General features: G+C 38.6%; 3 protein-coding genes across 3 annotated transcripts; all 3 read right to left on the bottom strand.

Moving 5' to 3' along the window:
* Positions 1-18,703: 18,703 nt before the first annotated feature.
* Positions 18,704-24,427, bottom strand: LOC113640477 (fucolectin-like). Its single transcript, XM_047816353.1, has 8 exons — positions 22,800-24,427; positions 22,552-22,591; positions 22,067-22,108; positions 21,464-21,743; positions 20,652-20,782; positions 20,455-20,546; positions 20,198-20,285; positions 18,704-19,530 (listed from the first exon to the last, which is right to left on the bottom strand). The coding sequence occupies exons 1-7, from the start codon at positions 22,809-22,811 to the stop codon at positions 20,205-20,207; spliced, it is 678 nt and encodes a 225-aa protein (XP_047672309.1). The 5' UTR covers positions 22,812-24,427; the 3' UTR covers positions 18,704-19,530; positions 20,198-20,204.
* A 406-nt stretch (positions 24,428-24,833) lies between these two features.
* On the bottom strand, positions 24,834-34,728 carry LOC125145253 (fucolectin-6-like). Its single transcript, XM_047816671.1, has 6 exons — positions 34,701-34,728; positions 30,643-30,781; positions 28,669-28,808; positions 28,478-28,569; positions 28,220-28,302; positions 24,834-26,425 (listed from the first exon to the last, which is right to left on the bottom strand). The coding sequence occupies exons 1-5, from the start codon at positions 34,726-34,728 to the stop codon at positions 28,225-28,227; spliced, it is 477 nt and encodes a 158-aa protein (XP_047672627.1). The 3' UTR covers positions 24,834-26,425; positions 28,220-28,224.
* A 23,890-nt stretch (positions 34,729-58,618) lies between these two features.
* Positions 58,619-60,512, bottom strand: LOC113638249 (fucolectin-like). The gene is made up of 5 exons (XM_027139263.2): positions 60,420-60,512; positions 60,110-60,154; positions 59,535-59,817; positions 58,852-58,988; positions 58,619-58,752 (listed from the first exon to the last, which is right to left on the bottom strand). The coding sequence occupies exons 1-5, from the start codon at positions 60,454-60,456 to the stop codon at positions 58,619-58,621; spliced, it is 636 nt and encodes a 211-aa protein (XP_026995064.2). The 5' UTR covers positions 60,457-60,512.
* Positions 60,513-72,089: the final 11,577 nt, after the last annotated feature.

Below are 72,089 nucleotides of genomic sequence, written 5' to 3'. Positions count from 1 at the left end.
GTGCTGGTTTGATGTGAGTGCACAGAGATCTGTGAGTTGTGCTTGTGGCTAACTTACATGAGCAATGTGGCATAGTCAGACTTCTAATGGAAGATATTTGGATTGAGGTATAGATTTGGGTTAAATGTCATTTTGTCCCTTTGTGCAATTGTAACTGCAGCCCGTGTAGCATGCCCCAACTAAACAGTGCCACATTCTGGTGCAGTTAGCAGGATTATCTCATAGTACAGTAAACGAAACTGTGCACTTTCACCACCACATGTTGGCACAATTGATGTGGTCCTCTACTCTGCTACATTCATAGATAAGTTGCAGGAAGTGTATTTGCTGGATTAGTGACGTGACATTAGCCGGCCGGTTTGACTTAAGTTCTATCAGTGAACATCCAAGTAGCTCCTTGTGACCTCTGCAATCCATCATTCCATGTGGTTGATTTTTAGGGGGGCATCTATGTCACATTACTCCAGCTTCTTTGTTTCTCCTGACACTTAAGAGAGCATGCTGCTTTCCGCGTTGGGCACTGAGGAGCTTGATGCCGGTCAGGAGGGGCTTTCCCCCTCTGAACCATGGATGCAATCAGTGGCGTTTAAGGAGCTCCTCGAGGTGATGACACGTGCTGTGTCTAGGTTAAATTAAGATTGGCCTGAAGAGGAAGTTAGTGTCATTCGTTCTAAGCTAGATGACCGCTTTCTGACTTCAGCACCTATTTTTTCCCCTGCCATGTCTGACTATTCGGCCATTATAGGGCTTGAAAGCCATGGGTATGGGGTGATGCCTGGGATTACAGATAGGCTTGTGGGCTATCACTCACCTACATCGCCCACATGGACAAAACTGCCCTTCCATCCAAGCCTTGTAGGACATCCATCCAACCCTTGTGGGTAAGGCCTACATGGCAGCAGGCCAAGCATGGCAGTTTTGCAGGCCTACCAGGCTGACCTGCTGACAGAGCTCAACGGTGGTGAGGGGTTGGGTCCTCAGGTGGTATCTGAGCTCCACCAACCTCCACTGACCTTGCACTCCGTGCCACAAAGCAGACGGCCTGCTCAATGGCTGCGCTGGTTGCCTCATAGAGACACCTGTGGCTCAATTAGCCTGATACTGTAAGTCCTTTCTCCTGGATTTCACGTCAGGGCTTGTTTGGCGAAGCAGTGATTACTGTTGTCGACAAGCACCAGGAGATAAAATGACAGTCGGCAGCATTCAGGGAGTTTCTCCCACACTATGGCGAGCAGCCCTGGCCATCTTCCAGCCGCACCCAACCCCCTCATAGTTCAATAAGGGCAGTTAAAAAGGTTTAGTTTTCCTAGGAATGTCCTATTTCCTAGGAACGCTCCCCCTAATGCCCGCCCCACCACCTCTGGTGTTCCAGGAGGCAGTTGGGTCTGTGCCTGCTCCTCTTCATTGCATGGATCTCCCTGGGTTAGCACCTGCCAGTGCGATGTTTCAGGGCACCCGGGAGGTCTGTGTGAGGTTGACACCACTCCCAGACAACCAGGCAGCATGGAAACTTCTGCCAGGCATGTCTCACTGGGTCCTGCATACTGTAGAAAAAGGCGGTGTTCCTCCAAGAGGAACTTCTCTCACTTCTGAGGAAAGGGGCCATAGAGCATGTTCCCCTCCCAGAATGGGACTCCAGCTTTTACAGCTAAAATTTTGCTGTTCCCAAGAAGGACAGGGGGCTGCGTCCTGTGGCTCTGAACTGTACACTGAAGATTTCCAAGTTCAAGATGCTCACACTCAAGGTTATTGTGTCCCAGATCAAGTCCAAAGACTGTGACGATCGACTACAAAGACACTAATTTTATTTTATTTTAGGAAAGTGTGTGTTTTCTCTTTCTCAGAGAACCACCTCTCTTCGGGTAGTTTGGGACTCCACCACGATGCAGGCACATCTGTCTCCCGTTCGGGTCACAGAGGGTGCTCGGCTTCATTTCGGCAGCAGCCAATGTTATCCCTTTGGGTCTGTTTCACATGAGGCCATTTAAGCTCTGGCTCAGGGGTGCGGGCTTTCATCCTCACAGACATCCCCTCAGGGTTATAAGGGTTATGCGCCATGGGCTTCATACCCTTCTTATGTGGAAAAGACCCGGGGTCTTATGTGGAAAAGACCCGGGGTCTTCCTGGCATTGGGTTCCTTTTTAAGTGCCGTCACAGGACTCTTTCGACAGACACCTCGCTTTCAGGCTGGGGAGTGGCCTTGGATGGCCATCCTGCCCAGGGTCTATGGGAGGGCCCCTATCTCTAATGTCACATAAATTGAATGGAGAGGAGGTCTGTGTTTTTAGCATTGAAACACTTTCTCCCACACCTCAGGGGCTGCCATGTCTTAGTATAGACAGACAGCACTGCGGTGGTGTCCTATATAAGCCATCAGGGTGATCTGTGTTCATGCCCCCTGTTCAGGTTGGTGCAGCAGATTCTGCTCTGGGCATAGACCAGGTTCCTTTCGCTGAGAGCATTTTTCATTCTGGGGCATATAAATCGGGAGGCAGACTTCCTGTCGAGACAGGTACTGAGGCCCGGGGAGTTGCATCTCCACCCCCACGTGGTGGATCGAATTTGGCAGATTTTCGGCCGGGCAGAAGTGGATCTGTTCACCTCCAAGGAGTCGACTCACTGTCCACTGTGGTTTTCCCTCTCTCATCCGGCCCCTTTGGGCCTGGATGCCTTGGTTTGGATGTGGCCGAAGCTCCGTCTGTAGCAGAAGTTGGCTCTGCTCCCAGCCTTGGCCTCTCTAAAAAAAAAAAAATGGGTGATTTGCAGGCCTTGTCGATCACCCCCGCCTGCCAAGAATTTTCCCCTGGCATGTCCAAGGCTATTCTGCACCCCAGTGCAGGATATGTCCCTAAGGTGCCCAGGATGGGGGGTTGTCTGCAGGCCTACTGTCCCCTGCCCCATGAGTCGGCAGAACAGGAGAGGCTGCATTTGCTTTGCGTAGTAAAAGCCTTGAGGACTTATGTCACAACTCTAGCTCGTGGCATTCTCTCTCACGGCCTCTGGCACAGTCATCGACCAGTGTGTGGCGGCGTGGGTATTGCCATTCCCATAGTGTCAGATATGATCAATCAAATCAAATCAAATCAATATTTATTTGTGTAGCACATTCAACACCATAACAATGGACCAAAGTGCATTACATGGTAAAAATCATTATACATTATATTAAGTATATTAAAAATATAATCATAAAAGCATAAGTACATAAAATACCATACACAATAACTCGGGAAAATATACCAATCATACAGCAAAAGCCTTAGAAAAAAGAAACATCTTCAATTGTCATTTAAAACTACCCAAAGAGGGAGCCGATTTCAAAGACAACGGTATCCTTTTCCATAACACAGGAGCTGCCACAGAGATTGCATGATCTCCACTCCTCCTCAGCCGTGTTCGTGGAACAGACAACATAATCTCATTTGCTCTGAAAGAGCGAGAAGATTTGTATGGGCTCAACATAGCTTTTATGTAGTCAGGAGCCTGTTGATGTAAGGCCTTATACATAATGATCAGGGGTCTCATTTATAAAGTGTGCGTACGCACAAAACGGGGCTGGAAATGTGCGTATGCCCGTTTTTGCGCAAAGGCTGTGATCTATAAAAAACAAACTTGACGGGAAAATGTGCACACCTTTAAGCAAACTTTGAGACGTGCGTACGCACTTTCTGGAGACAAAGGAAATTGGCGACACAGATGGTGAGGTCGTGAACTGAAGTTAGATTGTAGAAAATTCATATGAGAAGAACGATTATAAGAATTAATAATGACATTTAATTTTCACTCCATTTCATACGTTATATCCACATTATCATGAAGATTAAATCCAACAGTGTTATTTGTGCCCATTGTTTTACGCTATGTATACGTTTAGTAAAATCCAAATGTCATTCAAAATGTATTAAAAATAAAATAATAATAATAATAATCAGCGCTACTCCATCCAGGGTGTATCCTGCCTTGATGCCTGATGACGCCTGAGGATAGGCACAGGCTCCCCGTGACCCGAGTAGTTCGGATAAGCGGTAGAAGATGAATGAATGAATAAATACTCAGCTCTGCCTTACAGACATATTGGTCACAACGGGAGCGCAGGAGGAGATGGTGCGACTACATATGATACAGAATAGCATGAAATATCGTTTTATTAGAGATCTGCAGAGCACAGTGTAAAAACGAAATATTTTCCTTAATGTATATACATCATAAAATGTCAAAGTCTGCAAATACAGTCATGAAGCACAATCTCTACTTATCATCGGTCCTAACTATTATGGTGTTCATTACAAAACCATCATGAAGAAGTATGTGTTCACTATAACATTTCCGTCTTACATTTTCGCCCACAAATTAATTCTGTGATTTTGTCAAGGTGTTAACGATCAGTGTAATTGCTAGAAACATATAAATCCTCCGGTGACCCGGGTATGTAATGCTTCATGATGGCACTGCTGGCACTGTTGGAGGATTACGCCAATGGCAGAATAAGGAGAGAACCAGTTTTCAGGGACCATGATGATTTCCCGGCCCATGATGATGACTGGCTAATAAACCGATTTAGATTCCATAGAGCTGTGCTCTTAGATCTATGTGTTGAATTGGGTTCAGTATTAGAGAGGGCAACACACCGGAACCATGCCATCCCAGTCCAAATACTAGTCCTCACCACTCTGGGGTTCTTGGCAACCGTCTGTTTCCTGTGGGAATTGGCAGACAGGTAAATTATTTATATTAAAAAAACTATAAGTAATCCTCAACTTTGTGTCTAAGACCTTTTTGTATAAGAAGTAATTCTATTGGAATCTATCATCTCACCCTATAGGTCTGGTATATCACAGCCGTCCCTGAGTGCCATAATATCTGTCGTTTTGAATGGTATACTTATTATTGGTAGTCGATACATCAGGTTCCCATACACTGTGCGAGAACAGGCCGAAATTAAAATGCAATTTGCAGCAATGTCTGGTTTCCCAAATGTAATCGGCGCAATTGACTGTGCTCATGTTGCTATCAGGGCACCATCTGAAAATGAATTTGGCCCATTTTTAAACACGCAGAGCGCAGAGGAAACTCATTATAACGAGGTCCACTCTCGTGCCCGCGCAGTGATTTGCATTGACTATTTATGGTTAAAAATGGGCATGTACAGGGCGGATTTGGGGCTGGTTCACGCTTTTTTTTTGGCTTTTGGGCGTACGTAAACTTTTAGTAGGGATTCTACGCACAGTTTTATAAATGAGACCCCAGAACCTTATATTCTATCTTACATAACCCTGGAAGCCAGTGTAAAGAAATTAACACAGATTCGCACCCTTAGGTAAGAACCAAACCACTTCAAGCCCACATCATTAATACCAACATCATCTCTAAGTCGTGCTAATAAAATGCCGTGATCAACAGTGCCAAAAGCTCTGAAATTCCAAAATCATCAAAGCAACACATTTCCCGGAATCTCTTCCCATTAAAATGTCATTTACGACTCTTATTAATGCTGTTTCAGTACTATGGTTTCTCCTGAAACCTGATTGTACAATGTCCATTATATTGTTATCAGTTAAAAAATCTATAAGTTGAGTGGGGACAAGGAAATCGGCCTACAATTTCTGAGATCCTGACATTCCAAGTTAGTCTTTTTAGCACCGGCTCAATAATGGCCAGCTTGAACTCAAGTGGTACTATTCCAAATTCTAGGCTGTTGATGGACTGTTGATAATTAAAAGAATGCAAGAATGCATGCATTGCCTCTTTTAACAATTTGGTGGGGAGGACATCATAAATGGATAAACACCTGAGCTGTGGTTCTTCATGCCAGCACGAATGGCACCAGCCTGAGGCAGTCGGAGATCCTGAAGAAGGACTTCAACACCCTGGTGGAGATGATTCACAGCACAGCGCCCACGGCGAGGGTCATTGGTTCTGGACCGCTTCCCACATACCAATGAGGAATCGAAAGGTTCAGTGGACTTTTTGCTTTAAATGAATGGTTACAGTCATAGTGTCAGTCATAGTGTCATTCATGACTTCTAGACTGGACTATTGTAAGGCATTACTAGGTGGTTGTCCTGCATCTTTAATAAATAGGGTACAGTTAATCCAAAATGCAGCTGCCAGAGTTCTCACCGGGACAAGAAAGTATGATCATATAACCCCAATTTTATCATCTTTACACTGGCTACCTGTTAAGTTTAGATTACAAACTGCTGCTACTTACGTACAAGGGTCTTAAAGGCAGGGTCTCCGATTTTTGAAAGCCAGTGTCAACATTTGAAATCACCAAAACAAACACGTCCCTAACCCAAATGGGTCCCACCCTCTGTATTGATAGCTCCGCCCACACATACATAACCCAGCATGGATACCCAAGCAAATAATGGAAAGAAATGTGTATTTATCATAGCTGAAGGGAAGAACAATACGATTGCAGATAAACAAATAAGCAAAAATGACACACAAGCATAATCATGAAAAAGATGGCATATATTAGTTCTGTGAAACAAAGCAATACCAACGTTACTCACCTATCGAGAAGGAAAAAAGCGTCTCGGCGTCTTAAGTAAAGTTGGCCACATATTCACAGATTGGAGTTTCCCGAGTCAATAACTCCTGAGCTAAACGCTGTTACTAGCAACACGCAGTTGTAGCTGCCTTTCTACATTATTACTGTACGATAGAAAAGAGGTGTTATTTGTGTAGTAACACTCCAATCTGTGAATATGCGGCCAACTTCTTGCTCCTTCAGTTCTCTCCAGAGCTGGAAAGCTGATCCAACATTAACACGGGTCCTACTTCTTGCCTTTCTTCGCTTTCTTTCTTTGTTTTTATCCTCATGCACACTGAACACTCTCTCCGCTGCATATTGACAAGCCCAGCGCTTTTCTGCTCATTGGCAACACGTTTGTTTTGATTTTTTTTTTTTTTTTTTTTTACTAATCGGCCCGATTCAGTTTTCTGAAGCATTTCTCAAAAATTGGAGACCCTGCCTTTAATGGTTTAGCTCCCATGTATCTAACTAGTCTTCTAACACATTACAATCCTTCATGTTCTCTGATCACAAATCTCTGGACTTCTGGTAGTTCCCAGAATATCTAAGTCTACTAAACTTTGGAAAAGTCTTCCTGATAGTGTTCGGTGCTCAGACACACACTCCCAGTTTAAATGTAGATTAAAAACTCATCTCTTTAGTCAGGTGTACACATAATACATCCCATAATATTGTGCACTATTACATCAGACTTTCACATTTTATGAACAGCAGATATGTTAATCCCTCTCCACTGGTTCTCTCTCTCTACCCATCCTGAGGCATCCATAAATTGTACCAGCTCCGATTGTCTTCCATGCGATGAAGATTTTGGACCTCTACTGAGATGAGGGTGACTCTGAGAATCCTGAGGCATCTAGAGATCTACCACCTCCAGTTGGACTCCATGTCTATACTCGACTTGATCAGATCTACTTTGTACGGTGGCCGAGAAGTGCAAAACACATTAACAAATCCGGAAACAAATTAACAAATCCGAAAACAAATGAACAAATCCGAAAACACAACGACAATTCAGACAACCTGGAAGAGGTTGGTCTAGTTTGTGATTGGAACACTTAGCGATCATTGGACAAGACACCTGTCACTCAAGGTATACATGAAGTTCAACAGTCTGCCGCAGGGAAAAGTTGGAATGGATGGATGGAATGGATTACTGTGGATTCATGTTGTTATTTTCTTATATTTAAACTGAGAACTTTACACATTACACATCATGTGGTTTCCGGGTTGTCTGAATTGTCGTTGTGTTTTTGGATTTTTTGATGTGTTTTTTGATTTGTTCATTTGTTTTCGGATTTGTTGATGTGTTTTTTGTTTTGTTAATTTGTTTTCAGATTTGTTAATGTGTTTTGCACTTCTCGGCCACTGTAACTTTGTCCACAAAAAAAACCTCAAAAAAGCTTGGCGTTACACTTTTAGGTGGGTTTAACACCTTATCTATGGTAGCAAACAGCACTTTTGGGTTGCTCACCCATTGTGATACAATTCTTGAGAAATAAGATGATCTTTCTGATTTGACTGCATTTTCATAATTTCTCAAGGATTCCCTAAAAATATCATATGAAATTTCTAATTTATTTTTAACCCACGTATGCTCAGCCTGCCTGCAGACCCGCCTAAAACCCTGTGTTACCTCATTTAGCCATGGTCGCTTATTCACTTTTTGCCTCTTCACCTTAAAAGGTGCAACAGTATCAAGAATCTTACTACATACATGATTAAAAGAGTGTACCATTTATCTGGTGCTGTTACAGGCACTTCAGAGAAACCATTTACAAAAGGTAGCTCTGCAGTCATGTGTGTGATCTGTAATGACTCTGGACATTTTTGGAGGAAAAGAAACATCCTGTACAACCGAGGCCGGCTCTACGCAGGGGCAAGAGGGGGCAGTGCCCACTCAAATGAATGTCTTGGCCCCTCAAATAAAAAAATTTAAATGTTGAGAAAGCACATGTTAATATACTAACAAAATGAATATATTACAAGTTGATAAAATGATCTGCGGTAGCGGAAAAATCCGCCGAAAAAGGGACACTACACACAATACGGTATTAGATTTCGCTCATGTCTCTGTCCCTCCGCTGTGTGTATTCATTCACAGGTTGCAGCGCACGCACACATGCACGCGCGCACACACACACACACACACACACACACACACACACACACACACACACACACACACACACACACGGGCGTAAATTTCCTTTAACAGTAGGGGGGACAATAAATATAAAATTTCTCATGAGCAATTTTTGAAGGGGGGACACAAATAATACAGTCAAATTGTACTTATAAAGACACTGTATGTCCCCACAGTGAAAAACTTTGCTTTTATCGTTATTATTGTAGCATGGAGACGTGTCATTACGGTTATTTTCAAAGTTTGTCGCAGGTTCAAGTGTTACTTTTCTCCGTCATTTTATCTAGTCCCTGCAAGGCAAGTTTATTTATACTGTAGCACATTTCATACACAATGGTAATTCAAAGTGCTTTACATAAAGAAAGTAAAACTATGATAAAAAAAAAAATCACAACAATAAAAACAAGTAATTAAAAAAGGTTTAAAATTTGATTTAAAATTAATTAAGACACTTAAGAACAGAATAGAAATTGATTATACAAAAAATACAGTGAGGTCAGTTCGGACGTAGCACAGTGCTCATTTAGTAAATATGCTAAACAATATGCTAATTGTGGCCGTTAATGTTAAGTTAACATTATGCCAAGTCGTCCTAAATTAAACACTGCGTGGGAAAAGGCTTTGGCGTGTTAGTTACAGTGCACTATGTAACAAGCTATTGTAAACAAGCTAATGTTAACTAGCTATTGTAAACAAGCTAACGTTAACTAGCTATTGTAAACAAGCTAACGTTAACAAGCTATTGTAAACAAGCTAACGTAAACAAGCTATTGTAAACAAGCTAATGTTAACAAGCTAACGTTAACAAGCTAACGTTAACAAGCTATTGTAAACAAGCTAACGTTAACAAGCTATTGTAAAAAAGCTAACGTTAACAAGCTATTGTAAACAAGCTAACGTTAACTAGCTATTGTAAACAAGCTAACGTTAGCTAGTTAAGTCATATTTTAATCACTAATATAGCAGATTCATGGAAAATTACATCGGTAATCAGCATTTTTGCCGCAACTGATTTATGAATGAGTCTGCATCAACTACATTAAAGAGAATCGCTTTATTTAAAGTGAATAAAATCCCCTAATTAATGGAGTTTAACATTAATTACCCCCCCCCCCACACACACACACATAGTGTGCTTATTTGATCGAAGACACTCATCTTGTGTTAATTGATCAAAACGTTTTTTGGCCAAATCAACCCAATGTTGTTTATACCCAAACTCATGGGTCAAATACTCAAACTCAAATACTCATGGAAGCCCATTAATTCATCTAATGTGCAATCAATAATCAGAAAAATATCATCAATAAATCGCTTGTAGAATAAGATCTTAGAATAGAATGGGTTTCTCTGATGCAGCACAAATTGATTTTCAAAAAGACCCATATATAAGCAGGCATAGTTAGGGGCCATTTTACTTCCCATAGAAGTGCCTTTCTTTTGTATATAAAACTCATCCTGAAAACGAAAAAACTTATTGGTAAGGACTATATTTGCCAAGTCTAAAATGGTCTTAATGAAGAGTTTGATATAAAGCCATTCTTATAAGGAGTGGGGATATGGATGTATATACTGTATTTGTGTGTATATATGTATGTTTGTGTATGTATGTATTTATGTATGTATGTATGTATGTATGTATGTATGTATGTGTATGTGTATATATATATATATATATATATATATATATATATATATATATATATAGTGTGTATATGTGTATGTGTATGTGTATATATATATATATATATATATATATATATATATATATATATATATATATATATATATATAGTGTGTGTGTATGTATGTATGTATGTATGTATGTATGTATGCATAGATGTGTAGGTGGGTGTATGTGTATGTGCATACTATTGTACACATGTATATGTATGTGTAAACATTTTTTGTGAAATTTTTTTATTGACTGTTTTTCTGTGGACTTTTGTGTAAATGTGGGGTGGTTTTCATGTTGTTTTTGAGCATGTATGCTGGTGTGGAGCTGCTTCTTCCATTGCAGTGGTTTTTCATTGTATTGTTCTTCTATGAACGTGTTCTATGAACTTTTAATTGAGTAAAGGGTGGGGTTATTAGGCTTGTTTAGACCCAATTAAGTTAATTGATATCACAGGGTGGGTCAGTTAATTGCAAGGCCTATATACCCCCCCCCTTTTTTTTTTGACAAATGTGCTTCATTTGCCAGAAGAAGACCCAATAGGGTCGAAACGTTGCTTTTTTAAAAAAAAATTACTTAATAAAGATGGGAGTTTAAAAGTGTTGCGGTCATTACAAATTTTTTACTTTAACAGATTAACAACTGTACAACTATTGGGTTGATTTCTCTTGGGTTTGATATTCCTGCATCACTTGGTAAACTACCTATAGTGATTATTCCAGGTTTGCTTCAAAGGGAAGTCCTTGAGGGTAAGTCCCCCAGTAGGTGGGGGAACAAGGCCCTCCTCACTGTTCCTGTCTTTCTAACATGCTACAATCTGCAGGATCCATCGAAACACCCTCAACAATATTTTACTGGCACAAGTGGGTACCTATGATCTGTAGTGAAACCCTGTTTTAGAGACCCAATTTCTGACTCATCAGAAGTGCAGATTTATTATGAAGCAGTTAAAAGTACACTTAAAAAAAGTAATAAAAAATAAATCATCAAATAAAAAAGTATCAATTCATTAAGAATTTAATTATTTGGTTGTTTCTCAACATTTCGGATTGGCTGGATTTTTTGTGTGTTATAATAATAATGGAAGCTGGGGATAAAAAAATCATCATACCAAAAATTAGTATTTAAATTTTATTGGTTTTATTTTGTTGTGTAAAGTAATTTAGCTTTTTTTTTCACCTATGAGCCTATTCAGGGTCACATCCAATGACTTTTCCGTGGGGATTGGTGCCCTCTTTTGGCTGTCTGTCACAACTTCAATTGTTTTTTTTTCACAAATGGCACACTTGGACAAATGACAAGGGCAAATGCCTGGGAGCATCTCAATGTGTTTATTCAAATGTTACCAGCCTTTCTTTGCAAACAAATTGTTTTATGGTGCTTTAGGTGCATTTTAGTGTGCAATTTTTTAAAAATAAAAATGGAAGTTTTGACAGGCAGCCAAAAGAGGGCACTATAGCCTGCGGAAAAGGCTCATAGGTTAAAAAAAAGCAAAATCGCTCAGATAACACAACAAAAATGATTAAAAATTAAATATTGAGTTATTTGAAGCAAAATAAAAAAATATAGGTTTGGAAAGCTCTTTGGAGAATTTAAAGATGTTAGTGTTAAATATTGCCTCTTCTGGAACAAGCTTTGGTGTTTGGTTGACTGCACATCACATGGGTCCATCACTACCTTTGCCCTTTTGCTTGAGGCAGCGCACAAAGCATTGTTCATATTAATTTGAAAGAAAAAGGCAAACTAGCTTAGCTTACACATAAAAGGAAGTGGGTTGAATCGATAAATTAAGATGAAATATTTAGTTAGTTAAAAAGAGATAATTACATAGCTTTGGAAATTTTTTTGCCAGATTGTTCCAATAGTGAGCAGTCTCTTCTGGACGTGTTGAGGTGTTAGGACTAGGGATTGTAAAGTTGTGAGCTCCAATCCCAGGTCCACCAAGCCACCTGCCACTTCTAGGCCCTTGAGAAAGTCCCTTTACACTAAATTGGTCAGTTGTATAAAATGAGCTAAAATATAAGTTGCTCTGGATAAAGGTGTCTGTCAAATGGCTTAAATGTAACATTCTGAGAATTAATAAGCTACTGAAACTGCATGCATGTACTGGGGGTTTCATTCAGGAGGACAAAATAAATGTTTTTGAAGTAATTTGCTAAACAGCAGAAAGTGTTATTTAAAAAAGTACTGGAAATATGCAATATAGATCTAGTTAAATGAAATAACAATTAAATTGATATCTTCCCATATGTAAAAATCCTTCAGTCAATACTTTGAACTGTACTGAATTGTATTATGTATGTGTGTGCAAATAATATTTTTTCAATTATACATTTTTAAGTTGTTTTAAGTTTTTTGAGCTTAGTTGTTAATATTCATTCATTCATTCATTTTTTACCGCTTTTATCCGAACTACTCGGGTCACGGGGAGCCTGTGCCTATCTCAGGCGTCATCGGGCATCGAGGCAGGATACACCCGGGACAGAGTGCCAACCCATCGCAGGGCACACACACTCTCATTCACTCACACACTCACACACTACGGACAATTTTCCAGAGATGCCAATTAACCTACCATGCATGTCTTTGGACCGGGGGAGGAAACCGGAGTACCCGGAGGTACAAGCCTCAGCACTGCCAAGTTTCAGATGTTGGGCCCTTGAGCAAAACTCTGTAACACTCACTGCTCTAGGGACACAGTTTCATGGCTGACCCTGTGCTCTGATCCAAACTTTGGAAGTTGTGATATGCATAGAAAGAATTTCTATGCTGTAATGTATATGTGGCAAAAAAAGCACAGCTTTTGCACTGATTTCTCTCATGCTAAACGAGCCCTGAGTTCTACATCAACAAATCATATAACCTTGAATCGCTATTACTCCTTTGGCTTCCTTGTATTTGTCTTCCTACAATTTATACAAACTAATACACTAGTAATATTGTTGTTCTTCTTCTTCTACCGCTTATCCGGGGCCGGGTCGCGGGGGCAGCAGTCTAAGCAGGGATGCCCAGACTTCCCTCTCCCCAGACACTTCCTCCAGCTCTTCCGGGGGAATACCGAGGCGTTCCCAGGCCAGCCGAGAGACATAGTCCCTCCAGCGTGTTCTAGGTCTTCCCCGGGGCCTCCTCCCGGTTGGACATGCCCGGAACACCTCCCCAGGGAGGCGTCCAGGAGGCATCTGAAACAGATGCCCGAGCCACTCTGAGCTCCTCCCGAGTGACCGAGCTCCTCACCCTATCTCTAAGCCACCATGCGGAGGAAACTCATTTCGGCCATCTGTATCCGGGATCTCGTCCTTTCGGTCATGACCTAAAGCTCATGACCATAGGTCAGGGTAGGAACGTAGATTGACCGGTAAATAGAGAGCTTTGCCCTGTGGCTCAGCTCTTTCTTCACCACAACAGATCGGTATATCGACCGCATCACTGCAGAAGATACACCAATCCGCCTGTCGATCTCCCGCTCCATCCTTCCCTCACTCGTAAACGAGACCCCAAGATACTTAAACTCCTCCACTTGAGGCAGGAGCCACCCTTTTCCGACTGAGAACCATGGCCTCGGACTTGGAGGTGCTGATTCTCATCCCCGCCGCTTCACACTCGGCTGCAAACCGTCCCAGTGCACGCTGAAGGTCCGGTTTGAGGAAGCCAACAGGACAACATCATCTGCAAAAAGCAGAGACGAAATCCTGTGGTCCCCAAACCGGACCTCCTCCGGCCCCATACTGCGCCTAGAAATCCTGTCCATATAAGTAATGAACAGGACCGGTGACAAAGGGCAGCCCTGCCGGAGTCCAACATGCACCGGGAATAAGTCTGACTTACTGCCGGCAATGCGAACCAAACTCCTGCTCCGGTCATATAGGGACCGGACAGCCCTTAACAGAGGGCCCCGGACCCCATACTCCCAGAGCACCCCCCACAGGTCACCACAAGGGACACAGTCGAAAGCCTTCTCCAAATCCACAAAACACATGTGAACTGGTTGGGCAAACTCCCATGAACCCTCCAGCAACCTGGCGAGGGTATAGAGATGGTCCAGTGTTCCCCGACCGGGACGAAACCCGCATTGTTCCTCCTGAATCCGAGGTTCGACTATCGGCCGAATTCTCCTCTCCAGTACCCTGGCATAGACTTTTCCGGGGAGGCTGAGGAGTGTGATCCCCCTATAGTTGGAACACACCCTCCGGTCCCCCTTCTTAAATAGAGGGACCACCACCCCAGTCTGCCAGTCCAGAGGCACTGTCCCCATCCTCCATGCGATGTTGCAGAGGCGTGTCAACCAAGACAGCCCCACAACATCCAGAGACTTGAGGTACTCAGGGTGGATCTCATCTACCCCCGGTGCCTTGCCACTGAGGAGCTTCTCAACTACCTCAGTGACCTCAGCTTGGGGAATCGACGAGTCCACAACTGAGCCCCCGCCCTCTGCTTCCTCAGTGGAAGACATGTCGGTGGGGTTGAGGAGATCCTCGAAGTATTCCTTCCACCATCCGAGGATGTCCCCAGTCGAAGTCAGCAGATTCCCACTCCCACTGTAAACAGTATGAGCAGGGCACTGCTTCCCCCTCCTGAGGCACCGGACGGTTTGCCAGAATTTCTTCGAGGCCAACCGATAGTCCTTCTCCATGGCCTCACCGAACTTTTCCCAGACCCGAGTTTTTGCCTCCGTAACCACCTGGGCTGAAGCTCGCTTGGCCTTTCGGTACCTATCAGCTGCCTCCGGAGTCCCCCGAGCCAACCAGGCTCGATAGGACTCCTTCTTCAGCTTGACGGCATCCCTTACTTCCGGGGTCCACCACCAGGTTCGGGGATTGCCACCACGACAGGCACCAGAGACCTTACGGCCACAGCTCCGAGCGGCCACGTCGACAATGGAGGTGGAGAACATGGTCCACTCGGACTCAATGTCGAACTCATGGTCCACTCGGACTCAATTTGGCCCATGAGCACAAATGACCATGAAAGACCTATCGGGGTGAACTCCAACACATGGTTACTGAGCTGGGGGGCTATGAGCAAGCCCACACCAGCCCGCCGCCTCTCACCATGGGCAACTCCAGAGTAGTAGAGAGTCCAGCCTCTCTCAAGGAGTTGGATTCCAGAGCCCAAGCTGTGTGTGGAGGTGAGCCCAACTATATCTAGTCGGTATCTGTCAACCTCCCGCACCAGCTCAGGCTCCTTCCCCCCCAGCGAGGTGACATTCCATGTCCCTAGTGCCAGATTCCGTGTCTGGGGATTGGTTCGCCGAGGCCCCCGCCTTCGACTGCCTGGGACCTGTTTGCCTTGGGAGACCCTACCAGGGGCAAAAAGCCCCAGACAACATAGCTCCTAGGATCATTCAGGCACGCAAACCCCTCCACCACAAAAAGGTGGCGGTTCAAGGAGGGGTAGTAATATTGTTCCCTGTATAAATCTAATTCCTTTACTATATATAATCTGTTGTGAAAAACCTTAGTAAAAATTATTCCTTACAATACTATAACCAAAGTAAAGTATTAAGCCTTGCAAAATATTACAATTGGTGTCATAGGACATATGTAGGCGATGTTGTAGGCCAGATGTAAACAACAAAAGATGTTTATTGCCATCATAAACTTAGTAAAAGTAGCCAGACTCAGTGCTGTCAGGCCTAGTCAGTCTGAGCTCTCTGATCAACAATGAGTGAGGATGTGAAAATCAAGAGTTCAGCTGAAACAGGCCTCATGAAGGGAGTAGGGCGAGACAGCTGAATCAGGCGACCAGCTGGACAGACCTGCTGAATCTGAGATTGAGGGTCAAAGGGGAACCTGACCTTTAGTGGAAATAGAGAAACTAAGGCTTAAAATATGCATGTGCGTTTAAGCCCAGTCTGGAAAGTGACAGACTGGGATCATAACAATGTTCAGCTCATAGGTTGAGTAAGCTTAAGGAGTCAACATAGAACTCCACTTATATAGAAAGCAACATTATAACAGCAAAGGCTTAGCAAAAACAGCAATACAACATAACCAATATCATAATTCACACTCATAAAGCTAACATATAATCAATCAATTATATAATCAGTAGAAATCATATAAAATAGCAAGAAATGAAATAAGGAAACTTACTTATTGTAGCTGTAAAAGAGGAATGATACACAAGACGACTGTGTTATGGAAAACTGAGTGGCAAATAACTCAAGAATATGAAGATACAAGAAGATCTCTGGAGCACATTTTTAACAAAATTTTTTAACAGCGAAGCATATTTTTCTAATAACAATGCAGAAGTAAGGCGGGAAAAACAACAGGGCAGACTTGTTTTTCTGATAAATTAAAAGGACAGACTTGTTTTTCTGGGAAATAAGGGGACGTCTTGTTGTGTATTCTGCAAAGTAAGGGGAATTTAGAAAGGAGGTATTACCTGAATGTATAGAAGGCACCTAGAGGTGCCAGGGTATATATTGAGGAGATTTCCTTTGGAGGGAGGGGGCTCTTGCTTGCTTGCTTTTTTTTTTTTGTTTGAACTTTTTGGGTTGCAGGGGATACTCGCTTGGGTTTTTCATTTGAATGCTTTTGACTTAGAAATTTTTCCTTGAGCTCAATGGAATTGTTGGCTGAAGTTTGCTCATTCTCATCCAGGTTTGGAAAGTCTTCTCATTGTTTAATTCGTATCAATTATAGTGTAACAGTAAAGTTTAGTTTAGATGAACTCAGAGGCGAGCTCTCTGAGTTCCGACAAATCCCTATCCTATCCCTTCAGACCCAAAAGATTAACAAACTTCACTCCAGTAACAATTCAATTAAAATTGTACAGCGTTTATAACAATCTCAAAGCAGAGTAGAAAACTGACACAGAGATAAATATTTTAATTTTAATCTTTACAATTTTTATTCTACATTTATCCCTAACTACCAAGCCTGCAGTGATTTTGGGAAGAAGAAAAACACCCTGACATGATATGAGGAAGAAACCTTGAGAGGAACAAGGTTCAGACGTTGAACCATCCTCATTTGGGTGACACTGGACAGCAAATGATGTAAATGTAAATAATGTCCTACAACAGTTTATACTCACTTGGAATTGTGCAACTAAGAGCTTCTGTTGAACTAATAGGTCAGGTTAATTTGTTCATTACAGACTTAACACTAATTCCTTCCTGCTGAAGTCTTCAAGTATTTACTTATAATCATAGTTTATAACATTTTTATTATAAAAGATTCAAATAAAATATTTAACCAGTTACTGTAAATCATCAGTAAATATGTTTTTGTGCTTGTATAAGCAATTAATGTTCAGAAAATTGCACTGTGTACCTAGAAAAGAGGATGAACAAGAGCACATTTAAGCTGCTGGTAATGTAATACGATGGAAATATTTGCTTACTTTCCATGATTTGTTATTTAAATCTTTGAAATTTACACCTCCTCATGCTTACTTGGACTAAAAACAGTACAAATCCTCTTATGTGAGAGGAGCTTATGTGAGAGGAGCTTGTCCCAAGACTGTGGAGACATCAGTTCAGGTTGCCAGATTAGGTTGAAATCTCTCACTAGCAAAATTACTTGACAAACGATAATGTTAGAAATAATTGCTGTGTGAGTATAACCATGTTGGAGTGAAAACTAAATATGACCTATGCATATTAGGTGAAATGTATAGTATGAAATTTACCAGTCAAATGATTTCACCCTTTTAGATCTAGGCAGCAAGCAATTAATACACACACACACACACACACACACACACACACACACACACACACACACACACACACACAATACAGGGGTTGACTAAAAAAGTTAAATGGCAAACCCTACATTCTCTTTTGTCCCTAAAACTTTTGTATAACCGTATGAAAATATTCATGTGTTTAACCATGAAATTAAAATGAAATAGAGCACATACGTTATTTGTTATTTATATCTTAGACTGCAGCAGACCAGTCACTTTATCAAGTCTCTTTTTGTACCACATTCCTAGTTAAGTGACTGAGTAATAGTGATAATTTTAATTTTTTTATTTTTTTTATATCATTACGTCAGACACATCATGGTTAGTGTGCATGGGCTGTACAGTGACTATAAAAGTCATTACAAATAGTATTAATGTAATCTAATTTAAAAAGCTAACCAAATTTCTGTAATGATCATCCTCCATATAATGAAGGGCATGTCATGTTTCTCAGGTTGGGATAATGGGATCATCTGCTTTTGAGAAGACTCGTCAATTTTAAAGGAAAACAGTAGAAACTTTCATTCCTCCATATTAAGATTTAATTTTCAGTGCAGATACTTGACAAAAAAAAAAAAAAAAACACAATCAACCACTGATGAATTGAGAGTGAATTGTCCTATTCTGTGTATAGAATGTTTTGCTCATATTTTCATTTATATGTTAAGGGTGAAAAATACATTATTCTGAGTATACAGTTACACACTATCCAAAACTTGATATAGATTTGACTACAGCAAATATGTGATCCAATAAAAATTGTCAGTGTTTAGTTTTATACACAATTACTGTATAAAACATAGTGTAATCATATTTATTTTGATAGCTGAGACGCAGGATTGATTTGAACACTAACAATAAGAGGGGGAAAAAAACAAATATTCACAAGATTATTAAATGGTTAAGATTTTGGCAATGAAGTAATAAGAAGAAATCCACAGAGACTAATGGAATGTCTGACAGTTTCAGAGACATTCTGGACATTGGACTTTATCTTATGTCTGCATATTTAGAACTTCTTTATTTTAGTTACATATAATTCTATATCTTGCATGCTAAATAAGTACAACAGTATCAAATGAATTATAAAATGAATTCTTGGTACTATTGCAATAAGTAAAGTGGACCAGATGAATGGGCATTTATTACAATCAGGCTAATTTAAATTATTTATCTTTGTTTAGACAGAAATACTACTGAATGCATATACTAGTTATTTTCTTAAATTTAAACCTAGTCTTAACCATGCCAAATCCAACACTCAAGACAGCATTAAAATACATCCATCAATCACACAGTAAATATAAAAAAAAACAATATAGCTTTAAATAAACATTAAGTGTATGTCATTAGCTAGCTAGTAGTTATATATGTATACCCATATCTCACACAGATTGTTGATATTCTTTATTTTTGTTGTTGTTCTTTGACCTCTTGTTTTTTTTAAATATTTAAAATGATTTCTGCCACCTGCAATGAAGAATGGTGAAAGTCAATGGAAAGTCAAAGGTGAAAGTCATATGACTCATAAAATAAATAAGTAAATAAATAGGCAAACAACTGTCAAACTGATGAAGCTGTTAATTTAGAAGGTCAGAATTCTGTAGTTCATATTACAGCAGATGTTTTTAAAACATTGAAACACTGTTTTGGAACATTAATTCGGACCATTCTTAGCTAAGATTAATTTAGCTAAACTGAAATTAGAAAGCAATAAAGCTGGGTATGTGGTCAATGATAAACAATTCTATGGAATGGAAATTACAATTATTTAAGAGGACAATCAGTGAGGGTAGGATTTTATTTGCTGTTACAATCCTCATTTTCTTTAAATAATAATAAAAAAACTCTAACTATTTAGCTCTAATAAGGTGGGGCTAAGTTTACTTATAAAGCTATAACTCAGTAGTGCATACATGGATTCACACCTGACTAGCGGGACTAAAGTAAAGTAAAGCTTTTCTTTCAGGGACTGGTATTCAGATCAAGCTGAAATTTGGTATGGTATATGTGTACCAATCCTTAATAGATTCTCATGATGACTAAATTAATGAAAATATATGTCTGTCACTAGCTAATCAGGTATCAGTAGATATTTTAAAAAAAGGAACAATTAAGCTTGCTGAATCAGTCTCACCTTAGTTTCACTTCATATCAGTTTCCAGTTCTGGTTTCTTTCTCCAAGAGACCTGAAATTCTGATGATGGGTCAATGGCAGCCTTGATCTATAAATAAAAATAACTGTCATGTTTTATGCAATATTTATTTATAGTATATTAAATAATTCACTTATAATGCATCACAACAATCAGTAATGGCCAATGAGGTACAGGTAATGCCATTACAAGGTATGTTTACCTAATAAACTGAGTGTACATTCTCACAAACACACACCTTTTGGAGAACTTTGTCCCTCATGATAGGGTTGCCAAGATCCTCACTGCTGTTAATCTTTAATTGGAAAAATTTCTTCTTAGTAACAGGGGCTACAAAAAAGTCATCAATATTGATATTTAGCAAATGTTGTAAAACAAATATGGACTTTATTTAATCCCCACTTTGAAATAAATTTAAAGTGTAAGATTGGACACCATAGACTTCAACTTCACAGAGTGTGAGGTACTGGGTAACGCCGGGAAGGATGATGTTCACATAACGACCCTGCATATTGCAAGTGTAGTTTGCAGAAGCACCAGCAGGGATGCTAGAGATAATGGCACATCTACCGAGGTAGAGAGAGAGAGAGAGAGAGAGAGAGAGAGAGAGAGAGAGAGAGAGAGAGAGAGAGAGAGAGAGAGAGAGAGAGAGAGGTAATCTATAATGTTAATAGTTTAGTTAATAGTAAACAATAAGTTAATCTAAAGATAGTAATGCTTTATAAAACATTCACCAGCCAAACAGTGCAGAAGAACTGATTTTAATTGATTTTATTGAAAATTTTAATTCTAACTATTCAGATTTGAGAATACAGTTCATTCCATGATGATATGTCATATTTAGAGAATTTCTATAATTTAATATGTCCTTGTCAGTCAGATAAGAACCTGCAGTCATAAACTTTAATGCGCATGTTCTGTAATAAGTCTGTGTTTAAATGTTCTTAAGTCATATTTCAGTAATGAAGTTTAAAACCAGTTATGATTGAAACACTAATTGATAGAATTTCTTAACAAATGTCTTAAAGTTGTCTTAAAGTCTTAAATCATGTTAAATTGTCAGTCACAATTTTACATAACATTATAAGCAATTTCAGTGGAACATTATAATGTCTTTACCTGGTAATACACCACAAGATCCTATATAGGCAGCAAGCTTTAAATGCAAGTATTAATAAACCTCTATAAGAAAAGAATCTCTTTAATGCTGATATTTTTATATAAATATTTGTTTGTTTGTTTTTCACCTGGAGTTATTATTGCCATTGTTGATTAAGGAGTTGCCAATGTGGATTTCAGCACCATTTATTCGTCCCGCACAGCAGTCACCTCGGTTAGTGACGATTACTTTGTTAATGTCATACACCGCCAACAAATCCACCCTCCACCATGGATTATAATCAAGATTCGTGTGAGTACATGAGTGTGATGTCAAGTTAGATGTTTTGTTTCCATCAATGGCATGGGAAGCATTGTTTATGTAATATGTAGAAGATTGTGTTGCTATTCCTTTTAGGGCCAGGTTGACTGAAGGGAGGAAGAAAACATATTTATACACACACATATATACACACACACACACACACACACACACACACACACACACACACACACACACACACACACACACACACACACACACACACACACACACACACACACACACGAAATTTAATTAAAATTAAAATTTTAACTTAATAAAACACTCCATTAGGAATTAAAATTTGTATGTCAACATATGTAATTGTTTTTTATACAATAATTATTTTTTTTAATATACTAGATATCGTGAATAGAATTGAGATTATTAAATTACCTTTATATATACATTTATCTCATATATTTTCTACCTTGCTGTTGGGTCAGTATCCACTGCATTGAGATGTATAGCCCTGTGCAAATGTATACATTTTAATTTCACACATTTAACTTCTGTCACCTGCCAACTTAAATATAAAAATATATTAAAGCATAAAACATATTAAAATGTATACATTTGCACAGGGCTTTACATCTCAATGCAGTGGATACTGACCCTTGCTGTTGGGTCAGTATCCACTGCATTGAGATGTATAGCCCTGTGCAAATGTATACATTTTAATTTCACACATTTAACTTCTGTCACCTGCCAACTTAGGAGGAGACATACAGCAATAGGACTAACATCAGGTATTTTAAAAATATATTAAAGCATAAAACATATTATCATATAAAATAGCTCTGAATATTTATAGGACTTGGTCTTAACTTGATCTTTGTTTTTTGAAACAAACACTAAAACAAAATTTGTTTTAAATCTATACTTAAAATCTTTTTAATAATTAAAAATGTTTACCTAAAAAAAGAAGCATGAGCCTTTGTGAAATCTCCATTTTCTGTTCCAATAGAATGATAAAACTTCAGATTTACAACATCACTTAAGGGAAAACATGAATAGCCATTTGAGGAAGCAACATACTGTAGCATTCACTAATTTACCAGAATCAGACTTTTAAAAAAAAAACTTTTCTAAAAAAAAAAAGTAAACCATATACAAATATATATTGTACTAAACCAAATAAAGGCATAGTTTAGATTTCTTACCTTGCTTGACATGAATCATGAAGTCAACTCTGTGCAAGTCTGAGCTGTCCACTGGTGTTTTAGTAAATCATTATGTAACTTATTTAAAAGGCAAATGTACTTTTTTTTGCAAATGCAAATAGGTTTACCTGATATTACAGTCCATAAAGTTCCAAAAATACAAGGAAAAAGGCTAATTCTTAGGTTTTATATTTATGTCATGTAAGAAAATTAGGACACCACATTAAATATTTAGTTCTTTATTATGAAATTTCAACATGTCAATTTCTGATCTTGTTTCTATTTGTACCTTTGGATGAAAGTGATGTTATTGCATGTAACAACAAAAGAAAAAATACACTTTTAACTAATTAAACAAAAGAAATGACAAACAAAAATGAGTATTTCAACTGAGGAAAAAAATGGACACCCTATGCACTAATAGCTCGTGTTTTACCCTTTGGCTGAAATAACCTCAGTGAGACATTTCTTTTAGCCATCTACCAGCTTCTGTCATTGACTGTAAGAAAGTTTACCTACTCCTCAATGCAGAATTATTTCAGATATGTGATGTTTGAGAGGTTTATTTTATGCACAGTCCATTTTAAATCACCCCATCTCAATAGAATTTAGATCCTGGCTTTGACCTGGTCGTTCTATAATTCTTCATTCCTTAGTGTTTTTTCAGCTGCATTTGACAGTAGCACATTATTCCAGAAGTCCTTCATGGTTTTTTTTGTTTGTTTTTTTTAGACAGCAAACATTTCCTCCTTGCACACCTCCGATGATAGTTGATGTTGTGCAGTCTATCTATGGATCTCACTATGGTGATGCCTCTCATTTCAACAATTAACAGCAAACCAAAGTAAATGTCTTAGGTTTAAATATGGCAAGGGTTGCTAAATCATTTCATTTTGATTTACAAAAAAGATTAAAAACATAATCCCAAGATTTTGCAAATATTTATTGTAATGGCTCCCCTTGTAAATAAATTGACGTGCCCTAAGCACCTGCGTTCAAAATACTCTGGTGCCACTCCTGGGCAAGCCTTCTTCAAAATGCTCTGTAACAATATTCAAATAATTTGCACCTGATGTGATACACCTGTAGGCAAGACCTTTCTTGGTTTTATTTGTTTAGTCATTATTACTTGAATCTTCCAATGTTTTAAAATGAAGATAAAATGCCCATATATTTAACTTGTCACGGATTTGCCAGGTTCTCCACTCACACAGCAAGCCAGATCCTTATCACTTGAATTCTAATCACCGGCACCTGGCACCCCTCATTCTCTCACCACATAAAAGACGCTCTCATACACACACACATTGTCCAGTCTAGTAATTGCTAGCTACAACTACATGCTTTATCTACTCTAACCTGACTCAATCTTTTCCACCAGTAGCTTCCTGAGTTCGTCGTTCACCGAAGGATCTAGGAATCGTTGTTTTGCAACCTGTGACCCGGCGTGTGTTTTGGAGCTTCATCTGGACTGATCCACCCTCACTCAGTTCATTCAGTTCTGCTTTTCATTAAACTCTGTGATTTTAAAGTATATCTGCCTCCATCGTCTTCTGTCCCTGACATTTATAGATAGATAGATAGATAGATAGATAGATAGATAGATAGATAGATAGATAGATAGATAGATAGATAGATAGATAGATAGATAGATAGATAGATAGATAGATAGATTGATTGATTGATTCACCGGACCTGAACCCAACCAAGATGGTTTGGGGTGAGCTGGACCGCAGGGTGAAGGCAAAAGGGCCAACAAGTGCTAAGCATCTCTGGGAACTCCTTCAAGACTGTTGGAAGACCATTTCAGGTGACTACCTCTTGAAGCTCATGAAGAGAATGCCAAGCGTGTGCAAAGCAGTAATCAAAGCAAAAGGTGGAAGAACCTAGAAGAACCTAGAATATGACATAATTTCAGTTGTTTCACACTTTTTTGTTATGTACGTATAAAATTCCACATTAATTCATAGTTTTGATGCCTTCAGTGTGAATCTACAATTTTCATAGTCATGAAAATAAAGAAAACTCTTTGAATGAGAAGGTGTGTCCACACTTTTGGTCTGTACTGTACATGTTATTAAATAGTATTTCAATTATTGCTCATTTCAAATGTTAACACTGTGTAACAATCTAATTGCAGGAGGATTGGACTTCTTCAAGTTTTTTGTTTTTAGCAAAATAGTATTTTGCATGAATTCTGCATTAGGTGAGTCAAAATTCCTTAAGTTATTTGCTTCTACAGGGTGTGTTGGATCAAGAGCTAAGCTCATTCATTTGGAAGCAGTATAATACATAAAATCATGCAGATACGATAGGAGCTTCAGTCTATATTCCTATCAACCATCAGCATGATGAAAAATTGTGATTTCAGTAATGATTGTTTGCACCGGTTTACAGAGAATAGAGAAAAACTACCTTTTTTTTTATGAGAGTACAGAAGATAATGGCTAGATTGCTCAAAGCTGACAGAAAAGTTAAAGAAACAATAATTCTTTACAACTGAAGTGAGAAGAAAAGCATTTTGTAACAAACAACATGTCAAAGTTAATGCGGATGAGCTACAACCAAATTAGGTTCCTCTCCTGTTTGTCAGACAAGAACAGGAATCTGAGGCTAGGTTTGGCTAATAATGTGGAAAATATTGTCTTTAAAATTATATGGTTCAAGCATGTCTACACTGACCAGAATCTCAAAGAAAGATTCTCAAATGAAAAGTTACAACCATAAGTATGGTATTCTGAATGACGTGAAGAGATTTTACTTGATATTTTTACTTGCTTCAATATATATATAGAAGCAAGTAAAATCTCACACGTAAAGTGTGCTTAGAGTAATGCAAATTTATGCAAAATGTGATTTTAGAACTAAGGAAGATAGCCTTGTCTATTCAGGTTCAGGTCTAAAGCCTTTTTTAATTTTTCCAAAATGACACTTTTCCTAAATCAAATGGCAGCTTCTCTTTCCTTTTTATAAGAGATTTGCAAAACGCTGGTGAAAGGAAAGTCTGGTGGCATTTCAATAAATATGCACAAACCTACAACAATAGCCAGCCAGTTCTAGGAACTGTTTCACCTACTTTTTGATTTTGGGTTTTGGGCAGGCAACAAATACCCTGTGTTAGTGTAACCTTCCCTTGTGCAACTGCACTCATCTTTGGGCTCATTGGCAATGACCTTGGCAACTTGGAACTATCTGTGATTTGGATGGTGAGAATTGGTCTTCATAAGGGAGAAGGGTGTATTGCACTGCCGTTTTTATATTCATGTCCAGCCCTAGCCATAGAGACCAACATGATTTACGAAGATTTTTTGCCTCTATCTTTGCTACATACCTATCCCAGACGGTCCGTTCAAATATCTGGTAAAAGACTATGTAGACATGATCAAGAAAGTACAAAGTAAAAAGGTATATGTTGTATACCATAACATTAGATCTACTAACATTTGAATGGAAAAACATTCCTTACAATGGCACCTGTCATGTCTGTGATGACTAGACGAATGGATTAGTGCATCTCCAAAATCAGTGAGATCATTGTAATGAGATCCAATAGTATTAGTATTAGTGTTCTTATATAAAAAAAAAAATATTGTCCAGGAGATTGCTGTAGCTTCATATGTCTGTACCTGTAAAAGAGGAAGAGATGGAGTGCATAAGCTAGCTGTAATGTAAAACGCTGGCAGTATTCACTTAATTTCCTTTATTTCTTTCTGTTATTAAACTGATTTCATTCTTACCTTGACTAAAACACTTCAAATACTTACTTACTGATTTCTGTTAACTGGGTATGTGCCCATTGACAAACAATTGTATGGCATAGACTTTATGATTATTTAATATTAGAAATACTTGCTGCTATGATTTTTATTTTCTTTAAATGAAAAGGCTCAATAACCACTTAGCACTGTCATTTAGCTCTGAATGTTTTGCTTTCTTGGATTATATGCAAAACCTTTTTGTTAACAAAATAGCCCTAGGACTTTATTAAATATGAAGGACTATATTAAAAATTACTGTCGAACCACTCAGCTTTATAAATAGTAAGGTTGTCACAATCAGTTCTAATAATGTGTAAATTCTCATTAAAAAAAATTGTCTGTCATCAATGTTTTTCATGTTCACAGATGTCAGAGTGAAGTTGAAATAGTGGCAGATTTAAGCATGGGCGACTGGGCATCCGCCCAGGCTGGCACAGCTAGAGCGCCCAAGTTTTAAAAAAATTATTGTACTTCTGCTACTGAACGTGCCCAACAGAGTATAACATCAAAATCCTCGGACTGCAGCCCACTTGCAGGATCAATATACAGTATTTCTCATGCTGCAATGCACTATGTAGCTATTGCTAATTCTATTATACTGAACAAATTTATAAATGCAACAATTTTGTTTTCCCCCATTTTTCATGAGTTGAACTCATAGACCTAAGACTTTTTCTATGTACACAAAAGGCCTATTCCTCTCAAATTTTGTTCACAAATCTGTCTAAATCTGTGTTAGTGAGTACTTCCTCCTTTACTGAGATAATCCATCCACCTCACAGGTGTGACATATAAAGATGCTGATTAGACAGCATAATTATTCCACAGGTGTGCATTAGACTGGCCACCATAAAAGTCCACTCTAAAATGTGCAGTTTTTATCACACAGTACAATGCCACAGATGTTGCAAGTTTTGAGGGAGTGTGCAATAACTGAGGGAGCGTGCATGCTGACTGCAGAAATGTCCACCAGAGCTGTTCCCCGAATTGAATGTTCATTTCTCTATCATAAGCCGTCTCCCAACGCTTTTCAGAGAATTTGGCAGTACATCCACCGGCCTCACAACCGGGGACAAGCAAACACTTACACACCATCAAATGAAAATTTTTATCCAGTTATAAATTAGGATTTGTATTGTTTCAATTGCAAATCTTTTAATAAATGTGTACAATGTGTAATGTTTTAATGGTTGGGGTTGGTGGTGGGGTTGCTGAGAAGGGGTTTCACCCAAGATACCATCCAAGCTTGAACTGCCACGGAGTTCATATAACTATTTCTCTATGACCAAAATTCCAATTATTCTAAACTCTAATTTGTGGTTGTATTGCTCCTAATTTCTTAATGAAATTATTAAGATTTCCAGCAGGTAGAACTGAGCAGTCATAAAACAATCTAATAAGTATGGTCTATTATTTTTTTATATAATTAGATTGATAAGCACTGGCTAACGTGGGTGCTTTATGCAACTACTACTTAGACCCAGACATTATTATAATAATAATAAAAATAATAATAATATTAATAATAATAATAATAATAATAATAATTATTATTATTATTATTATTATTATTATTATTATTATTATTATTATTATTATTATTATAGTATTAGTAATATGAGGAGGAGAAAGATGAGAAGTAGTTTTTTAAAGAATTATTACCTTTTTTAAGCTTCAGTTTCCACTTCTGGTTTCTTTCTCCAAGAGACCTGAAATTCTGATGATGGAGCAATGGCAAATTTGATCTATGGAGAAAAAATACCGTTATGTGCTATGCAATATTTCATTTACAGTATGTCACATAATGCACTTATTATACAGCACAACAGAAAGACAGCAGTCTGTAATGGTCAATGAGTTTAACAAGATATGTGTATCTTATAAACTGACAACTGAGTGTACATTCTCACAAACACACACCTTTTGAAGAACTTTGTCCCTCATGATAGGGTTGCTGAGATCCTGACTGCTGTTAAACTTTAATCTCAGAAATGCCTTCTTAGTAACAGGGACTACAAAAAAATCATCAATATTTATATTTAGCAACTGTTGTCAAATGGATCAGGACTTTACATTTATATGAAATTGGGATTTAAATATAAAAGTGTAACCTTGAACACCATAGACTTCCACTTCACAGAGTGTGAGAATGTGGCTAGGACCAGGAATGATGACGTTCACATAACGACCCTGCATATTACAAGTGTAGCTTACAGAGGCACCAGCAGGGATGCTTGAGATAACAACACATCTACAGAGGTTGGTTCAGGGGAGATAATAGAGAGGTAATCAATGTTAAATAATAAGTCGGTCCATCTTTAATAATGCCTTATAAAGAATTATTAAAGAATGGCACATCAATTTTTAGGTTTTATTTTGTATAATAAAATTATACAAACACATAATTCCTCATAAGCCTTACATTAAAGCAACTGTTCCCTCAACACACTCTCTCTTTTTCTCACCCTGAATTTAATAAGTGTGTTAGCCTATTACATATATTTTGAAGTAATCTACTGTATTCTGTCCTTAATCTGTTCACATGTATCATCTAACATACAAATGTCTTTATACTGTAAGGTTTAATTATAGGAATGGGAACATATCAGAATGAGTGGATTCATATAAGCCTGAACAACTGTCAGAGCTACACTGGCAGACAACCTGTTAAGGATCTCGCCCCCTACTGCACGTTTTTCGCCTACATGACTTGCCCAACAAAAAGTGGTACAGCTCCCACATACTTTGACACACAGGGGTGAGCCTGGTCTCATTGGAAAGAAGAGATTCTCTAGTAGAAACTAGTTTCAGATTGATTCTAGGCCTTACTGGCACAAAGTTACAGAGGCTAGAATGGAAGGTTTTCATTTCCGCCTGGGTTGTTTACCTGATAAACTGATTAATCTTATTTTTCTGGAACATGCTAGGGACCAAATAACAACTGAAGGTCATAGCCACATGTCTTGGCTTTCACCAAAAAAAATTCAAGTCAAAAGACCCAAAAATGGATTTTATATGAATATTTTTCTACGGCCATGGTCGTCGGGTGAGGCGTTTTTGTGTACTTGTTTACTATATAACTTTGAATTAAAAGGCTGCAGGCTCAGTCTGAAAGGCCATAAACAAGCAGAGACTCTCTCTCTATCACTCTGGTGTGAAAAAAGGCCTGTAACTTGACACCCTGAGCTGTGAGAGGGACAAAAGGTCAAGGATTACGCAAGAATTCTTCTGCGCAGCTTGTTCACGCAGACACAGGCAAAGAACATACGGCATGTCGCATATCGTTGGAATCGTCTGCTTATTGGCTAAATAGCTGTATAGGTCCCAGCCCATTTCATTGTATTGGAAGGAGTAATTGTCAGTCAAAGGCGGGTTCCCAAAAAATGGTCATGCCATCACTGGCTTCTCAGCCGTCTATCTCTGCCATACAAGCACCGATTGGCTCAAATGAGGGCTTGTTTGATTCGTTAGGACCTGGGCTATAAATGATGTAAATTTAGAATTTTTGAATACCCCAATGAGAAGTTAGAGCCGAAAAACAAGATGATGGCGCACTACTGTTTCCAGTTTTCAGAACACTAACGGAATATTTGCGGCGCGACCACAGCGGTTTGGATTAAAAGGCTTACAGATTTCGATTCCTTGGACCTGTGTGGATTTTTGTGGATTATTTGTTTTGGAATATATTACCCCAGTGAAGAAAGGGACACGTCTAAATGTAAGGAAAAAACTGGTCTAGCGCCACCTAGGTCAGGTTTGTCCAAAATTTTTTTCTAATAGTATGAAGGCTGTGAATCATATTATGCTTTGTGTGTGGGCTTAAAAAAATTGAGAGTATAAACTTTACTAGGTAAATAAGTTTTTTCATGTTTTTGGAGGATTTGATGCTTTCAAGTTTAATTGAAGCTTGTTTCTGGGTCATCCCCTAGTGATCACTTTGACCCGTAACCGTTAATCTGACCATTTCCATTTGAGAAAACTTTGATTTTTCAAGGACTTTGATTTATAGGTCAGAATTACACAATTTCTATCATTTACAATGTCCCTGCCAATCAGATTTTATTGAAAATCTGCCAACCGCCAACAAATCCACTCTCCACCATGGGCTATTCTCAAGATTTGTGTGTGCACATGGGTGGGAATATGCATTAGTTTCTTTGCTGCCATCAATAGCATAGGATGCAGCATAGAAAGAGTATGAAGAAGATTGTGTTGCTTTTCCCCCTAAGGCCAAATCGACTGGATGGAAAACGAGAATACACACACACACACACACACACACACAAATATATATCCCTGTGCAAAAGTATATATTTTAATTTTATATATTTGAGAATGTTATGGCTTAGGAGGATGCGTAATAGGATCTGATATTGTGTATACTGTAGGTATTTTAAAAATATATGAAAAAATAAATTCTATTTTAAATTTTCTGAATATTTACAGGAGATATTAAATAAATCATTTTGGTAGTACATGGATTACTGTAACAAATGCTAACACAATATTTGTTTTAAAACAATACTTGATATCTTTTTGATATTTGAAATTAGTTCTTACCTAAAAAAGAGGCATGGACCTTTGTGAATTATTCATTTTGTGTTTAAATTGAAAGATAGCAACTTCAGATATTCAACTGCACTTCATGAAGAAATGAGAATAGCTAGTTGAGGAAACAATGAACTAGTTCATCATAATCAGACTTTTATATACATAACATATATTTATATTTATATGCAAATATTATATAAAATATATTAATGTTGTGTTAATATTATAAAATATATTAAGCTGAATATATGCATAGTTTAGAGAGATTTCTTACCTTGCTTGACTTATTTGAGAAGGTCAATTCTGTTCAACTCTGAGCTGTCCACTGGTGATTCAGTAAATGATTGTGTAATTTATTTAAAAGGCAAATCTTTTTTTTTTTTTACAAATGCAAATAGGTTTGCCTCAGATGACAGTCTATAGAATGTTTTAAAATCACACAATCTTCTTTTTAGTTTGAACAAAATGGAAAATATCTCATGGGTCAGTCCTTGTCTGATGAAAACTGTTGTAAAAATGTGTTGCACTAAAGATAAGCAAAAATTTCACAGATTTTAAATTTTCTAAAATTCATGTGATGAATCACTATACGTTCCTTTTGGTCATCTGATTTACTGTCATTTCTCCTTTAAGAAATTTTAACTGTTTAAGCATATGTAATTAAATAGCATTTAAAATGTTTTTAACTTTGAAATTAAACAATGTGTAACCATTTTCATGTGTTTTTAACTTCTTCAAGATTTTTTTTTAGGAAAATTCATGAGCTAGGCTCATTCATACTGTACAGTAGCAGCATTGCACTACACAAAATAATGCAGTTACAAATAAAAGCTTTATTTAATATTCACATCAACCATCGGAAAGGGTGAAAAATTGTGATCTCAGTGTCCTCAGAGATAATGGCATGGTCGTTCACCATTGTTGAGTTTAAACAGAATGGTGAGAATAATACAATGGCTAGAATGGTTCAAGCTAACAGAAAGGTTGTACTAACAAATGGTCTTTATAGCACAAGTAAAATGTCCAAGTGAATGTACAACTGAAGGATTTTGTTTCTAGTTCTTTTATGCATAATCCAAATGACATTCATACAGTAAGTAATCAACGTCTGATGTTGCTGTGCCCCCTGTAATTAACATATAAACAGTGTGCTTGTGCTCTACCCATAGTTAACATAATGGGCTATCTGTAAAGCAATCAACTGATCAATACACAGGATGGCCTTCTGTCCTGTCTATTGTAAGTTCCTTATTAGGAGGCCCTAACTGTGTCTGTCTATTGTATGAAAGCAATTTGTTACCAGGTATAAAGTCTGGTCACACAGACAGTACCTTTGGGTTAAGTTCCAGAAGACTTCGATGCTACACAATTGTCTTCAATAAACACTTTTCCCTGAACTTGGTTCAGCTTACTTTTCTTTTACGTAATTAGAAGGATTCTAGTATGTTGTTGAACCACCCAACGACCGTGCAGCCAAATTCAAGGAAAATCTAACACAACCAAATTAAGTTCCACTCCTCCTTGTCTGGCATGACAAGGAATCTGAGGCTACAGTGTGCATGAACACATTGAAACTGAGAAATGGTGTCTGATATGATGAAACATGATTTATGTTGTAACATGTAGTTGATCAGAAACTAGCATCGACTATGAGAGAGAATGAATTGAGAATGAATCCCAACCTGCTGATGCAGGTGATATAATAATGTGAAAAATATTTTCTTTCAATTATGTATTGCTGTCAATATCTACATGGACTAGAATCTCAAAGGAATGTTTCCAATGCATTGATAATTACCGACCCATTAGTATCATCAGTATGGTGTTATTAATAAAGTGCCTGGTTAAGGTATACATAAAAACAAGTAAAATCTCATGCTCCAGCTGCTTTGAGCAATGCAAAGTTTATGCAAACAATTACTATAAAACCTTCCTTATCTCAAATGGTGCCTCTCCTTATTGGTCCACTGATGACCCATTTTACAGTAGGTCTGTGTTCATAGCTTATGGTCTGTAAGCACTTTTTTTTGTAACCCACCAGGGCTCAATAGATTTATAATTATTGGTACCAATAAGTAGGCTGACATCAGCTTCATTATGTGGGATACATATTCTATAAAAGTAAGGCAATCTGCTCATATCTTTCTGCTGAGATTTTCCTTTTCCACCAAATGTTTATTTTCACTGGTAATATAGATAACATGCATTCTTTTTAGGGTTACTATTTATATTGGACCTCCTCTTTCCTTTTGACATCCAAGAATTCTCCAAACTGGATAATCTGAAGCATTCTATTGCCAACTGATTACCTAGGAAACCTAGCTCTTCTTTCCCTCCCCTGCTGTGTCTGGAAAGCTTAATTTCACACTGCTCTTTCAGTTCATAAGGAAGATTTAAGATAAAATTTTATGTTAATCAGATTATTCACCTCATCCACTAACTCTGTGTCATACATATGTGTATACAATTAATACTTTCCTAACTTCTACTCTCCTTTTTGGTCATTCAAGTGTTCTTTTATGAAGGTCCTTCGATTAGTATCCACACCGAAACGAACTGAAATAACAAACAACTATTATGTAATAATAATGCATGTCCCTGATTTGTAAGCATTTCACGCTTGATACAGTGGGGAGTAGCACAGCCAATGGTAATATTTGCAAATCCAGAGTTGCAAGAGATGGAAGTAGTGCTTTGAATTACAACTTTAATCAAGCACCTTCAGAAGCATCAAGTTAAAGAATATGGGGAGTTTGTGCAAGTCGAATGGATCAAAGCAGCAGACCTTGATGGAAACATATCAAAGGCAAGAAAAACTTCCTAATCAGAGCAAAGAAGCTGTAAAACAACAACAACAGAAAAAGTCCTGGAATTTGTTACTCTATATGATATCTCTATTTTGGAAAAGAATAGTAATTTTTATTGTAACATAACGGTAAAATATTTCCCAAATGATACAAAAAGTAAAATAAACAAATTAATTACTTATATTCTAAAGAAATAAAGTCTCAAGAAAAAAAAAGACTCATAAAATCACTAGACTCTTTTGGTTCACTGAAGTCTTAACAAAAAAATAGATTTTGTGAAACATGTTCATTTTATTTCAAAATAAATTCATGTTGGGGAGAGCGGGCACTGCTTAACTTGGGGCACGTGGTAACAGATTTTAGATAGTAGTGTCTACATATATTGGTATGACAAATCGACCTTTGTTTCCTGGCTGTCGTACCAACACTGTGTGTAAAAATGTACACTAAACTTCAAACAACTTTGGAAGATATAAAAGGGAAATCATGTTAACATAGTGAAGGGGAGAGTGGGGCACTGCCTAACAAGGCCATATTGTAACAGACTTCATTTTGTACTTTCCACATTCACTGGTATGATATATCTATCTGTATTTATTGTTCTATATCAACACTATGAGTAAAAAGTCACATGAAAATTTCCGACCACTTTGAAAATCACTACTTTGTGTGTTTAATGTTAATTTAAAAAGAGACAAATTTAGTATGCTTGTATAGCATGCAGAATTGAGTATTGGTGTACTTGTATCTCTTATTTTCCTAGTGTTGCTAAAGTGGCCTCCTACCCTCCTTGTAGCCTTTCTCAGGGTGCATAATTTCACAAAGTTCTCCACTTGTCAGCAGATCAAGACATCATTTATTATCTTGAAGGGTTTATCTTGACATCATTCAAATTCTTTATAAACCCTTAGTTTGCTGTTTGAATCAGATCCAAGCTTACTGCTCCAACTGCTCTTTCCAGGTTTTTAAATGTGTCTCTTTTAACTTAATTTCCTGCTTTTCCTAAAAAAGATGCAGCATGTGCTAACAAATATTTGCACTATGGCTCAAGCCTCAAACAAGCAGTGCTAGTGATGATAGACACCTGTCATATGTGGACTCAACATGTTTGGGATTGTACCAAATGAACCTAGGTTCCTATCTTTTAGCTTTATCTTTCAGACCTAAGAAGCAATATTTGCAAATTAATCTCTTTGACCTCGCCAAAGAGCTTTCCCAAGCTAAATAATTCTAAATAATTCAAGCTTTTTTCTTTTCAACTTCCTTTAGAATTTTAATCTCCTTCCTTTTATGTTTAAGCTAAGTTACTTAACTTTTTCTTTTACTTTTGATCCTATTCAGTGTCAAATCCAAAGCCTTTCCCATGGGCTTTAGAAAACTATTTTAGCTGTTCATTACAACTTCCATTAATTGTTTTTCATCAATGGCACACTTTATTCTAGACCTCTTAATGCGCCTAATGTAATGTACCATAATGTATTCCCTGAACAAATGACAGCTTCTCTCTCTTTTTTTTTTTTGCAAAACAGTAGTGAAAGTGCCGGGTCTGGTGACATTTGATTAATTAGGCATAAACTTATAAGAGTGTGGACAAGAGTCATACGCTGCCAAGTGCCCTCTGCTAGATGGACCACCTCATCAGGTAAGCCAGACAGTGCCACTCAACCCATTCTATCCTCCCCTGTCATAGTTGGATGATGAACTGCCCCATGCCCGTCCTCAGCACTGCACTCCTCTGTGAGCAGACACTTTTCTCAAAGACAGTGAGTAAATACAAACAGGTGCCCGAGCACACTGAGCATCAGCAAGTGGAAGCAGTGACAGTGCCGGGCAGCACACCAACCTGATGCAAAATGGCCCATTCTAAGTCTAAGTTCTCTAGCAGGTTTATGATGAGGAGCTGATGGGCTATGAACTGGGCTTCCCATGATAGCAGAACCAGCAGTTGAACTGGCCACTGAATAACCCATACAATCTTGAAATAAAAGCATGTACTATTGACACTGTTTTAATTAAGACCTTATCAATCATGATATTTCTGGAAAAATATTTTGCTGGATTTATTTGAAGACTAACAATCAAGGTAAAAAACTACAAAACTACTCACACTGGTATTAAACCTTCTGGATTCTAAAAATGGAGTGATTGGAATCAGTGATTATTCAGAGGATGTAGTTTTTCAGAGACATTCTGGAATATCTTTATTGTGTCATAGTTACAGATTATCGGATGAATCCCCATGCTAAATAAGACAGAGACCTAGGGGTGTTATTGTCCAGCGGATGCAGCGAGTCATCACCTGAGAGCAGACTGGTGTGTTTGTGGTAATATCGGGAGGCTTTGAGTATTTTAGTATCCTTAGAGCTTTTTTTGCTAAGAGCTTATTGTTTACTAATAGTAACATCTGATGCTCTTTGTCTACATTTACTGTGGATTCCTCCGTTTTGCCTTTTAGATCGATATGTCCTGTGGCGCTTACAACGTGGACTATTGGATCACACTATTTGGGGGGCACTGTTGACATCGTTAAATACTGTAGCTTTGCCCTCGTGTCTCTTTTCCCTTGTGAGTATGCCGACACTTGTGGCTGCTACAACAGTGTCTCTGCTTAATACCGTGATAATGTTGTCGTTTGCAAAGGAAGTTGTTGTCTGGTTTTCCTTTTGTTTGTTTTAATTAATTTTGCATGTTCATGGGGAGTGGCTTACAATCTGTATCAGTGCCCTGTATAGGCTGTTTACTTCCCATGGAAGGTAATTTTATGGTGGGGTTTTCTTATTCATGGTCATATTATTTGCCAAAGTCTGTTAGAGGGGATCGGATAAAGCGGTAGAAAATGAGTGAGTGAGTGAGTGAGTGAGTGAGTGTTAGAGGGGATTTGTTTTTCTTAATTGAAGTATTTTCTTTTGTGACTGAAGCCGTCTTCTCTTCCTTTTCAGGTGGTGGTTTCTTCCATGCGTGTTGCATACACTGGGTGTGCTGGTTTGATGTGAGTGCACAGAGATCTGTGAGTTGTGCTTGTGGCTAACTTACATGAGCAATGTGGCATAGTCAGACTTCTAATGGAAGATATTTGGATTGAGGTATAGATTTGGGTTAAATGTCATTTTGTCCCTTTGTGCAATTGTAACTGCAGCCCGTGTAGCATGCCCCAACTAAACAGTGCCACATTCTGGTGCAGTTAGCAGGATTATCTCATAGTACAGTAAACGAAACTGTGCACTTTCACCACCACATGTTGGCACAATTGATGTGGTCCTCTACCCTGCTACATTCATAGATAAGTTGCAGGAAGTGTATTTGCTGGATTAGTGACGTGACATTAGCCGGCCGGTTTGACTTAAGTTCCATCAGTGAACACCCAAGTAGCTCCTTGTGACCTCTGCAATCCATCATTCCATGTGGTTGATTTTTAGGGGGGCATCTATGTCACATTACTCCAGCTTCTTTGTTTCTCCTGACACTTAAGAGAGCATGCTGCTTTCCGCGTTGGGCACTGAGGAGCTTGATGCCGGTCAGGAGGGGCTTTCCCCCTCTGAACCATGGATGCAATCAGTGGCGTTTAAGGAGCTCCTCAAGGTGATGACACGTGCTGTGTCTAGGTTAAATTAAGATTGGCCTGAAGAGGAAGTTAGTGTCATTCGTTCTAAGCTAGATGACCGCTTTCTGACTTCAGCACCTATTTTTTCCCCTGCCATGTCTGACTATTCGGCCATTATAGGGCTTGAAAGCCATGGGTATGGGGTGATGCCTGGGATTACAGATAGGCTTGTGGGCTATCACTCACCTACATCGCCCACATGGACAAAACTGCCCTTCCATCCAAGCCTTGTAGGACATCCATCCAACCCTTGTGGGTAAGGCCTACATGGCAGCAGGCCAAGCATGGCAGTTTTGCAGGCCTACCAGGCTGACCTGCTGACAGAGCTCAACGGTGGTGAGGGGTTGGGTCCTCAGGTGGTATCTGAGCTCCACCAACCTCCACTGACCTTGCACTCCGTGCCACAAAGCAGACGGCCTGCTCAATGGCTGCGCTGGTTGCCTCATAGAGACACCTGTGGCTCAATTTGCCTGATACTGTAAGTCCTTTCTCCTGGATTTCACGTCAGGGCTTGTTTGGCGAAGCAGTGATTACTGTTGTCGACAAGCACCAGGAGATAAAATGACAGTCGCAGCATTCAGGGAGTTTCTCCCACACTATGGTGAGCAGCCCTGGCCATCTTCCAGCCGCACCCAACCCCCTCATAGTTCAATAAGGGCAGTTAAAAAGGTTTAGTTTTCCTAGGAATGTCCTATTTCCTAGGAATGCTCCCCCTAATGCCCGCCCCACCACCTCTGGCGTTCCAGGAGGCAGTTGGGTCTGTGCCTGCTCCTCTTCATTGCATGGATCTCCCTGGGTTAGCACCTGCCAGTGCGATGTTTCAGGGCACCCGGGAGGTCTGTGTGAGGTTGACACCACTCCCAGACAACCAGGCAGCATGGAAACTTCTGCCAGGCATGTCTCACTGGGTCCTGCATACTGTAGAAAAAGGCGGTGTTCCTCCAAGAGGAACTTCTCTCACTCCTGAGGAAAGGGGCCATAGAGCATGTTCCCCTCCCAGAATGGGACTCCAGCTTTTACAGCTAAAATTTTGCTGTTCCCAAGAAGGACAGGGGGCTGCGTCCTGTGGCTCTGAACTGTACACTGAAGATTTCCAAGTTCAAGATGCTCACACTCAAGGTTATTGTGTCCCAGATCAAGTCCAAAGACGATCGACTACAAAGACACTAATTTTATTTTATTTTAGGAAAGTGTGTGTTTTCTCTTTCTCAGAGAACCACCTCTCTTCGGGTAGTTTGGGACTCCACCACGATGCAGGCACATCTGTCTCCTGTTCGGGTCACAGAGGGTGCTCGGCCTCATTTCGGCAGCAGCCAATGTTATCCCTTTGGGTCTTTTTCACATGAGGCCATTTAAGCTCTGGCTCAGGGGTGCGGGCTTTCATCCTCACAGACATCCCCTCAGGGTTATAAGGGTTATGCGCCATGGGCTTCATACCCTTCTTATGTGGAAAAGACCCGGGGTCTTATGTGGAAAAGACCCGGGTCATCCTGGCATTGGGTTCCTTTTTAAGTGCCGTCACAGGACTCTTTCGACAGACACCTCGCTTTCAGGCTGGGGAGTGGCCTTGGATGGCCATCCTGCCCAGGGTCTATGGGAGGGCCCCTATCTCTAATGTCACATAAATTGAATGGAGAGGAGGTCTGTGTTTTTAGCATTGAAACACTTTCTCCCACACCTCAGGGGCTGCCATGTCTTAGTATAGACAGACAGCACTGCGGTGGTGTCCTATATAAGCCATCAGGGTGATCTGTGTTCATGCCCCCTGTTCAGGTTGGTGCAGCAGATTCTGCTCTGGGCATAGACCAGGTTCCTTTCGCTGAGAGCATTTTTTCATTCTGGGGCATATAAATCGGGAGGCAGACTTCCTGTCGAGACAGGTACTGAGGCCCGGGGAGTTGCATCTCCACCCCCACGTGGTGGATCGAATTTGGCAGATTTTCGGCCGGGCAGAAGTGGATCTGTTCACCTCCAAGGAGTCGACTCACTGTCCACTGTGGTTTTCCCTCTCTCATCCGGCCCCTTTGGGCCTGGATGCCTTGGTTTGGATGTGGCCGAAGCTCCGTCTGTAGCAGAAGTTGGCTCTGCTCCCAGCCTTGGCCTCTCTAAAAAAAAAAAAATGGGTGATTTGCAGGCCTTGTCGATCACCCCCGCCTGCCAAGAATTTTCCCCTGGCACGTCCAAGGCTATTCTGCATCCCAGTGCAGGATATGTCCCTAAGGTGCCCAGGATGGGGGGTTGTCTGCAGGCCTACTGTCCCCTGCCCCATGAGGCGGCAGAACAGGAGAGGCTGCATTTGCTTTGCCCAGTAAAAGCCTTGAGGACTTATGTCACAACTCTAGCTCGTGGCATTCTCATCGACCAGTGTGTGGCGGCGTGGGTATTGCCATTCCCATAGTGTCAGATATGATCATTCAAATCAAATCAAATCAATATTTATTTGTGTAGCACTTTCAACACCATAACAATGGACCAAAGTGCATTACATGGTAAAAATCATTATACATTATAAGTCATTAAAAATATAATCATAAAAACATAAGTACATAAAATACCATACACAATAACTCGGGAAAATATACCAATCATACAGCAAAAGCATTAGAAAAAAGAAACATCTTCAATTGTCATTTAAAACTACCCAAAGAGGGAGCCGATTTCAAAGACAACGGTATCCTTTTCCATAACACAGGAGCTGCCACAGAGATTGCATGATCTCCACTCCTCCTCAACCGTGTTCGTGGAACAGACAACAACATAATCTCATTTGCTCTCAAAGAGCGAGAAGATTTGTATGGGCTCAACATAGCTTTTATGTAGTCAGGAGCCTGTTGATGTAAGGCCTTATACATAATGATCAGGGGTCTCATTTATAAAGTGTGCGTACGCACAAAACGGGGCTGGAAATGTGCGTATGCCCGTTTTTGCGCAAAGGCTGTGATCTATAAAAAACAAACTTGACGGGAAAATGTGCACACCTTTAAGCAAACTTTGAGACGTGCGTACGCACTTTCTGGAGACAAAGGAAATTGGCGACACAGATGGTGAGGTCGTGAACTGAAGTTAGATTGTAGAAAATTCATATGAGAAGAACGATTATAAAAATTAATAATGACATTTAATTTTCACTCCATTTCATACGTTATATCCACATTATCATGAAGATTAAATCCAACAGTGTTATTTGTGCCCATTGTTTTAGGCTATGTATACGTTTAGTAAAATCCAAATGTCATTCAAAATGTATTAAAAATAAAATAATAATAATAATAATCAGCGCTACTCCATGTGCAGGTGTATCCTGCCTTGATGCCTGATGACGCCTGAGGATAGGCACAGGCTCCCCGTGACCCGAGTAGTTCGGATAAGCGGTAGAAGATGAATGAATGAATAAATACTCAGCTATGCCTTACAGACATATTGGTCACAACGGGAGCGCAGGAGGAGATGGTGCGACTACATATGATACAGAAAAGCATGAAATATCGTTTTATTAGAGATCTGCAGAGCACAGTGTAAAAACGAAATATTTTCCTTAATGTATATATATCATAAAATGTCAACGTCTGCAAATACAGTCATGAAGCACAATCTCTACTTATCATCGGTCCTAACTATTATGGTGTTCATTACAAAACCATCATGAAGTATGTGTTCACTATAACATTTCCGTCTTACATTTTCGCCCACAAATTAATTCCGTGATTTTGTCAAGGTGTTAACGATCAGTCTAATTGCTAGAAACATATAAATCCTCCGGTGACCAGGGTATGTAATGCTTCATGATGGCACTGCTGGCACTGTTGGAGGATTACCCCAATGGCAGAATAAGGAGAGAACCAGTTTTCAGGGACCATGATGATTTCCCGGCCCATGATGATGACTGGCTAATAAGCCGATTTAGATTCCTAGAGCTGTGCTCTTAGATCTATGTGTTGAATTGGGTCCAGTATGAGAGAGGGCAACACACCGGAACCATGCCATCCCAGTCCAAATACTAGTCCTCACCACTCTGGGGTTCTTGGCAACTGTCTGTTTCCAGTGGGAATTGGCAGACAGGTAAATTATTTATATTAAAAAAACTATAAGTAATCCTCAACTTTGTGTCTAAGACCTTTTTGTATAAGAAATAATTCTCCTGGAATCTATCATCTCACCCTATAGGTCTGGTATATCACAGCCGTCCCTGAGTGCCATAATATCTGTCGTTTTGAATGGTATACTTATTATTGGTAGTCGATACATCAGGTTCCCATACACTGTGCGAGAACAGGCCGAAATTAAAATGCAATTTGCAGCAATGTCTGGTTTCCCAAATGTAATCGGCGCAATTGACTGTGCTCATGTTGCTATAAGGGCACCATCTGAAAATGAATTTACCCCATTTTTAAACATGCAGAGCGCAGAGGAAACTCATTATAATGAGGTCCACTCTCGTGCCCACGCAGTGATTTGCATTGACTATTTATGGTTTAAAATGGGCGTGTACAGGGCGGATTTGGGGCTGGTTCATGCTTTTTTTGGCTTTTGGGCGTACGTAAACTTTTAGTAGGGATCCTACGCACAGTTTTATAAATGAGACCCCAGAACCTTATATTCTATCTTACATAACACTGGAAGCCAGTGTAAAGAAATTAACACAGATTCGCACCCTTAGGTAAGAACCAAACCACTTCAAGCCCACATCATTAATACCAACATCATCTCTAAGTCGTGCTAATAAAATGCTGTGATCAACAGTGCCAAAAGCTGCGCTCAAGTCCAAAATCATCAAAGCAACACATTTCCCGGAATCTCTTCCCATTAAAATGTCATTTACGACTCTTATTAATGCTGTGTCAGTACTATGGTTTCTCCTGAAACCTGATTGTACAATGTCCATTATATTGTTGTCAGTTAAAAAATCTATAAGTTGAGTGTGGACAAGGAAATCGGCCAAAAATTTCTGAGATCCTGACTTTCCAAGTTAGTCTTTTTAGCACCGGCTCAATAATGGCCAGCTTGAACTCAAGTGGTACTATTCCAAAGTATAGGCTGTTGATGGACTGTTGATAATTAAAAGAATGCAAGGGCCAAGGACATGCATTGCCTCTTTTAACAATTTGGTGGGGAGGACATCATAAATGGATAAACACCTGAGCTGTGGTTCTTCATGCCAGCACGTACGGCACCAGCCTGAGGCAGTCGGAGATCCTGAAGAGGGACTTCAACACCCTGTTGGAGACGATTCACAGCACAGCGCCCACGGCGAGGGTCATTGGTTCTGGACCGCTTCCCACATACCAATGAGGAATCGAAAGGTTCAGTGGACTTTTTGCTTTAAATGAATGGTTACAGTCATAGTGTCAGTCATAGTTTCATTCATGACCTCTAGACTGTACTATTGTAAGGCATTACTAGGTGGTTGTCCTGCATCTTTAATAAATAGGGTACAGTTAATCCAAAATGCAGCTGCCAGAGTTCTCACCGGGACAAGAAAGTATGATCATATAACCCCAATTTTATCATCTTTACACTGGCTACCTGTTACGTTTAGATTACAAACTGCTGCTACTTACGTACAAGGGTCTTAAAGGCAGGGTCTCCGATTTTTGAAAGCCAGTGTCAACATTTGAAATCACCAAAACAAACACGTCCCTAACTCAAATGGGTCCCACCCCCTGTATTGATAGCTCCGCCCACACATACATAACCCAGCATGGATACCCAGGCAAATAATGGAAAGAAATGTGTATTTATCATAGCTGAAGGGAAGAACAATACGATTGCAGATAAACAAATAAGCAAAAATGACACACAAGCATAATCATGAAAAAGATGGCATATATTAGTTCTGTGAAACAAAGCAATACCAACGTTACTCACCTATCGAGAAGGAAAAAAGCGTCTCGGCGTCTTAAGTAAAGTTGGCCACATATTCACAGATTGGAGTTTCCCGAGTCAATAACTCCTGAGCTAAACGCTGTTACTAGCAACACGCAGTTGTAGCTGCCTTTCTACATCATTACTGTACGATAGAAAAGAGGTGTTATTTGTGTAGTAACACTCCAATCTGTGAATATGTGGCCAACTTCTTGCTCCTTCAGTTCTCTCCAGAGCTGGAAAGCTGATCCTATATTAACACGGGTCCTACTTCTTGCCTTTCTTCGCTTTCTTTCTTTGTTTTTATCCTCATGCACACTGAACACTCTCTCTGCTGCATATTGACAAGCCCCGCACTTATCTGGTCATTGGCAACACGTTTGTTTTGATTTTTTTTTTTTTTTTTTCAATTAATCGGCCCGGATCAGTTTTCTGAAGCATTTCTCAAAAATTGGAGACCCTGCCTTTAATGGTTTAGCTCCCATGTATCTAACTAGTCTTCTAACACATTACAATCCTTCATGTTCTCTGATCACAAATCTCTGGACTTCTGGTAGTTCCCAGAATATCTAAGTCTACTAAACTTTGGAAAAGTCTTCCTGATAGTGTTCGGTTTTCAGACACAGTTTAAATGTAGATTAAAAGCTCATCTCTTTAGTCAGGTGTACACATAATACATCCCATAATATTGTGCACTATTACATCAGACTTTCACATCTTATGAACAGCAGATATGTTAATCCCTCTCCACTGCTTCTCTCTCTCTACCCATCCTGAGGCATCCATAAATTGTACCAGCTCCGATCGTCTTCCATGCGATGAAGATTTTGGACCTCTACTGAGTTGAGGGTGACTCTGAGAATCCTGAGGCATCTAGAGATCTACCAGCTCCAGTTGGACTCTGCGATACTAAAGAGAAGATGTGAACTCCATGTCTATACTCGACTTGATCAGATCTACTTTGTACGGTGGGCGAGAAGTGCAAAACACATTAACAAATCCGGAAACAAATGAACAAACCCGAAAACACAACGACAAGTCAGACAACCCGGAAGAGGTTGGTCTAGTTTGTGATATGGAACACTTAGCGATCATTGGACAAGACACCTGTCACTCAAGGTATACATGAAGTTCAACAGTCTGCCGCAGGGAAAAGTTGGAATGGATGGATGGAATGGATTACTGTGGATTCATGTTGTTATTTTCTTATATTTAAACTGAGAACACATTACACATCATGTGGTTTCCGGGTTGTCTGAATTGTCGTTGTGTTTTCGGATTTTTGTTAATTTGTTTTCGGATTTTTTGATGTGTTTTTTGATTTGTTCATTTGTTTTCGGATTTGTTGATGTGTTTTTTGATTTGTTAATTTGTTTTCGGATTTGTTGATGTGTTTTTTGATTTGTTAATTTGTTTTCGGATTTCTTAATGTGTTTTGCACTCCTCGGCCACTGTAACTTTGTCCACAAAAAAAACCTCAAAAAAGCTTGGCGTTACACTTTTAGGTGGGTTTAACACCTTATCTATGGTAGCAAACAGCACTTTTGGGTTGCTCACCCATTGTGATACAATTCTTGAGAAATAAGATGATCTTTCTGATTTGACTGCATTTTGATAATTTCTCAAGGATTCCCTAAAAATATCATGAAATTTCTAATTTATTTTTAACCCACGTATGCTCAGCCTGCCTGCAGACCCGCCTAAAACCCTGTGTTACCTCATTTAGCCATGGTCGCTTATTCACTTTTTGCCTCTTCACCTTAAAAGATGCAACAGTATCAAGAATCTTACTACATACATGATTAAAAGAGTGTACCATTCATCTGGTGCTGTTACAGGCACTTCAGAGAAACCATTTACAAAAGGTAGCTCTGCAGTCATGTGTGTGATCTGTAATGACTCTGGACATTTTTGGAGGAAAAGAAACATACTGTACAACCGAGGCCGGCTCTACGCAGGGGCAAGAGGGGGCAGTGCCCACTCAAATTAATGTCTTGGCCCCTCAAATAAAAAATTTTAAATGTTGAGAAAGCACAGGTTAATATACTAACAAAATGAATATATTACAAGTTGATAAAATGATCTGCGGTAGCGGAAAAATCCGCCGAAAAAGGGACACTACACACAATACGGTATTAGATTTCGCTCATGTCTCTGTCCCTCCGCTGTGTGTATTCATTCATAGGCTGCAGCGCACACACACATGCATGCACGCACGCGCACACACACACACACACACACTCCTCCCCTGAGCCCTCGGTAAACATCCAACCACCGTCCGTATGCAAATGAGTCAATACGTAGCCTAACGTAGTGTCGTGTCGGATTTCAGCACGGTCACGGAGTGGAAAGACTTTGAAGAAGCTGCAGCATTTTTTCATTTACAACAAGCACAGCGATGAGTCCACGTCCGCTGAATTTGACAGACTGATGACAAATTACCGTTGTCTGACAGACCCCTACGTAAAGCCCCGCCCACACTATTTCTATACTGCTTTGTTTCAAATAATCAAAGCAGGTTTTACAAAGACAGCTTACTTACTTTCCACTCCAGCTTTCATCAGCTCACAAAGAGAAAGTTACTTCTGTAATGCATCAATTTTTCAGAGATTTTAATAAGTGTAGTGCTGCTCCTACCTGTACTAACAGTATAATGATACTGCTGCTAGTACATCAGGGACAGTTACTTCTACTTCAGCATCTCTGCTTCTCCTGTTCCTCCCCCAACATGTGCGGCCCCAAAGCAGCCTGCTCAGCTACCCAGTGACTTAAATAGCAATGCACCATCTCAGCCAGTACTGGGTAGCTATCCAAAGGGTGCATTTGCTACAACATTAAGATCATTCAATCCTGCCTGGTGCCGCACACGACCATGGCTAGAATACTCTGTTGAGCGAGAAGCCTGCTTCTGTTTCCCCTGTCAGAAATATGGCAGCATTGTTAATGAGAGGGATGTTGTTTTTACTTTAATTGGTTTTAACAAAGGGGGCACGGTGGCTTAGTGGGTAACACGTTCGCCTCACACCTCCAGGGTCGGGGTTCTGTGTGTGCGGAGTTTGCATGTTCTCCCCGTGCCTCGGAGGTTTCCTCCGGGTACTCCGGTTTCCTCCCCCGGTCCAAAGACATGCATGGTAGGTTGATTGGCATCTCTGGTCCGTAGTGTGTGAATGCTTGAGTGAATGAGAGTGTGTGTGTGTGTGGCACTCCATCCCGGGTGTATCCTTTGACCAGTGTGCCCGATGACGCCCGAGATAGGCACAGGCTCCCCATGACCCGAGGTAGTTCGGACAAAGCGGTAGAAAATGAGTGAGTGAGAGAGTGTGGTTTTAACAACTGGAAAGCAGCCCTTGAGAGGGGCTACAGAGGCATGTGTCCAGCCACAACAATGTGCATGCTTCAACTGTATGGACTCAGCACAAAAGCAGAGAGGCGACAGGGGGAACTGTTGACTCCCTGTTGGTTGGTAAAACACAACTTGAAAAAAAAAACATTACTATGTCAAGAGTGTGGGCAATGTTAAGTTTCTCTGTGTGAATGAGTTGGGGCTCCGTGGGACTGCAGAAACCTTGAGGCGGAATGAAGCAGGTAATCATGACATCGCTTCAGGTCTCTTTCTGAAACTAATAGAGTATACAGTACCTTAGAGAAGGATGAGAAGCTAGCAAGCATTGCTAAGGCTATCCCAAAAAATGCAAAATACACATCTAAAGATATCGAAAATGAAATTATTCAAACACTGGCAGACATGATGCTTAGAGAGGTCAGGAAAAAAATATGAAAATCCTGATTCTACAGGGTTCTGCCTCAAAAGTGATGGGACCAGGGACAGGTACAATGTGGAAAATTTGTCTGTGATGATTCGCTTTGTGAGCAATTCCATGCCAGAGGAGCATCTTATTGGGTTGCTTGACTTGCATCAACTTGATGCAGAGTACATTACCTCTGAGCTATTGACACACCTTTCTGATGCTGGCTACAGTGCTGACAACATACTTAGCCAGTGTTATGATGGGGCTTCTGTGATGAGTGGGGTAAGAGGTCGTGTACAAGCTCTGCTCCAAAACAAGCTATCTAGATATGTTCCATATATCCACTGCTACAACCAACAACTGCACCTACAGTAGTAGTTGTGCATGCCATGTAGAGTGAACCATGTGCAAAAAGATTTTTTGACCTCTCTAGTTCACTCTACAAGTTTTTTCAGCACCACCATATGTCTGAGAAATATGATGCACCTCATCTTAAAATGCTGCTTGAAATCCGATGGACAAGCCACTATGAGGTGACAAAGTGGATTGTTGAAAATCAAAACCATATTCTCAGTATCCTATCTGAGATGACCGAGGATGAAGATGCTGCAGTGGACCTGTGCACTGAGGCATCGGGCCTGCTATGTCAAATTAGGAGGCATCACTTCTTTGAGACTGGAGAGTTTCTAGTGCAGGTGCTTGGTGTCTTAAAACCAGCAAATGCAATTCTACAGTCTCAGTCTGTGGATATGTACAGTGTTTCTGAGGTTGTTGGTGCAGGACTGGAGTCCCTAAAAAACATTCGTAAAGATGAGTATTGGGCAGAGTTATCTGAGGCAGCTGCTGGAGATGATTCACATCTTCCAAAGAGAAGAAGAACAATGAGCAAACACCTCGGTCAAAGTGTTGCGCTCTCAACTGTGGGCCATACAGACTTTGATAATCCTTCCCTTAATCCCTATCAGTCTCTGAAAAGATCTCTGCTCAACATCCTTGACAGGGTCATTTTAGAAATGGAGACAAGATTTTCACAGAGGAATGTTGACCTGATGAAAGCCATATCTAGTCTTGCAACCAAATCTAGTGCATTTTTAGATTCAACTCAGTTGCAGCCTCTCACTGGTTGGCACAGTGGCAGACAATGCAAGTCTGAAAAATGAAATCCTTGTGGCAGAACAGATGTTGCTCAAAAAATGTCCAAATGAAGCAGACCTGTCCACTGTGTGTAAACACCTGCAAGAGTACAAAGAAGCGTTTCCTGAATTACATAAATTGTATGTACAGTAACAGCCCTGGTAATTGGTGTGTCTTCAGCAGCCTGTGAGAGTTCCTTCTCCACATTTTTACGGGTTCTATCCCCCTATCATCGCACCATGTCACACAAAAGAAAGCAGAATTTGGTGATCTTGGCCCATGAGAAGTCCATAACAAATAACTTGGACATGGATGAATTTGTGAAAGTTTGTGCAAAGGGAAATAGAAGACTGTTGTTGTAGAGTGGATTGGAGAGAAGAGAGCTGTTCATTTACTATAAAAACATACATTATATATATATATATATATATATATATATATATATATATATATATATATATATATATATATATATAAAAACATAATATGATCTGATCTATAGCCCATCTGCTTTAACTTATTTTTTTTATTATTCATAAAACAACCTTTCAGTTTTGTAAATATTATAGTTATAGTGTGTTAAGTCTTACTTTAGGTTAAACGTTTTTGATAATTAAGCACTATTCGGACGGGACGTGGGGACTAGTTTTACGTGGGGACGTGTGTCTGTGGAGTGAGCACCCAGCCTACCCAGCCTACCGGAACCGACTAGTTTCAAGTGGTGCAGATTTGCGCAATCCACACCTCTGCTTTCCCACCGCCCCATACACGCAGTCCAGACCAAAGGTGGCCGATGCAGAGAAAGAAGGCCGTATCTCCACAACCCATCTGCTTCCACAATCTGACCTCAGTTTCTTAAGCTTTATCATGATTCCTGTACGCATCCCCCGTGTCCGCCAACGTCTAGTGAACCAGCATGCATAGCCCGGTGAACCACAGAATTTAAAAAGGTAAGTGTGGTATTCATCTCTGCTCAGTGAACAGTTTTATATGGAAATCGCAAGTGTTGGTATCCGATACCATCTGCCGAAGGTTTAGCAGATTAACCTGATCGTACATCAGCCGTAAACAGTCCGTGTGATTGAAAAGGCATACCAGAAAACACAACGTAAGCAGTCTATACACGGAGCGACGGCATGCCAAAACACCACCTGGGGCCATCTTGCTAGATAGATAAATCTGTGTAAATCTGAGGATAAAGCCCTGATGCAGCATCGAGTTCCCTCGAAAGGGAACTACACCAGGTTACATATGTAACCCAGTTCCCTGAGAAGGGAACGAGACGCTGCGTCGCTGGCCAAGCCCCGAGTGTCCTCTCGCGCTTCCTTCAGACAAATAGAAGCTGGAGTAATGTGACTTAGCAATTCCTTCCTTAGCCATTAAATTGGCGTGTGTGCACACATGTATCTTTTCCACCGGAAAGAAACGGGTCCTGGTTCAGAGCTAGCGCTGGTGCTGGTTCAAAGTTGGTTCCACTGGCGATCCTTCTAAGAACCGGTTTGCCTTTCCACCGGCTAGAGAGCTATCACAGCGCCGAGTGTGACGTCACTGTATATGCGTCACGTGTCCCAGCAACGTTAGCGCAGCAGCGGCAAACACAAACACAACAACAATGGCGGATGTTGCTTTACTGTTAATGCTCATGGCTTTGCGAACCTACATTAGCATCCAAACGCGGCGAATAAAACGTGTACGTGCAGCTCCATGTAATCTGTATAAACGGAGGATGTAATCGATAAGTACATAACGTTATTTTGTCGTTAACACAGAAAAAAATTTAGCCTTAGCATGTAGCTACGGTACCTACTATCATGTGTGCTGATAATGTATCATATTGCGGTAAAGTAAAAGTGTATTAAACATTAGTATACTTAAGGTACATTATCAAATACGCTAACAGTAGCCCCGCCCCCAGCCCCGGACACAAGCGGTTCTTAAGTCTAGACCAGCAACGTTTTGGTGCTACTTAAGAACCACTTTTCCTGGTTCGGAGCCGGTGCTTTGGCGGTCGAAACAGAAAGAACTGGTTCTAAATTAGGCTCTGGCTCCGAACCAGCACTCGAACTGCCTCAGTGGAAAAGGGGCCACAGAGCTTCAGACACAACTTCCTCACAGAAGCATTCCCATAGCGTCAGCCCTAACGCAGGGTTTCATTCCCTTTTCAGGGAACCAAGTTACATACCTGGAGTATTTTTTTTTCTTTTATGCTTCATTTAGAATTTCAATCTCCTTCCTTCTATGAGTAAGCTAGGCTACATTTCATTTTATTTCACTGCTGATCCTATGCTGGGTCAAAGCCAAGCCTTTTCCGGGTGCTTTGGTGCCCTCTTTTGGCTGTAATTTACAACTTCCATTTCTGTTTTTCATAAATGGTACATTATTTTGGACCTCTTAATAAATGTGCCTAATGTGCCAGCTTCTCTCTCTTTTTATTTTGATTTGCAAAACAACAGTAAAAGGAGGGGCTGGTGACGTTTGAATAATTAGAACATGCCACAATCGCTGCATTTTTATAAATTTGGGGACACATCTGCCCATGGCTCAAATGGAACCCCAGATACCATACTTCTACCTGTGCAAATGTACTCATCTTTAGGTTCACCGTGAGTCCCATCTGCCTAAATTATCTCAGGACAGTGTTCAAATGTGCTGCTGCCAGTCATTAATATAAATAATGATGTAAGATAGGCAGATAGGCTAGATAGGCACCAGAGTAGATAATTTGAGAACCCAAAAAGAGGAAAGGTTACTGATTCAGTGGAAAAGGCCATTTTATCCATGGCAATGGCAGTCAATGGGATCTGCCAGAATTCCTTTGTCAAATCTAGTGATTATGAGATCAGAGTGACATACTGTATATGCAACTTGGTAATCCCTGTGATTTGTGATGGTGAGTGGTAATCTGTACAAGGGAGCAGGACAAATTGCACTGCTGTTTTTTTTTTTATTTATCTCCAGCTCTATCTCCTTTCTCTCTGGAGCGACCATTAACAAAGCCAAACTCTGTACATGGTTTAAGGCGATTGAGGTGGTAAATTTTCAGATGAACAACTGAACAACTATTGGGTTGGTTTCTCTTGGGTTTGATATTCCTGCATCACTTGGTAAACTACCTATAGTGATTATCCCAGGTTTGCTTCAAAGGGAAGTCCTTGAGGGTAAGTCCCCCAGTAGGTGGGGGAACAAGGCCCTCCTCACTGTTCCTGTCTTCCTAACATGCTACAATCTTCAGGATCCATCGAAACACCCTCAACAATATTTTACTGGCACAAGTGGGTACCTATGATCTGTAGTGAAACCCTGTTTTAGAGACCCAATTTCTGACTCAACAGAAGTGCAGATTTATTATGAAGCACTTAAAAAAAGTAATAATAAAAAAAAAAATCTAATAAAAAAGTATCAATTCATTAAGAATTTAATTATTTGGTTGTTTCTCAACATTTTGGATTTTTTATGTGTTATAATAATAATGGAAGCTGGGGATAAAAAAATCATCATCATCATAACAAAAAATAGTATTTAAATTTGATTTGTTTTATTTTGTTGTGTAAAGTAATTTAGCTTTTTTTCACCTATGAGCCTATTCAGGGTCACATCCAATGACTTTTCCGTGGGGATTGGTGCCCTCTTTTGGCTGTCTGTCACAACTTCAATTGTTTTTTTTTTTCACAAATGGCACACTTGGACAAATGACAGGGGCAAATGCCTGGGAGCATCTTAATGTGTTTATTCAAATGTTACCAGCCTTTCTTTGCAAATCAAATTGTTTTATGGTGCTTTAGGTGCATTTTAGTGTGCAATTTTTTAAAAATAAAAATGGAAGTTTTGACAGGCAGCCAAAAGAGGGCACTATAGCCTGCGGAAAAGGCTCATAGGTTAAAAAAAGCAAAATTGCTCAGATAACATACCAAAAATGATTAAAATTCTAAATTAAATATTGAGTTATTTGAAGCAAAAAAAAATTATATAGGTTTGGAAAGCTCTTTGGAGAATTTAAAGATGTTAGTGTTAAATATTGCCTCTTCTGGAACTAGCTTTGGTGTTTGGTTGACTTTGCACATCACATGGGTCCATCAATACCTTTGCCCTTTTGCTTGAGGCAGCGCACAAAGCATTGTTCATATTAATTTGAAAGAAAAAGGCAAACTAGCTTAGCTTACACATAAAAGGAAGTGGGTTGAATCGATAAATTAAGATGAAATATTTAGTTAGTTAAAAAGAGATAATTACACAGCTTTGGAAAATTTTTGCCGGATTGTTCCAATAGTGAGCAGTCTCTTCTGGACGTGTTGAGGTGTGATAGCTTAGTCGTTAAGGTGCTAGGACTAGGGATTGTAAAGTTGTGAGCTCCAATCCCAGGTCCACCATACCACCTGCCACTTTTAGGCCCTTGAGAAAGTCCCTTTACACTAAATTGGTCAGTTGTATAAAATGAGCTAAAATATAAGTTGCTCTGGATAAAGGTGTCTGTCAAATGGCTTAAATGTAACATTCTGAGAATTAATAAGCTACTGAAACTGCATGCATGTACTGGGGGTTTCATTCAGGAGGACAAAATAAATGTTTTTGAAGTAATTTGCTAAACAGCAGAAAGTGTTATTTAAAAAAGTACTGGAAATATGCAATATACATCTAGTTAAATGAAATAACAATTAAATTGATATCTTCCCATATGTAAAAATCCTTCAGTCAATACTTTGAACTGTACTGAATTGTACTATGTATGTGTGTGCAAATATTTTTTTAATTATAAATTTTTAAGTTGTTAAGTTTTTTGAGCTTAGTTGTTAATAATTGAATTAAATATAAATAAACTATATGCATTTGGCATTATTTGAATCCACTTATGTATTTAAGCATGTATTCTAATCCGCCAGGGTGGTAGGATTACATATGAATGACATCATTACATGATGACAAAAAAGAACTGGTGATGGGATGCTAGATACTGATGACACAACTGCAGAGAGAGAGAGAGAGAGAGAGAGAGAGAGAGAGAGAGAGAGAGAGAGAGAGAGAGAGAGAGAGAGAGATAGATAGATAGATAGATAGATAGATAGATAGATAGATAGATAGATAGATAGATAGATAGATAGATAGATAGATAGATAGATAGATAGATAGAGAAATTAGTACATTGTTTATATGAACATCTGCCATTCAACAGCAGTTAATATTCAATATATTTCAATATTACTTAAAATTAATATTAAATGACACATTCTGAGCATTTGAAAATGCAATGGCATTGTGGTACAAAGTAGCATTCATTCCTTGACAGTAACATTAGAATTACATTATTTCTACAGATATATGAGGTGGCTCAAGTGGTTAAGGAGGATTTGGATACAAGCCTCAGCACTGCCAACTTTGTTGGGCCCTTGAGCAAAACACTCTGTAACACTCACTGCTCTAGGGACACAGTTTCATGGCTGACCCTGTGCTCTGATCCCAACTTTGGAAGTTGTGATATGCATAGAAAGAATTTCTATGCTGTAATGTATATGTGGCAAAAAAAAAAGCACAGCTTTTGCACTGATTTCTCTCATGCTAAAAGACTTAAAGCCCTGAGTTCTACATCAACAAATCATATAACCTTGAATCGCTATTACTCCTTTGGCTTCCTTGTATTTGTCTTCCTACAATTTATACAAACTAATACACTAGTAATATTGTTCCCTGTATAAATCCAATTCCTTTACTATATGTAATCTGTTGTGAAAAACCTTAGTAAAAATTATTCCTTACAATACTATAAACAAAGTAAAGTATTAAGCCTTGCAAAATATTACAATTGGTGTCATAGGACATATTTAGGCGATGTTGTAGGCCAGATGTAAACAAGAAAAGATGTTTATTGCCATCATAAACTTAGTAAAAGTAACCAGACTCAGTGCTGTCAGGCCTAGTCAGTCTGAGCTCTCTGATCAACAATGAGTGAGGATGTGAAAATCAAGAGTTCAGCTGAAACAGGCCTCATGAAGCAAGTAGAGCGAGACAGCTGAATCAGGAGACCAGCTGGACAGACCTGCTGAATCTGAGATTGAGGGTCTAAGGGGAACCTGACCTTTAGTGGAAATAGAGAAACTAAGGCTTAAAATATGCATGTGCGTTTAAGCCCAGTCTGGAAAGTGACAGACTGAGATCATAACAATGCTCAGCTCATAGGTTGAGTAAGCTTAAGGAGTCAACATAGAACTCCACTTATATACAATGCAACATTATAACAGCAAAGGCTTAGCAAAAACAGCAATACAACATAACCAATATCATAATTCACATTCATAAAGCTAACATATAATCAATCAATTATATAATCAGTAGAAATCATATACAATAGCAAGAAATGAAATAAGGAAACTTACTCATTGTAGCTGTAAAAGAGGATTAATACACAAGACGACTGTGTTATGGAAGACTGAGTGGCAAATAACTCAAGAATAAGAAGATACAAGAAGATCTCTGGAGCACATTTTTAACAACATTTATCAACAGTGAAGCATATTTTTTTAATAACAATGCAGAAGTAAGGCGGGAAAAACAACAGGGCAGACTTGTTTTTCTGATAAATTAAAAGGACAGACTTGTTTTTCTGGGAAATAAGTCTTATTGTGTATTCTGCAAAGTAAGGGGAATTTAGAAAGGAGGGATTACCTGAATGTATAGAAGGCACCTAGAGGTGCCAGGGTATATATTGAGGAGATTTCCTTTGGAGGGAGGGGGCTCTTGCTTGCTTGCTTTTTTTTTTTTTTTGTTTGAACTTTTTGGGTTGCAGGGGGATACTCGCTTGGGTTTTTCATTTGAATGCTTTTGACTTAGAAATTTTTCCTTGAGCTCAATGGAATTGTTGGCTGATTGGCTGCAATAAAGAAGTTTGCTCATTCTCATCCAGGTTTGGAAAGTCTTCTCATTGTTTAATTCGTATCAATTATAGTGTAACAGTAAAGTTTAGTTTAGATGAACTCAGAGGCGAGCTCTCTGAGTTCCGACAAATCCCTATCCTATCCCTTCAGACCCAAAAGATTAACAAACTTCACTCCAGTAACAATTCAATTAAATTTATACAGCTTTTATAACAATCTCAAAGCAGAGTAGAAACCTGACACAGAGATAAATATTTTAATTTTAATCTTTACAATTTTTATTCTACATTTATCCCTAACTACCAAGCCTGCAGTGATTTTGGGAAGAAGAAAAACACCCTGAGATGATATGAGGAAGAAACCTTGAGAGGAACGAGGTTCAGACGTTGAACCATCCTCATTTGGGTGACACTGGACAGCAAATGATGTAAATGTAAATAATGTCCTTTCTACAACAGTTTATACTCAAGTGGAATTGTGAAACTATGAGCTTCTGTTGAACTAATAGGTCATTTTAATTTGTTCATTACAGACTTAACACTAATTCCTTCCTGCTGAAGTCTTCAAGTATTTACTTATAATCATAGTTTATAATATTTTTTTTATTATAAAAGATTCAAATAAAATATTTAACCAGTTACTGTAAATCATCAGTAAGTACGTTTGTGTGTTTGTATAAGCAATTAATGTTCAGAAAATTGCACTGTGTACCTAGAAAAGAGGATGAACAAGAGCACATTTAAGCTGCTGGTAATGTAATACGATGGAAATATTTGCTTACTTTCCTTGATTTGTTATTTAAATCTTTGAAATTTACACCTCAGTACAGTACAAATCCTCTTATGTGAGAGAAGCTTATGTGAGAGGAGCTTGTCCCACGACTGTGGAGACGTCAGTTCAGGTTGCCAGATTAGGTTGAAATCTCTCACTAGCATTTGAAACAATTTGAATCAAAATTACTCGACAAACGATAATGTTAGAAATAATTGCTGTGTGAGTATAACCATGTTGGAGTGAAAACTAAATATGACCTATGCATATTAGGTGAAATGTATAGTATGAAATTTACCAGTCAAATGATTTCACCCTTTTACATATAGGCAGCAAGCAATTAATACACACACACACACACACACACACACACACACACACACACACACACACACACACACACACACACACACACACACACACAATACAGGGGTTGACTAAAAAAGTTAAATGGCAAATCCTACATTCTCTTTTGTCCCTAAAACTTTTGTATAACCATATGAAAATATTCATGTGTTTATCCATGAAATTAAAATTAAATAGAGCACATACGTTATTTGTTATTTATATCTTGGACTGCAGCAGACCAGTCACTTTATCAAGTCTCTTTTTGTATCACATTCCTGTCTAATTAAGTGACTGAGCAATAGTGATAATTTACATTTTTTTATTTCATTACGTCAGACACATCATGGTTAGTGTGCATGGGCTGTACAGTGACTATAAAAGTCATTACAAATAGTATTAATGTAATCTAATTTAAAAAGCTAACCAAATTCCTGTAATGATCATCCTCCATATAATGAAGGGCATGTCATGTTTCTCAGGTTAGGATAATGGGATCATCTGCTTTTGAAAAGACTTGTCAATTTTAAAGGAAAACAGTAGAAACCTTCATTCCTCCATATTAAGATTTAATTTTCAGTGCAGATACTTAACAAAAAAAAAAAAAAAAAAAAAAAAAAAAAAACACAACCAACCACTGATGAATTGAGAGTGAATTGTCCTATTCTGTGTATAGAATGTTTTGCTCATAATTTCATTTATATGTTAAGGGTGAAAGATACATTATTCTGAGTATACAGTTACACACTATCCAAAGGATGATATAGATTTGACTACAGCAAATATGTGATCCAATAAAAATAGTCAGTGTTTGGTTTTATACACAATTACTGTATAAAACATAGTGTAATCATATTTATTTTGATAGCTGAGACGCAGGATTGATTTGAACACTAACAATCAGAGGGGGAAAAACAAATATTCACAAGATTATTAAATGGTTAAGATTTTGGCAATGAAGTAATAAGAAGAAATCCCCAGAGACTAATGGAATGTCTGACAGTTTCAGAGATATTCTGGACATTGGACTTTATCTTATGTCTGCATATTTAGAACTTCTTTATTTTAGTTACATATAATTCTATATCTAGCATGCTAAATAAGTACAACAGTGTCAATTGAATTATAAAAAGAATTATTGGTACTATTGCAATAAGTAAAGTGGACCAGATGAATGGGCATTTATTACAATCAGGCTAATTTAAATTATTTTAATCTTTGTTTAGACAGAAATACTACTGAATGCATATACTAGTTATTTTCTTAAATTTAAACCTAGTCTTAACCATGCTAAATCCAACACTCAAGGCAGCATTAAAATACATCCATCAATCACACAGTAAATATAAAAAAAACAATATAGCTTTAAATAAACATTAAGTATATGTGATTAGCTAGCTAGTAGTTATATATGTATACCCATATCTCACACAGATTGTTGATATTCTTTATTTTTGTTGTTGTTCTTTGACCTCTTGTTCTTTTAAATATTTAAAATGATTTCTGCCACCTGCAATGAAGAATGGCGAAAGTCAATGGAAAGTCAAAGGTGAAAGTCATATGACTCATAAAATAAATAAGTAAATAAATAAGCAAACAACTGTCAAACTGATGAAAGTCAGAATTCTGTAGTTCATATTACAGCAGATTTTTTAAAACATTGAAACACTGTTTTGGAACATTAATTCGGACCATTATTAGCTAAGATTAATTTAGCTAAACTGAAATTAGAAAGCAATAAGCTGGGTATGTGGTCAATGATAAACAATTCTATGGCATGGAAATTACAATTATTTAAGAGGACAACCAGTGAGGGTAGGATTTTATTTGCTGTTACAATCCTCGTTTTCTTTAAATAATAAAAATAAAAAATAACTATTTAGCTCTAATAAGGTTAAAAAAAGCTATAAATAAAGCTATAACTCAGTAGTGCATACATGGATTCACACCTGACTAGTGGGACTAAAGTAAAGTAAAGCTTTTCTTTCAGGGACTGGTATTCAGATCAAGCTGAAATTTGGTATGGTACATGTGTACCAATCCTTAATAGATTCTCATGATGACTAAATTAATGAAAATATATGTCTGTCACTAGCTAATCAGGTATCAGTAGATATTTTTAAAAAGTTACAATTAAGCTTGCTGATGCAGTCTCACCTTAGTTTCACTTCATATCAGTTTCCAGTTCCGGTTTCTTTCTCCAAGAGACCTGAAATTCTGATGATGGAGCAATGGCAAATTTGATCTATGGAGAAAAAATACTGTTATGTGCTATGCAATATTTCATTTACAGTATGTCACATAATGCACTTATTATACAGCACAACAGAAAGACAGCAGTCTGTAATGGTCAATGAGTTTAACAAGATATGTGTATCTTATAAACTGACAACTGAGTGTACATTCTCACAAACACACACCTTTTGAAGAACTTTGTCCCTCATGATAGGGTTGCTGAGATCCTGACTGCTGTTAAACTTTAATCTAAGAAATGCCTTCTTAGTAACAGGGACTACAAAAAAATCATCAATATTTATATTTAGCAACTGTTGTCAAATGGATCAGGACTTTACATTTATATGAAATTGGGATTTAAATATAAAAGTGTAACCTTGAACACCATAGACTTCCACTTCACAGAGTGTGAGAAAGTGGCTAGGACCAGGAATGATGACGTTCACATAACGACCCTGCATATTACAAGTGTAGCTTACAGAGGCACCAGCAGGGATGCTTGAGATAACAACATAATCTACAGAGGTTGGTTCAGGGGAGATAATAGAGAGGTAATCAATGTTAAATAATAAGTTGGTCCATCGTTAATAATGCCTTATAAAGAATTATTAAAGAATGGCACATCATTTTTTAGGTTTAATTTTGTATAATAAAATTATACAAACACATAATTCCTCATAAGCCTTACATTATAGCAACTGTTCCCTTAACACACTCTCTCTTTTTCTCACCCTGAATTTAATAAGTGTGTTAGCCTATTACATATATTTTGCAGTAATCTACTGTATTCTGTCCTTAATCTGTTCACATGTATCATCTAACATACAAATGTCTTCATACTGTAAGGTCTAATTATAGGAATGGGAACATATCTGAATGAGTGGATTATATAAGCCTGAACAACTGTCAGAGCTACACTGACAGACAATTAATCTGACCTTTCCATTTGAGAAAACTTTGATTTGATCATTTACAATGTCCCTGCCAATCAGATTTTATTGAAGTAATAATTCTTTATGTACATGTTTAAATATATATTTTAATGGTTTTGTTTTTTTTCACCTCGGGTTATTGTTGCCATTGTTGATTAATGAGTTGCCAATGTGGATCTCAGCACCATTTATCCGTTCTGGACAGCAGTCACCTCTGTTAGTGATGATTACATTGCTAATGTCGTACACCGCCAACAAATCCACCCTCCACCATGGGCTATTCTCAAGATTTGTGCTTGCACATGGGTGGGAATATGCATTAGTTTCTTTGTTGCTATCAATAGCATAGGATGCAGCATAGAAAAAGTATGAAGAAGATTGTGTTGCTTTTCCCCCTAAGGCCAAATCGACTGGATGGAAAACGAGAATACACACACACACACACACACACACACACACACACACACACACACACACACACACACACACACACACACACACACACAAAACAGTGGGGTCAAAGTCTGAGAACAGTAGTGAAACTTATTCTATTTTGCAATTAGTTTTTAATTTATTTAAATTTTTGGTCAAATTGATCAGATTGTCATTAGACTTTTCCCTACATTAATTTAGGCATGAGGAAACTCACACCTTTTGTACCATGCAGTTATTAATATTTTATAGAGAAATTTATATTCTTACCTTGCATATAGGTCAGTTTCCACAGCATTGAGAAAATATATATCCCTGTGCAAAAGTATATATTTTAATTTTATATATTTGAGAATGTTATGGCTTAGGAGGATGCGTAATAGGATCTGATATTGTGTATACTGTAGGTATTTTAAAAATATATGAAAAAATAAATTCTATTTTAAATTTTCTGAATATTTACAGGAGATATTAAATAAATCATTTTGGTGGTACATGGATTACTGTAACAAATGCTAACACAATATTTGTTTTAAAACTATACTTGATATCTTTTTGATTTTTTTAAATTAGTTCTTACCTAAAAAAAGAGGCATGGACCTTTGTGAATTATTCATTTTGTGTTTAAATTGAAAGATAGCAACTTCAGATATTCAACTGCGCTTCATGAAGAAATGAGAATAGCTAGTTGAGGAAACAATGAACTAGTTCATCATAATCAGACTTTTATATACATAACATATATTTATATTTATATGCAAATATTATGTAAAATATATTATTGTTGTGTTAATATTATAAAATATATTAAGCTGAATAAAGGCATAGTTTAGAGAGATTTCTTACCTTGCTTGACGTATTTGAGAAGGTCAATTCTGTTCAACTCTGAGCTGCCTTTTTTATTTAAAAGGCAAATCTTTTTTTTTTTTTTTTTACACAAATGCAAATAGGTTTGCTTCAGATGACAGTCTATAAAATGTTTTAAAATCACACAATCTTCTTTTTAGTTTGAAAAAAATGGAAAATATCTCATGGGTCAGTCCTTGTCTGATGAAAACTGTTGTAAAAATGTGTTGCACTAAAGATAAGCAAAAATTTCACAGATTTTAAATTTTCTAAAATTCATGTGATGAATCACTATGCGTTCCTTTTGGTCATCTGATTTACTGTCATTTCTCCTTTAAGAAATTTTAACTGTTTAAGCATATGTAATTAAATAGCATTTAAAATGTTTTTAACTTTGAAATTAAACAATGTGTAACCATTTTCATGTGTTTTTAACTTCTTCAAGATTTTTTTTTAGGAAAATTCATGAGCTAGGCTCATTCATACTGTACAGTAGCAGCATTGCACTACACAAAATAATGCAGTTACAAATAAAAGCTTTATTTAATATTCACATCAACCATCGGAAAGGGTGAAAAATTGTGATCTCAGTGTCCTCAGAGATAATGGCATGGTCGTTCACCATTGTTGAGTTTAAACAGAATGGTGAGAATAATACAATGGCTAGAATGGTTCAAGCTAACAGAAAGGTTGTACTAACAAATGGTCTTTATAGCACAAGTAAAATGTCCAAGTGAATGTACAACTGAAGGATTTTGTTTCTAGTTCTTTTATGCATAATCCAAATGACATTCATACAGTAAGTAATCAACGTCTGATGTTGCTGTGCCCCCTGTAATTAACATATAAACAGTGTGCTTGTGCTCTACCCATAGTTAACATAATGGGCTATCTGTAAAGCAATCAACTGATCAATACACAGGATGGCCTTCTGTCCTGTCTATTGTAAGTTCCTTATTAGGAGGCCCTAACTGTGTCTGTCTATTGTATGAAAGCAATTTGTTACCAGGTATAAAGTCTGGTCACACAGACAGTACCTTTGGGTTAAGTTCCAGAAGACTTCGATGCTACACAATTGTCTTCAATAAACACTTTTCCCTGAACTTGGTTCAGCTTACTTTTCTTTTACGTAATTAGAAGGATTCTAGTACGTTGTTGAACCACCCAACGACCGTGCAGCCAAATTCAAGGAAAATCTAACACAACCAAATTAAGTTCCACTCCTCCTTGTCTGGCATGACAAGGAATCTGAGGCTACAGTGTGCATGAACACATTGAAACTGCAAAAATGGTGTCTGATATGATGAAACATGATTTATGTTGTAACATGTAGTTGATCAGAAACTAGCATCGACTATGTGAGAGAATGAATTGAGAATGAATCCCAACCTGCTGATGCAGGTGATATAATAATGTGAAAAATATTTTCTTTCAATTATGTATTGCTGTCAATATCTACATGGACTAGAATCTCAAAGGAATGTTTCCCATGCATTGATAATTACCGACCCATTAGTATCATCAGTATGGTGTTATTAATAAAGTGCCTGGTTAAGGTATACATAAAAACAAGTAAAATCTCATGCTCCATCTGCTTTGAGCAATGCAAAGTTTATGCAAACAATTACTATAAAACCTTCCTTATCTCAAATGGTGCCTCTCCTTATTGGTCCACTGATGACCCATTTTACAGTAGGTCTGTGTTCATAGCTTATGGTCTGTAACCACTTTTTTGTAACCCACCAGGGCTCAATAGATTTATAATTATTGGTACCAATAAGTAGGCTGACATCAGCTTCATTATGTGGGATACATATTCTATAAAAGTAAGGCAATCTGCTCATATCTTTCTGCTGAGATTTTCCTTTTCCACCAAATGTTTATTTTCACTGGTAATATAGATAAGATGCATTCTTTTTAGGGTTACTATTTATCTTGGACATCCTCTTTCCTTTTGACATTCAAGAATTCTCCAAACTGTGGATAATCTGAAGCATTCTATTGCCAACTGATTACCTAGGAAACCTAGCTCTTCTTTCTCTCCCCTGCTGTGTCTGGAAAGCTCAATTTCCAACCCAGTCTCCTGGCTTTTCTCAGAAAAGAAACCATAGCACAATGGTTATTAACCTACAGAATATAAAGCAATAAAAACAAGGATAAAATCTCCTGGTTAAATGTTGTGTAATGTAGTGCTTAAAGTTTAAAAACGAATAACAAATGAGCCATAACAATGCTTCCGAGTGGCAGAAAGAAAAACGTGCTGCAGACACGAAAAATGCTTCCTATTGAAATTCATTAGATCAAAAGTTGTGCTGAGTAACACGAAAGTAAGGGAAATTCGTGTCCACGAACACGAATCAAATAGACAACATTTCGTGACCTACTGTATGTCACGAACTGCCATGAGACTGGGTTGTAATTTCACACTGCTCTTTCAGTTCATAAGGAGATTTAAGATAAAATGTTTATGTTAATCAGATTATTCACCTTATCCATGAACTCTGTGTCATAAGTAATATTTCTACAGCCTATAATAAACAGAGTGTATATAATTAATACTTTCCTAACTTCTGCTCTCCTTTTTGGTCATTCAAGTGTTCTTTTATGAAAGTCCTTCGATCGGTATCCACACCGAACCGAGCCAAATCCAAATCCAATATTGTGTTCTCCATGGAAATAACAAACAACTATTATGTAATAATAATGCATGTCCCTGATTTGGAAGCATTTCACGCTTGATACAGTGGGGAGTAGCACAGCAAATGGTAATTTTAATCCCTTCATGTCGAGCAAAAAAAGAAAGTGGTCGGACGAATGTACAATATGGATTCACATGTATAATATTTTATTTTTCCAATTAAGAAGGGTTCGGTGAATGCGCATATGAAACTGGTGGGGTTCAGTACCTCCAACAAGGTTAAGAACCACGGTTCTAGCTTGATCTTTCAGACCTAGGAAGCAATATTTGCAAATTAATCTCAATAAATTCTTACTTCCTTTATAATTTGAATCTCCTTCCTGTGTTCGCTAAGTTACTTTAATTTTTCTTTTACTTTTGATCCTATTAAGAGTCAAATCCAAATGGCCTTTGGTACACTCTTTTAGCTGTTCAATACAACTTCCATTTTTTGTTTTTCATCAATGGCACACTTTATTCTGGACCTCTTAATGTACCTAATCTAATGTACCATAATGTATTCACTGAAGCAAATGACAGCTTCTCTCTCTATTTTTTATTTTTTTGCAAAACAGCAGTGAAAGGAGTGCCGGGCCTGGTGACATTTGATTAATTAGGCATAAACTTACAAGAGTGTGGACAAGAGTCATACGCTGCCAATGCCCTCTGCTAGATGGATCACCTCATCAGGTAAGCCAGACAGTGCCACTCCACCCATTCAATCCTCCCCTGTCATAGTTGGATGATGAACTGCCCCAGCACCATTAAGTAAACTACGTCCTCAGTACCGCACTCCTCTGTGAGCAGACACTTTTCTTAAAGACGGTGAGTAAATACAAATAGGTCCCCGAGCACACTGGGCATCAGCAAGTGGAAGCAGTGACAGTGCTGTTTCGGGCAGCACATCCAACCTGTTGCAAAATGGCCCATTCTAAGTCCAAGGTCTCTAGCAGGTTCATGATGAAGAGCTGATGGGCTACGAACTAGGCTTCCCATGATAGCAGCAACAGCAGTCGAACTGGCCAATGTCATGCTAAATAAACCATACAATGAAACAAAAAGATGGAATATTGACAGTTTTAATTAAGACCTTATCAATCATGATATTTCTGGAAAGATAGGTTGCTGGATTTATTTGAAGACTAACAATCAGAGTAAAAAACTAGAAAATTACTAAACTTATTAAACACTAGTATTGAACCTTCTGGATTTTAAGAATGGAGTTCTTTTATTAAGAATGGAGATATTTTAGTATGTTTAGAGCTTAATCTTGTGCTATGAGCTTATTGTTTACTAATAGTAACATCTGATGCTCTTTGTCTACATTTACTGTGGATTCCTCCTTTTTGCCTTTTTGATCGATATCTCCTGTCGCGCTTACAACATGGACTACTGGATCACACCATTTGGGGATGCCGTTGACATCATCATAGCTTTGCCCTCGCGTCTCTTTTCCCTTGCGAGTACGCCGGCACGTGTGGCGGCTATAACAGTGTCTCGGCTTAATACAGTGATAATGTTGTCGTCTTACTGCCATTCGTGAAGGAAGCTGTTGTCTGGTTTTCCTTTTGTTTGTTTTACTTCATTTTGCATGTTCATGGGGAGTGGCATCCATAGTATCAGTGACCAGTATAGGCTGTTTGCTTCCCATGGAAAGTAATTTTATGGTGGGGTTTTCTTATTCATGGTCATATTATTTGCAAAAGTCTGTTAGAGGGGATTTGTTTTTCTTTATTGAAGTATTTTCTTTTGTGACTGAATCTGTAAGTTTATTTATTGATTATTCTTTCTTGTGCTTTAGTGACTGGAGGTGCCCACTGATCTTCTCTCCCTTTTCAGGTGGTGGTTTCTTCCATGCGTGTTGCGTACACTGGGTGTGCTGGTTTGATGTGAGCTTGTGAACTTAAGTGATCGCTTCTTACCCTTGGGGTCCTCAGCCCGGCATTTTGTTAATGTTTTATTTTAAGTGTTGCACCTCTTTTTTCAACTCCTTTTGTTCTGTGTGTGTGTGTTCGCCTTGGGGATTGGTAACATGTAACATTGTGGCCTAAGTGTTTTAAGATTTTTTTTTTTATTAGATTACTTGCATATAAATAAAGATTGTATTTTGGAACTGTACTCACACTTCTCGTCCACCATCTTTATAATAGTAGCAAATTTGTATGACATAATATCCTTTTTGGGATATTGTTAATAGTTCCCTGGGTGAAACTCCTGCAGTGGCATAGTCAGACTTCTAAAAGAAGATATTTGGATCAAGGTATAGATTTGGGCTAAACGCCATTTCGTCCCTTTGTGCAATTGTAACTTCAACCTGTGTAACATGCCCCAACTAAACAGTGCCACATTCTGGTGCAGTTAGCAGGACTCTCTCATAGTAACCAAAACTGTGCACTTTCACCACCACATATAGCAGTATTGTCCCTCTAGATAAATGATGGGGTGGGGTTTTAAATTGGGCTCTTGTTCTGAGGCTATAAAAATGGTGTCTGTGACATCATAGAGGAACGCCCCAATCTGTTCTCATGTCATGAAGGAAATCTAGGTTGTACCATCCTTCTTTTTCATGAGATCCCCTTACTTAATGACATTCCAGTTTGACAAAGCTATCAACAAAGTTATGTGTGGACTATTGGCAGCTTAAATCTAAAACATGAAAAGATGCTTTTCCATTGCCTCATATTGAGCAAATGTTAGATTCATTGAAAGGTGACCATTGGTTTTCTACTTTAGATCTGGCCAGTGGTTATAATCAGGTCTCTGACCGCCCCAAGAATGATTTGTGTACACCTTTTGGGCTGTTTGAATGGTATTGTATGCCATTTGGCCTCTGTAACGTGCCAAGCACTTTCCAACGAATGCCTTTTTGTTGACTGGTGACACCAATCTGTTTTACTCTATGTGGATGATATAATTTCCTCTGCAGCAGATGAAGATGGTGCTGGGTCCTCTACAAAATGCCAGCCACAAGGTAAAACTGGGGAATTGTGCCTTTTTTCGGGAGGAGGTAAGGTATTTGGGACACGTAATTTCACCCCATGTGGTAGCAACCGACCCAAGCAAAGTGGCTCAGTCATTGAGGAAGCCCTAAAGTCCTAACAGTGTGGACAACGTCAAGAGCCACAAGAGTGATGATCTCTATCAAAGTCGGTGGCTACACTTTTTAGGTAGTGGGACTGTGTGTTGGAAAAAGAGGGCCTATTGTATCGTAGGTTTTTTCATGCTGCTGGTGGTGAAGTAGTGCTTCAATTAGTGCTTCTGGTGATGTTACAGGCTGAGTTAGTAAACCAGTTACATCAGCACCGTAGACACCAAGGTACAGAACAAAACTTGAGTTGGTACATCAGCGAGTGCTACTCACCTGGTTTGTCCGCCGATGTTGCCCTCTGGGTTCAGGAGTGTTAAAGGTGTCAGGAAGCTAAAGATTTTGCACCAGTGACCCATAGTTATACATTTGTTGGCCTCTTGCCCAAATAGAAAGGCCAAAATGGTGAGAGCATCACGGGGCTCCATATTTTGCAAGTTTGCAGTAATTTTCCTGCTCATTTTGAGTCTGTTTGTACAGAACAGTTTAATTTTAATATCATACACCTGATAGGAACTTTTGGATATCTTTCTATGCCACTCTGACAGTTTTATCACCAATCCTCAACACACATGAGATCTCCAGACCACCGGAGTTTACAAACTCTTCCTGGCCCGGACGGAAGTGCTTGCAGATAGCATTGAGACTGTAAACAAGGGCGAGGGAAGCGCAGAGGGATAAAGTCTGTGCTAAAGCTAACACCACACTCTCCTTACCCAGCATTTTCCTTGCTAATGTCTGACCCCTGGTGAACAGAATGGATGGCATACAACTTAATAAAAAGAGACTTATGTAGTGTAATGTCATGATTTTCACTGAAACATGGCTCAATGGCATCATACCCGACAATGCTATCAAGCTAGTAATGAATTTCTCATGGTTAAATGTAGATAAATGTTTTTATCTGCCATGGGAGTTCACTTCCACTATTGTTACTGCAGTATAAGTCCTTCCAGATGCTAATAATGCCAAGCCTATATAGTTTCAGGTGATTTTTATAACTCAATCTTAAAGACAGTGCTCCCTAAATTTTTTAAAGCACGTTTCCTACAATGCAAGAGGAAACAAACCTTTGGACTATTGGGCATTAATATTTACACTTCCTCTCTGCTGGATTATATCAATACTGCCATTGACAGTGTTACAACCAAGAAACAGATCACCATGTACCAATATCATAAGCCATGGATGAACAAGGAGGTATGGCTCCTGCCGCAGGCCAGTGACACGGCCTTCGGTTCAGGTGATGCACGGGCCTACCAGAGCAAACCGGACGAGGGACATCAAATGCCACTTTTCCACCGGAAAGAACCGGGTGCTGGTTCAGAGCTAGTGCTAGTGCTGGTTCAAAGTTGGTTCCACTGGCGAACCTTCTAAGAACCGGTTTTCCTTTCCACTGGCTAGAGAGCCATCACAGCGCCAAGTGTGACATCACTGTATACGTGTCACGTGTCCCAGCAATGTTAGCGCAGCAGCGGCAAACACAAACACAACAACAATGGTGGATGTTGCTTTACTGTTAATGCTCATGGCTTTGTGAACCTACATTGGCAAACGCGGCGAATAAAACGTGTACGTGCAGCTCCGTGTAACCTGTATAAATGGAGGTTGTAATCGATAAAGTACATAACGTTATTTTATCGTTAACAAAGAAAAAACTTTAGCCTTAGCATGTAGCTACCTACTATCATGTGTGCTGATAATGTATCATATTGCGGTAAAGTAAAAGTGTATTAAACATTAGTATACTTAAGGTGCATTATCAAATGCGCTAACAGTAGCCCCGCCCACAGCCCCTAACTCAAGCGGTTCTTAAGTCTAGACCAGCAACGTTTTGGTGCTACTTAAGAACCACTTTTCCTGGTTTGGAGCCAGTGATTTGGCTGTCAAAACAGAAAGAACTGGTTCTAAACTAGGCTCTGGCTCCGAACCAGCACTCGATCTGCCTCGGTGGAAAAGGAGCAAAAAAGGCCAAGCACTGCTATAAGCTAAAGGTAGAGCAACACTTCTCCATCTCTGACCCCAGACGCATTTGTCAGGAAATCCAAGCCATCAGTGACTATAAGACCAGCAAGTTTTGCCATCAACCACAGACGTCTCATTCTTGAACTAGCTGAATGACTTTTATGCTCGCTTCAACAGTTACAACAGTGAGACGGACACTAAAACCAGATGCTCTGAAATATATGTTGCACTGGGCAGAACCTTGCACAAGGCTGAGGATGGCATCCCTGTGCATGTGCTTAGAGCATGTGCAGGACAGCTTGCAGAGGTTTTTATCTTCAACCTGATCCTAGCCTAAACTCTGTCTTTGTCAATAGCACCTGCATATTTGTTGATATATAACACCGTGTATATTTCTTGTTTATAGCACCCAACATGTATATTTTGTATATCCATGCCTGTATATCCATAGCATATTCATCCTGCTCATACTGTAAATACTGTACGCATACTGTAAATACTGTACTTCTTGCAGTTGCTACTTATTGCACTTCTGGTTAGATGCCAAACTGCATCTTGTTGCTTTGTACTTCTTTGAGTCCAGCTTGATTCAGCAGTTGTGTAGCCTCTTCCAGGTGGGTAACTCCCATAGCACTTCCTATCATCCAGCTGGTAATGGTCAGTGTGAAAGGTTCAATCAGACTTTGCATAATTTCCTTTGAACCTTGCCCACTGGAAGAAAGTGGGATTGGGCATCTTGTCTATCACAGGTGTTGTTTTGTTATAATACAACTCCACACCAGGCCACTGGTGAGTCTAACTTCTTTTAAAGCCTCGGGGGATATCCCCCCGCCAGGTTGAATTGTCTGAACTGTTGGGGAATGAGATAGAATCTGAAGATGGGGGTATGGCTTATGTGGTGTCTGAAGCCCCTATGGTCAACCATGATGAAGCATCCCTAGTGGGAGTTAGCGATAGGGACATGGGCCCATTACCGGTGGTTGAGCACACCTTCTCAGGACCCTCTAATTGGCTTGGAGTGGTCCCACGTTGAACTGGAAAATTTGGGGCAGGCCAGCATTCCAACATGAACCATCTATCATGATCTGAAGGGAGAGGAGTTGCTAGAGTTCCTGTCTCTTCTAGAGTCCAATGCTGTTATGCCTTTGTTTAGGCCTTGGGATTATATATGTATATATATAGTAAAGACACACACCTTTAAAGAACTTTGAACCCGCATGATAGGGTTGCTGAGATCCTGACTTCTATTAAACTTTAATTTCAGGAAGGCTTCCTAGTAACAGGGACTACAAAAGTCATAGTCAACAATGCAGATATTCAGAAACTATTGAAACTTGTTTTTTCTTAATATTTATATAATTTTTTTAATATATCGATTCTATTTTAATAGAGAATATTTATATTTTTCTATTATAAATATATAATCACTGGGAATAAACATGAACCAGCAAGTATGCTAGAGATAACGATAGTCTACAGAGGTTAAAAGAAGAACACTAGTGGGGTAAGCTAATATTACCTAATATGAAGTTAATATTTAATGTGTATTCAAAGACAGTAAAGCTTAATAAAGTTATCACCAGTCCGATGTTGATTATTTCTTAATCAAGGTTTGCAAAATTTTTTTTCAAATTTTAATAAAAAATTTAGAAAGAATGACCATAATTCTTAAGGTTTATTTTGTGGAAGGACTGTCAAACAAGTTAGTTCTTATTATGCCATAGATTATAGAAACTGTATACAATAAGTTAATAAGACAAAATTAATAAGAACATATGTCTTGCAGTATTCTACATATTCTACATATACATGGCCTTTTCATGGGTTTCATCTGACATACGAGTCCTTTTATAGGTTTTAATTACATACATGTTCAAATATTAGAATGAATGTATTGATTTAATAAGCCTGACCTTTTAGATTTATCAATCAATACTTTATTACTGATAATCTTCACAGACAAAGGGTACAATGTTTTTAAATCTGCAGTGCTAAATATATAAATGACTATGTTTAAAACATTAATTAATCTTGTTTAAAATATTTTGCAATTCTTGTATTTTGTATTTCTTGAAAAATGTTAAAAATGTCTTAAACGGCTTTAAGATATACATAATTATGTATAAGAAATAATCATTCTTCACAATTCCACATTACATTAGGTCTTAATAAAGTTTTAAATGCTCATAAAGAATTGTTAATAAATTGCAAAGAATTATATGCAGCAGGCTTTATAGGCAAGCATTAATTAAGCTCTCTATGTAAACTACATATCAAGCCAATCTTCATTAAAGGTCATAAGGTTCAACTTTGATCAGTGTCTTGCATTTTGGTCCATACCAGAAACCAGTGACAAAATGTGTTATTTGAAGAAGACATTTGGTGCTACATTTGGTGCTACATAAATTATTATTATTATTATTATTAGTAGTAGTAGTAGTAGTAGTAGTAGTAGTAATAATAATAATAATAATAATAATAATAATAATAATAATTCTTATCTTTGGCAATAAGAATATTTTAACTGTTAAAGCACCGTCAGTGTAATATTTAAGTCTTAAATTCAGTTTCAGGGTTTTTGGCATTCTACAAAAATTCTTTTTAAGAAAATGGTATTCTGCATTAGGCAAGTCAAAGCTTTTCAAGATCTAAAAGTTATTTGCTTCTGCAGGATGTACTGAAATAACAGCTAAGCTCATTCACGTGGCAGCAGTGCAGTACATAAAATCATGCGGTTACAGAAGAGCTTCAGTTGTATTCACATGAACCATCAATTTTGAAAATCTGTGTCATTAATCTCAATAATGATGTCATGTTTTTTTTCACCTGATGAGAGTACAGAAGAAAATGCTTTCAAAAAAGTTACAGTAATAATAATTCTTTACAACTGTGGTGAGCAGAAAAGAATTTTGCAACATACATGTCAAAGTTGGACAGACTACAACCAAAGTAGGCTTCGTGCCTCATCTGTGGCTACAGTAGGCATGGACTCAATGAAACTACTGTATACAAATTATGTATAATTCAATTATGTGACTGTTCTCAAAGGAAAGGGTCCTACCCGTTGGTATCATTAGTATGGTGTTATTAACAAATTGATTGGTTAATGTATATGCAGAGACTTGTAAATCTTCCAAGTGCTTAGAGTAATGCAAAATACTGTATAACTACAGAACCCTGTTTATATGTGGAGGCTGTTGTTGTTTGTGCTTCCGTTTATTTATATCGTCACTATTTATTTGACACGATCACTTTTCAGTTCATACTACTTCTACTTAAAGAAACTGAATAAAAAAACAAAAAAACAAAAATGTTAATCTGGTCACAGAATGTCAAGTCCAAGTTTAAGCTCAAGACAAAAGTGGTGTGTTGGCAAAATATGAGGCATAATGTTATATGATGTCACTGATCTCAAACAGTCATTGTGTAAAAGTTGTTGAAGATTGGTTACAGTTAACAGCAACAACAGTGTGGTTTTGTCTCGTTTTCTTAAGCTTTCCTCCTCAAGGCTTATAAAGCATAATTAAGGGAGGATGTTGCTCCAAACATGAGCAAACAGAGCCTGTACTCCTCTGTGTTTCAGGTTCATTTCTGGCCACCATGCAACAGAAATGCAACAGATCTGAATACTTATCCTGCATTAGAATTTCAATCTAGCTTGCCTTTTCTTTCAAATT

The sequence above is a fragment of the Tachysurus fulvidraco genome, chromosome 7, assembly GCF_022655615.1.
Source record: "Tachysurus fulvidraco isolate hzauxx_2018 chromosome 7, HZAU_PFXX_2.0, whole genome shotgun sequence".
Taxonomy (NCBI): domain Eukaryota; kingdom Metazoa; phylum Chordata; class Actinopteri; order Siluriformes; family Bagridae; genus Tachysurus; species Tachysurus fulvidraco.
The sequence above is the reverse complement of the archived record's forward strand: the minus strand, read 5'-3'. Positions and strand labels throughout refer to the sequence as shown.

What these genes read in the sequence shown, in the direction of transcription:
- LOC113640477 (XM_047816353.1), bottom strand. An exon ending in GATACTGACCCAACAGCAAG is followed by an intron (nt 21,744 to 22,066) that starts GTAGAAAATATA and finishes TCCTCCCTTCAG; the next exon opens with TCAACCTGGCCCTAAAAGGA. An exon ending in AATGGCAATAATAACTCCAG is followed by an intron (nt 20,783 to 21,463) that starts GTGAAAAACAAA and finishes CTACCTCGGTAG; the next exon opens with ATGTGCCATTATCTCTAGCA.
- LOC125145253 (XM_047816671.1), bottom strand. Translation starts at nt 34,728, where the DNA reads ATGCACCCTGAGAAAGGCTACAAGGAGG. An exon ending in CCATGGTGGAGAGTGGATTT is followed by an intron (nt 28,809 to 30,642) that starts GTTGGCGGTTGG and finishes CAACCTCTGTAG; the next exon opens with ATGTGTTGTTATCTCAAGCA. An exon ending in GGGACAAAGTTCTTCAAAAG is followed by an intron (nt 28,303 to 28,477) that starts GTGTGTGTTTGT and finishes TTTTCTCCATAG; the next exon opens with ATCAAATTTGCCATTGCTCC.
- LOC113638249 (XM_027139263.2), bottom strand. Translation starts at nt 60,456, where the DNA reads ATGAATAATTCACAAAGGTCCATGCCTCTTTTTTTAG. An exon ending in GAAACTGACCTATATGCAAG is followed by an intron (nt 59,818 to 60,109) that starts GTAAGAATATAA and finishes TTTTCCATCCAG; the next exon opens with TCGATTTGGCCTTAGGGGGA. An exon ending in GGCAACAATAACCCGAGGTG is followed by an intron (nt 58,989 to 59,534) that starts AAAAAAAACAAA and finishes CTCTGTAGATTA; the next exon opens with TGTTGTTATCTCAAGCATCC.